General features: G+C 42.9%; 1 protein-coding gene across 1 annotated transcript; it reads left to right on the top strand.

Annotated features, from left to right (window-relative positions):
- Positions 1 to 3,850: 3,850 nt before the first annotated feature.
- Positions 3,851 to 26,872, top strand: PLPPR3 (phospholipid phosphatase related 3). The gene is made up of 9 exons (XM_088460301.1): positions 3,851 to 4,223; positions 10,349 to 10,475; positions 12,110 to 12,295; positions 12,605 to 12,734; positions 12,816 to 13,011; positions 13,439 to 13,496; positions 14,332 to 14,505; positions 20,119 to 20,298; positions 25,459 to 26,872. Exons 2-9 carry the CDS (start codon positions 10,395 to 10,397, stop codon positions 26,557 to 26,559), a joined length of 2,106 nt encoding a protein of 701 aa, XP_088316427.1. The 5' UTR covers positions 3,851 to 4,223; positions 10,349 to 10,394; the 3' UTR covers positions 26,560 to 26,872.
- The last annotated feature ends 34,076 nt before the right edge of the window (positions 26,873 to 60,948 follow it).

The raw sequence follows: 60,948 nt of genomic DNA, 5'->3' as shown, positions 1-60,948 counted from the left end.
ACAGCCTAAAGGTAATTTTATAAATTTTTTAAGAATTTTGTGCCTTTAACAAAGTTTGTGGACATTGAACCATCAAAAAGCAAAAGTTTTGCTATCTTAGGGCCTGATTCAGAGCCGTTCGCTATTTGTGGTCGTTCGTTCAAAAACAAGGGGTGGCTATTCAAATGATCCGTTCGCAAATTGCAGTCTGTTCCCACCTCTAAGTCTGAACGAGCGAGCAAAACATACGCTCGTTTTTTTGATAAAAACGCCCCCCTGGCCGCACGCACCATACGTCATGTCCGCTATTTATTAGATTAATCGAGTACATCGTACAGCGTATGAACTGCTCGCTATTCTTGTGGTTGGTGTTTTCAACCGCTATTTTGCGAGCAGTTCTGAGTTAAAAAAAACCAAGTGACGTGGTCAATGACGCTGCTGTATTATTATGCACTCCCTTAAAACGCCCGTTTTGACCTTTAAGCACGCCTGCGTTCGGATCTCCACTCCCCGTTTTCAAGCACCTTCCCCTGTTACCACCCACATATGCCTCATTCTGTCACTCAAAATAGCAGGCCCTCGCTATATTGCGTACCAACGATTTTCGGCCGCACTGACTGGTTCGCGCATGCGTACTAAAAACCGTACGCATGCGCAGATGTGCGAACATCGCTCGGAACGAGCGTACTGCCGCTAGCGAGTGGCTCTGAATGAGGGCCTTAGTCATGCTAAAAAAAATTCAGTATTTCGGAATACTCCGTATTTCGGAACATTTGGATATGAGATACTCATCCTGTACCACCAACCCGAGGCACCCCTGCAAATGCCCTGAGGCACCCCAGGGTACCACGGCACCCAGTTTTGGAACCTTGGGAACCACAGAGTTATACTATTATAGATATTAAACTATATGTAATATGTTTATTTTTACTGCATATATATATATTATATATATATATATATATATATATATATATATATATACATACTATAAACAGGTACATAAATGTTAAACATGTATGACAAAAGGGGTTGTTCCCTAGTGAGAATACCTTTATTCCCAAACATATATATATATATATATATATATATATACAGCGGAAGGTCCGGCTCTCCCTTATGGCATGCAACAGCGTCGGGTGCCCGCACAAGATAGGATACACAAAGTATAGAGAGAGTGGTGCAGCACTCCAGACGTCTTGAAAATGAAGGACTCTTAGGCAGCATGTATGAAAAAGGCAACGTTTCAATGCCGTTTATTGTGGCATTTTCGTCAGGCTAAAGACAAACACTTACATCTTACCTTAAATACACCACCGTGAAGTGAACGCCGGGAGCGGGACCACGCGCCCGTTCAATCGGCGCACAGAGGATGACGTCATCAACAGATGCGTCATCAAAGTGCTACCATCACCATAGTTACACATGACAAGAATAAACAAACACATCAAAAGATACTATCAAAAGGAACAGAGCACATATATACAAACAGAATCATATATATATATTGACAAACATAGAGCTAGGTGGCAATAGTGAGCCATGGATTCTGTGTGGGGCTGGAGGGATCCGCCCACACAGGGATGAAAAAGGAGGTGTGTCCACACCAAGTGACTGCCGACTGGAATCAGTCCAAGGAGGACTGAGGCAGACCATTCAGGCCAGTGGACTATTAAGGTCAGAAGGCCTGCAGGTGACAGTAAGGACCACAAATCTTTAAGATAGACTGTGGCCAAACCTGTAGATCGAATTCATTTGTTAGCGCTGGGCATCTAACTAATGGGCATCAATCGGCGCAATTAAATTGTTGCTCCGATCAGATACCGATGAGCCGCTGCAGTCACATTTTTTCTTGCTGCCTCCAGAGGTACAAGAAAAATGTGTGAAAAGTCCTTATTTTCGGCACCCAAACCAGGACTTCAGACACACAAAGGAGAATTTTAGACAGGGTTAGCTGCTTTACGTGACTAAACCCCGTCCTTTTGGGCATGTACAATACTGATGGACGTCTGATCAGAGCAACAATTGCTCTGATAGACGCCCATTAGTTAGACAACCAGCGCTAACAATTATATTCCGCCCTTTGAGAGACAGAACTGAGACTTTTGGAGAGACAGTTTGCATGCAGACTAGCTGCCCACTATAGATAAGTGTCAAGCAGTGAGCTAGTGCCCTGATTAAAGGCTATGTTTTTGTTTTTCAATTTCATGCTGTAAGCTGACAGTCAAGCTTCATTTATATCCTTTTCTTTTTGGAAGCTGTGTATAGATTTTTATTATGCACCTAGACACTACACCACTGAGCCCTCTACCGAGCTAAACTTCACCCCAGTAAGGAGCCTATGGGCTTCTTATCTGAATTTTCCAATAAGGATCCAATAGGATCCCTCTCAGGTTCCCCGGTATGCAGGACTCCTGGGTCATAAACCCAGAAGTCCCCGCACCGCAAAAGGACAGTTATTATCGGGAGAGCTGTTCTTTGCTTAAATTTTCATGCATACAGAGTTACAAGACACAGCTATGTATGCAATCAGTGGCGGGATGCATCACACCCAATATGCGATGCTTGGTGCATTCCGCCACATGGGCGAGATGCAGGAAGGGGAGAAATGCGGTCAAACCCAGAAAATGCAGGTTTGACCACATTTCTCATATGTACTGAGCCCCAGAGTGCAATGCTCTCCGGAACTTAGTTGCAGTGAGTAATGCCATCTTCCAGACAGCGTTACCCATAGAAGCCTATGGGCTTCTTTCCGCAGAGTGCTGATAGAGTTCCTCACAGCACCCCTCGAGGCATGCACAGAAGGACGCCAGAGGGGCTTCTGGGTCATAGACCGGAAGTCCCTACATCGCAAAGGGCCGCTCTTACCGACAGAGCGGTCCTTTGCGGGAATCTTCAGGCATACCAATGCCAGCATGCATGCGATGATTGGCGGAATGCATCCCAGCCCATATATGAACACTACTTTTATCATAGTTAAATGACTACATCCTACTATTATCATTTTAATTAAACATTTTGATTATTTGTGTTTCAAGAAGAATCTGAAGCTCATTGCTGACACATTTTTGTATAATCCCCTGGAAAGATAAATATATAAGCCTTATACATCATTCCTGTGTGTGGAGAATGCCTCAGGCAAGTATATGGGGGCAGGAAGGCAAGTAATACAGATGCTACAGTAATCTTTTCCTGTTGCTAGGTAACTGGAACACGAAGCCTGTACTGGAAGCTCTTCCTGAGCGATAATACAGGTTTACAGCATACATGCTGGCTTCTTAACCTGTTCTTGCTGCTCAATAATAGCAACATTATTTAAGATTTTTTTTGTCAGTTGCACGATCCCTGCACTCCCCCTGCATTGCATGCGCTGGCTCCTCCATTTTTCTTTTGTTCTTCTGAAGTTCTGGGAATTCTCCATGGCAACCAGGGTAGCAGCTGATCATATTTGTACAGAGAGACTATATAGTCTATGGGTCACACAATATACAGCTCTATAGAAGCTGTGTTATATTATCATAAAGCAGTCATATCTCTTATTGTATTAAATTAGGTTTTTGATTCTTTTGATTGGGGTTTGTTGCAATTTGTCAAGGTGGATATAGTTTTCGAAATTCATTTTATTTATTTTTTTAAAGACCTATTAAATACCAAAATCAGCTGATACGGATATGTGCTGTACCGATTTTCATACACAGTATAAAGCAGCAGGTAGTGACACACCCACAAGCAGGCACGCTGGTTGTACTGTACATACATTCTATATTGTAATGGCTTTTGTGTGCACTGTGTACCGCAGACTCTGCCTCTTCTTCCCTGTCTCCTCCTCTGTCTGCCTCTCCAGCACTCCTTTCTCTCTATTTCCCGGCCATCCTACCCTCCATCACTCTGCCTGCTCCCCCGTGCTCCTTGCAGCCTCTGTCACACTGACTGGAGTTACTGCTTGGCAGGACATCCATCTATATTCCTCCCAATAAAATAGCATATCTCTCTGTACAGGTGGTCCAAAGGAAATCACGCTTCCCTGAACTGCAAGGTCTCATTAATTCCTCCTCTATTGTTAAGAAGGGGTATACAGATTTCCAGACCCTCCCTCCGTGCCTTTTCTTTTCATTCAGTAGCATCCTTTCCATACTATAGTGTCTACCTCCATCCTGCTCTGTTCCTTTGTTTTCCTTTGTTGCTGGTCTTCCCTGTGAGATGGTTTAATGCTCCCCTCTTCCTCCTGCATCTTCCTCTGACAGGTAAATGTATTTTTTGGCTACATCTTAGCAGCTAGATTTCCTGTGTGTTTTGCTTCTTGGGTATATATAGGGGGTCATTTTGATTTTTTGCAGAAAGGACACAGGACACAGTTATTTACAGGAATACACATTTAATTATGTCCTTGGCTGTAAGCTCTATAATATAAACTCAATAAAATTGTGCATTTGCATATATATGTATTACATATTACTAAGCAATGGTTACCCTTATGCATGTTATACTTCTGAACAATATCCTTGTATATTAGTATAGTATGTGCATATGGGTGTTACATTATCAGACACTGTAATCTTATTTTTTATGTGTGTTATGATTTTTTACCAGTCCATAACAAAAAATATTGTGGTAGTTATCACATGCTTTGGCAAGTAACAGCACAGACAGTACAGTATATAGTCTTATACATGTTGAAGCATTTTAGTATTATTAAATCACTATGCATTATTTATGTCACCACTGTATTTGTGCCTGTCTATTATGGCTCACACCTAAAGTTATAAAGTTGTCAATTAAAAATTCTACATGTGTACATTATATAAATGAGATGTGCTTATGTAATAGATAGGTATTACATCAGTTCCAATTTTTAGCAATAGAGTAATATTGAGTATATTGGGTGCAGACTAGTATGAACCTAAGCAGAGAGCAGTATTTGTTTGAGAATAATCATTCTTATTTCAGGCCAATTATGCCCTCACTATTTAGTCTGTATTAGCATCTATAACACCCACATATTAAAGGTAGTTTTAAAAAGTGCAAAACATGTGGTCATGTATAGCTTCCATTACACAGAAATGCACCCATTTGTCCCCCCCATGCATGTATAGGTGCACATCCACATTCATTTCTATTCCATTTGTACAGTGCTACAGAACCCATGTGGTTCCTTATAAATAACAAAAGAATAATTTAGGACCAACCTTGCGTTGGGACAGTTTCTGCCCAAGTTCCGCCCCTGTCCCTGCTATACATACCTGCTTCTCAGCTAACATGAGACATGATAGCAATCCTCAATTGTTGTATAGATCATTCCAATTTTGGTAACTGCCCCCAGAAATGCAATGTGTCTACTTTTGTATGATTATTTTGTATGAATATTGACCAGACTGGAAATTTGCATTATAACATCCTACTATTCATTAATGTCAGTGTTTTTTTCTTAAGCATTGCTCATTTTAGCCTCATGTTTGTTTTAATTGAGTTTTGAAGTTGAGGGGACATTGAGACATCCTCCCCTCCTGTGGAAGAAATATGGCTATGTCATACTGCTAAACAGGGAACGCCCCTCTATATGTGTCCTTCCCACTTACAGGCCCATTTATTAATGATCGCACTTGCAATGCGATCTGGGCATGATATTACTGCCCATGATCGCATTGCAAGATACGATCATAGTGTCGGAAGGTATCATCTGGCACACGCAGGAACAGGGGCCCCGAAAAGGGCTTGTCCCTGCGATGTGCCTGGAATGCTGCCTGAGCTACTGCAGTCCTGCTGACAGCACAAGTGCGCCCACCATTGCCGGGGAGGGTTCCCAATCCTCTCCCGGCTAATTATGTGAAGTGTAGCCCATAGGCTACAGCATCTAACGCCATCTTCAGATGGCGTTAGCTGCAAGGACCAATCACCAGAATACATGCATTCCGGTAGTTGGTAAATCTGGCTGGTTTCTATGAGCGATCCAGCTGCCTGCGGGAATGGAGTGATGGCAGCAGGTATTGGAGATATCTGCTGCTGTCCCTCTGTCATACATCAGAGGGAAACTTAATATTTGCGGTTAACAACCAAAAACAAGCGTGTTCGGGGATTAAACTACAGATATATAACAATAAATGGGCTCCCAATTATGTAATCTTGTCTCAGAAAATGGAATAATATTGTCTCATGCTGGTGCGTAATAAAGAGTGGGCCCTTCCCCCAGCTCCTCCCATCAGAAGATTTCCACAGGTAAAATAAATGCACATTGCTGAAAACCAGAAGCATTTGTGCAGAAGCAGTTGCAAATACTAAGGGGCATGTTCAATTAGGCGCGGAAAAAAATGTGTTTACCGCGGCTAGAATTAATTTAGCGTGGCTATGCGTGCTCCACCTTAATGCTCAATCCAGTTGTAAAATGTGGTTGCGCAGTAGTTTTCATGATATTAGCCGCATAGTGAGGAAAAATGGAGAAATCAGCCTGTAACCAAAAAAGTGCAAACTAAACATTGGATAACGGTATAGAAGTACTCATTTTTGGTTGCATAAAATGCCTGTCAGTTGATTTTTTTGTCAATTTCATCCACTTTTAAAAATGTGTAAAAAACCACTGTAACTCCCACCTGCGAACCTAAAAACACCTTTCTATCAATACAACACCCCCATATTCCTGTTCCACATCAATTTTCCCATTAGTCAGCATTTTACAGAACATCAACCATGTCATTATTGGCCAAATGAAGCTTATTAAACACTTCTAAGTGCCTAATAATGATTAGCGGGAAAATGGTGTCCCAGGGGTTCTGAACCAAGGCCCTGATTCAGAGCCGCTCGCAGCTGGCGGGCGCTCGCTCTGGATGTGGAAGGTTTTTATTTATTTTATTTTTTTCTCCGGCCGCTCGCAAAGCTGTGGGAGACCATCTACAGCTTGTGCGAGCGGCCAGGAGACCATCGCGATTATCGCGACCATCGGGTTTGAGACGAGACCCTGGGGTAGGGTCTAGCTGCCGCAAGCCCGAGTGGACTTCCTGCTCTAATAGAGAAGGAAGTCCACTACTGACATCATTAGTGATGTCAGTAACCCCTCCCAACAAATGCCAGGCGTTCCTAAGGGAACGCCTGCGTTTGTTCAGCCACGCCCCCTACAAAACGGGGCGAGCTGTCACTCACCATCGACAACCGCCTCGTTTTGTAGTGAGCCCCATAGTGACTGAACTTCAGTCGTTCAGCGGAGCTCGCGCACGCCGGAACCGGCGCATGCGCAGTGCGTTACCGTCGGCCCGCTTGCGAGCGCACAGCGCTTGTGCGAGCGGCCCTGAATCAGCTCCCAAGTCCTTATATTTTTACCTTAAAATAGAGATTTTACTAAACTTTTCATCTGCTCTGGGGCTGCGATTAAAAAACTGTCTTAAATCCTATGGAAAGTTAATATGACTTAATTTGCACTGCTAATTGGTCAGCAAAAACTTGCAGCCAGCTGCGTTAAATTGCATTTAGCCACGTTAACACCTGAAAGCGGGTTTACGTGGCTAATTGAATATGCCCCTAATTGTACTGCAAGCAAAAGGTGGTGGTACTCACCCGAAGTTATAAGTTGATACAGTGGCGTAAGTTCATCCCAGACGCCCGGAGGCAAGTTATCATTTAGTGCCCCCCTATCCCCCATATTTCACCCTTCCAACATAGTGGGTTTCAGCCGACATGGTCAGACGAACAAAAATATATGTTTTTAAATTATATGTATATACAAATGTATACAATATATATATATATATCCATATAAATGTATATATACAGTTACCATATGTATATATACATATAATATAGGTATGTATGTATAGGGAAAGTATTTCACAAAAGTCGACAAAATCATAAAAATGTGTGGGCAAAGAGAAGAGCGACCTTTTCCACCATCACTATAAAGGAAACTAGGAATGTCAGTCTGACTCCGGATGTCCATATCTTGAGGCTGCTGTCCCGTGAATAGAGGGGGTGATCCTTGGAAATCCCAAAGATACATACATACTACATGCCTGCTTATTTAAGCCTTGCGGTACGTTGATTTGATTATTCTTATCCACTCTATATATTTCCCTAATACTGCACTAGAAGGCGCTTATTTGCTCACCTTTTATTTATTTATAAATCCCTGTCACCAAACAACGGAGAATTGAAAGCTGCCACCGTGATTTCGGGAGGTCTATAAGAGGAAAATAACTCTTTCGTTAAGACATCAAAAAGGCCGGAACACATTTTAGGGTGTAGTGCCATTATAAGTACCTCTGTTTATAATACATATAAACATATATATAGATATATATATTTACGATGAGCATATTATATTTATGAAGAAATTATAAATCACTTTCAGCAGCAGGAGCTGCTGCACCACAGTGTCACTCACAGAGTCTTCCCTCAAACTCCGCTCCGATGACGGCTATACTACAGCACATCCCTCCCAGTCCCTGCCCCGAGCCCAAAGAGAGTCTCGCGAGATGATGATGTCATCATCTCGCAAGATCAGTCAGTAGCTCTTCAGTGGTGCGGCTGGCGGAAGAACAGATCAATAAGTGATTACACAGTCCCGATGACCCTGCCCCCATAACATGCCCATCCGCCGTCCGCTGCTGCCCAGAAGCCGTTAAGTTTTAATAGGATAACAGAAAATTAAAAAAATTAAATTAAAAAAAAGTTTGCATGGTGGAGTGGGTTGGTTGCTGGGCCGGCGGGTCCCCTAAGCCGCTGGGCCCCACAGCAAGTGCACCAATTGCACCCTCTATAGTTATGCCAGTGTGTACTGCTACATCTGAGAGGCATGTCATAAAACTGACTTACATCTAAATGTAAATGAGCCCCAAATCAGTTAGATATACCTGTTGTTGAAAACACTGATACTTATCAAAAAATGCATGTAGCCATAGGAATCATTGTGCCTTATAACCAATGCAGAGGGAATGATACTAATGACCCATTTGAATGTATATATCTCTGAGTTTTTTTTATATATATATATATAACATCTACATAATGGGGGTAAGGTGCAATCAGGGAGATTGCTAGACTCTTCAGGGAGTCAGGGAGATTGCTACTATTTCAGGGAGTCTCCCTGACAATCAGGGAGAGTTGTCAAGTATGGAATAGGAATATGCAAAAAATCTATAAGTCCAGGGCCATCTAGGGGTGGGCGAGCGGTGCCGTCACACAAGGCGCAGGGTTTTGTGGGCGGCACCGTCGTTGCTCCACGGACCTTACTTTTGGCTAGCAGGGTGCCTGAAACAGCACCCTGCAGTCACTATCGCTGCGGCAGTGTCGCACGGAGCATCCTTTGGACGCTCCAAGCACATACCATGCCGTTTGTGCATCCGTTCTGAGCATCCTTGAGACTTCCCGGTGCTGGAAGGCCCTGATCCCTCTGCATTTCTCTAGCACTATCTCTGTCCAAAGTTTGATATATCTCCCCTTGGGCAGGATGCATTGATCTCAAAAATGCGGCCAAAAGTGCCTCCAAATTTGCTGTTTTTGGAGGTTTGACCACATTCTCTATATGCATCAAGCTCCGGAAAGTAAAATTTTCCGGGGCTTGTTACCGATAGGCAACGCCATCTATAGGCTTCCCCGAGAGGGATCCAAAACAATGATATGCATGAGATCAGTGGCAGGATGCGTCGCTTGCAAAATGCGAAACGTGATGTGTCCCACCAATTATGTCTTGGCCCATGATAGTATCACATTATGGTTACTATTTTCCTTTAATTGTCACAGCTTTAGATTTCTAGCAGTGAATCCCACTTGATAACCATCCTTTTCATGCAATCACAAAGATCTGTAGACTCCTGCTACACCTGGAATGTCTCCAAATATGCTCTGTCTATGCCCCTTAAAGGTTCTATCCTGCAAAATTACATCTGACAATCTGGAAAAATACTGTCTGGGTCTGGCCACATACGGGTCAATTCAATTGTTTTGTTGGAGCCAATAATTAATGGGCGCCCAGTGTTGCAATACAATTGTTCTTGGTGTCTATTATGTATTGCGGTCATCGTGCCCTGTTAGACCGGATTTAGCCATGTAAAACAGCTAAAGTCCTGGTTAGGGCGCCCTAACCAGGGGTTTATCACGCATTTTTGTTTGCACTCGTCAGAGGGTGCGAGCAGAAATGTTGTTGTACGGTAAGCACTGTAGTTGGTCAGTTTAAACATTGAGTGTGGTGTCTATCTTATCATATATTTTGCCTAGCTGTATGTGTGCCCAAAGCCTTTTTGATTTCTGGTCCCACTGTATCAGCTAGTAGACTAGTCCATGGATGTACAATATAATTACTGTTTTGCTTCAGTTCAACCTTTTCACAATTTGGAAGAATTAATCAATATTAGGAATTAAATATGTTGTTTACATTCTATGCCCACAGGTGTCCTACGGGCCCTCATATCTCACCAGTCACCCAACTGGGTGCCATGATATCCCCTAAAGAAAAAAGCAAAGTTCGTCCCCCTAAAGACAGTATGACCCTGTTGCCATGCTTCTACTTTGTGGAGGTGAGTGGGTTCTTGCAGGGGAGAAGACACGGAAGAAGCAGTAGTATATACTAGAAATAATATATCTCTATGTATTTGTGATCAGCAGAGAGCATATACTGTAACTGATACCTGTTGTCACAGTAGTATGTATAATACTTACTGAAATCACTGAGACTTACATGTTCTCTACATTCCAGCCGTTTAGGCGACATCAGCTTATCTGACTCATACATAATTACTATAACACAAAGGGAACGGTTCCATGAAAAACAAAGAACATGATTGCCAATATTTTTAGAAATAGCCCAGAGACATTAGCCAAGATTATAAGCAGTAAGATCCATTTGGCACATGCAGTCTATCTATGCTAAAAGAAAGTGTGTAGGATTTATAAACTAGTGTTTCACACACAAAAGGGAAGTTTCAGTGTAGAAAATATATTTTAAATTGTATACTTTAGTTTCAGTGGAAGCTCATTTCTTATTCAGGTATTCAGAGACCAAGGAAAAGCTTTGGTGGGCCTTTTTCATTGAAGAAATCCTCTCCCCTAATTGTCACCATTAATACCATACTTTAAACGTAAACAATGTACAGTATATTGCAGACATAGCTTATATAATAGTCATACTGAACATTTATGTACTGATACCAACTGGCAACGTAATTCTCGCTTTAACTTACACAGAACTAAGCTATTATGTTTTACGGTCACAAAGGTATATATTAACCCACTTATGGAGCAGTGAAGGTTTTGCTTGATGACATTGAGGCCTGTCTCTTTCAATTGTAGTATTTGTGGTGTTTTTAATAGTATATTGTGGTCCCTGATTTATCTTCTGCGACTAGAATGTGAAAATCTCACCCTACTATAACCAATGGTTATTGACATCGGGTTGGGTACACAATACTGGCGCACATAATGCTGACGGTCGGGATCCCGGCGCTGGAATCCCGACGGTTGAAATCCTGACACCTGCAAGTAATTTAACCCTTCCCCTAACCCTACCCTCCCACAGCCTAATGCTAACCTTCTCCCTAGTGCCTAAACCTAAATCTAACCCTAATAAATGCCCCCGATATTCTTGAGCCGGGATTCTGACCATTGTCGGTATTCTGGCACCGGGATTGTGAGCACTGACATTCTGTGTGCCGGGATGCCAAGTACATCCCTTAATGCCACCTCTCACATGAAGAAACCAAATCTTTTCTGCTAAATTGGAGCATAATCATAACTACATCATTATGGACACAAAACACCTGATCCACCAATTTTCCAGAGCAAACCTTTCTTCTTTTTACAGACTACCACTTGTTGCCATACATAGCCATGTGTGGTATAATACAAGCCAGCACAAATGTTGTCGCATTAAGTGACACAGTAGCAAACGTTTTTCTATTTGTATTGTGCATTGAGGGCATAATTGATCTCTTATGTATCCTGCTACTCTAAAGGGTATATTTAGTAAAGTGTGGGTTTTTAGAAGTGGAGATGTTACTCATAGCAACCAATCAGATTCTAGATATTATCTTCTAGAAGGTGCTAGACAAATGCTTAGTAGAATCTGATTGGTTGCTATGGGCAACATCTCCACTTCTAAAAACCCACACCTTAGTAAATATACCCCTAAGTATTGTTTTTCTCTTTCCTTTAGCTTCCAATTGTGGCTTCCTCCATAGTTTCCCTCTACTTTTTGGAGCTGACAGATATATTCCGGCCAGCACATGGCGGGTTCCAGTGTCATGACCGTTCTCTTTCCATGCCATATGTTGAGAGCAATGAAGAGCTTATCCCACTGCTCATGCTGCTCAGTCTGGCATTTGCTGCCCCAGCAGCTTCTGTGAGTAAATGGACTTTGTAGCTAGAGAGCAAAAGACTGCTAAGAACAATGCAAGAGTTGACATATTGGAAGGCTTATAAGCGTTAGCTGTTCCTTTCAGTGACTTAGGGGTCTACTTACTAAGCTGTGTTAGGAGACAGAGTGAAAAGTGATAAGGTGCCAGCCAATCAGCTCCCAACTGCCATCTCACAGGCTGTGTTTGAAAAATGACAGTTGGGAGCTGATTGGCTGGCACCTTATCACTTTTCACTCTGTCTTCTAACACTGCTTAGTAAATAGACCCCATAATGCTGTTCTTTTCTCCCTCAGATCATGCTTGGAGAAGGAGTCCTGTATTGTATTCAGTCCAAACTGAAGGGCCGTGGAAGCTCAGAAGGAAGTATTAATGCAGGTGGCTGCAATTTCAACTCCTTCCTACGCAGAACGGTTCGCTTTGTGGGTAAGTAGAGTTCAATAAAGAGATGAATGTTGATTTTTAATAATATACATATTGTTTTAAAAGTTTGTGCTCTTACATTAGGAGTTCATGTGTTTGGACTATGTGCCACGGCATTGGTCACTGATGTCATTCAGCTTGCCACTGGATATCACGCCCCTTTCTTCCTCACTGTCTGTAAACCCAATTATACCCGGCTTGGTGCTTCCTGCGCCACAAATCCTTATATCACCCAAGACATCTGTACAGGCAATGACCAACATGCCATTTTGTCTGCCAGGTAAGCTCAATTTTAGGCTCTTGAAAATCAACTGGATATTTAGTAGCTAGCTATGTAGGTTAATACAGCATCATTGCAACGTGACCAAATTCCTAAGCCAACATTCATATTCAGTATTTACCAGGTGCACATCAGTCAACAGTAACCAAGCAACTGTGTTTGCATCCTAGCAACAGTGAACCACAGCTCACATTGGAACAATTTTATGTCAGTGTGATTGTCAAGACTTACAGCTGATTTCCAGCAATAATGTGGCTGGTAATAAGGACATAGCAAAAGAACATTACAGTTCTGAGTACAGAATGTGCATACTTGTATATATTTCCCTTAGCGTAGATTAATTGTGCAGATTTAGTAGGTAGGTGTGTTTATTTTTTTTGTATTAAAATACCAATTTTGAAATATAAATCTAACCTATTATTTTTAGGAAGACATTTCCTTCACAACACGCCACTCTCTCGGCTTTTGCAGCTGTCTATGTGTCTGTGAGTATATGCCGTACTGAAAATGGTAGATGGTGTCAATTTCAAAGTGATCCATGTGTCAATACATTAAACACATCATGTAAAGTGGAAACATTTTTAATACAGAGTCACTTCCTATTCTCACCAGCCTGTTATACTCATGGCTGCTATATCATCAACTTCTTTGCAGTGCATGGGGGACACCACTTCAAGGATAATGTGCAGGTTCTCATCCTGCCAGGACTCGCTGAAAATTGGGCACTCAGCTGCATATTCCTGTCCCAGTATATGAGATTGAAAGACCACTAAGCCTAAAATATCATTTGATTTATAACAAATCTATTAATGACATACACATATACTGTAAATATGTAAAGTCTCTTGAGCTTATCAGAACTGAAGATATTTGAGATACATTTGTGGTTGTGGGAGGAAAATGGATTTCCTCTGCAAAGCAGTCTTCCTGTTAGTAATCCTGTTGCAGGACGCTGTATAGAGCTTTGCAGAGTCTGAGATAGCAGCCATAGAGAACAACAGGATACAGATGATAAATACAATGTCAAACATCTAGAGTTCTGTCATTTTATTGGAACTTTTATTTCTAGTCTTGTGAAGATGTATTTTCATATTAGAACTTCTTTTTTCTTTTTTATTTTATGGTTAGTAGTCCTATAAATAATACATTTCGAAGGTAATAAACACACAATATCACAGGCAGTAATAGTGTCATGATAAAAAAAAACACATATGGTAAGAGCAAAAAGCACAACAGATTTACATGCTGGGAATGATGGTATCATATAGTAATGTCGACCCTGCAGAGCTCTATTAACACAAAGTATCACTGTTTTTTCAGATGTACTTTAATTCCATCATATCAGATAGTACAAAGCTTCTGAAGCCGCTGCTGGTTTTCTCTTTCTCCATTGCTGCTGGAGTGTGCGGCTTAACCCAAATCACACAGTACCGCAGTCACCCAGTGGATGTGTATGCAGGGTTTCTTATTGGAGCTGGTATCGCTGCCTATCTGGTGAGTGGCATTGCTTAATTCTAATTGTTCGCTATTATTGAGCAACAACGTTTCATCATTATTTACTGCATACAATACATTTTGTACATATACACTGTACTGAGTATAGCTCTTAATATTATAGAGTGGGATGGTTACTTTATCATTATCCCACATCAATCCAGCTGACCCCATCTCTACACAAGATCTTGCTTACTACTTCAAAGACTTCATTAACAAGAGCTGATCGCAAATGGTATCTTCTTCCCTGAGCCACAGCCTGCTCAGTTATTTTCCTATACCCTCTGGCACCATCTCTTCATGTGATAACACAAATTAAGATGTATCTTCTCGGCCCATGCTAGTGCCTTGGAACTAGAACTAATGCCATCACAAATCAGTAACCTGCTGTCTGTCATATCTGTAACCTCCCTGTGTGGTTATTACTGCTATTCCATTGTGACCCAAACTCTGTGATTACAAACCATCACTCAACTGTCATGCTCCTCCTGGTTACTTCAGGGGCTTGGCTCTGCTTACCTCATATGCCTCCTCTCCTCACACAGCTTATTGGACCATCTTGTGTTCCTAACACTCCACAGAGACTATGCTCATATAGGGGTCATAGGGGGTCTATTTACTAAGCCTTGGATGGAGATAAAGTGAATGGACATAAGCTACCAGCCAATCAGCTCCTAACTGCCATTTATCAAACACAGCCTGTGACATGGCAGTAAGGAGCTGGTTGGCTGGTACCTTATCTCCAGTAACTTTATCTCCATCCAAGGCTTAGTAAATATACCTCTAAGTGGCTTTTGATTTGATTTTTGCTAAAGGCCTTATTTTGAATTCTCCTGGACGGAATTGGTATGGGATGCCGGCAGTTGGGATCCCGGCTGTCAGAATGCCGACACCGGCATCCCGACAGGGCTAGCATACCGACACTTGTTGCTCAGTTTGCTAGCCCTCCCTCTCTCACTACCCTAGCCCTCTTTGGTGCCGAACCCTAACCTCCCCCCCTAGTCCATGACCCTAACCTCCCCCTCCCCGCACCCTAAACCTAACCCCCCCAACCAGCTACTTACCTTCGGTATCACACCGGTCAGGATGTCGGCGCTGGGGTTGTGACAGTCCTCAGGATTCGCCGGTAATATCAGTGCCGGCATCGCGCCCGCCGGGATAATGACTGTATCCCCTCCTGGACCACTCCTCATACTGACACTACATTCCCTAGCTCTTCAGGACACTGTCCTACTGATCAAACTACTCCTTCATGATTTGTTTCTTTGATCTATTTCCTCTATCAGCTGGAGTACCACAATGCTCAACGGTAGGCTTTCTGCTCTTCTCTATCCATACTCCTTATTTTCCTGGAAAACTAATAAGCTTTTTTGGATTTTAGTATCACCTCTATACATTTGACACAAAAACGTGTCTATCCTCTCATGGTTCTTTCTGTGCAGCCTTATTACCCATTGGGATCTGCTACCGTATAGACATAAGGCACACATTTATTTTCTTCCTGTTAGTGCAATTGTCAAAAAACACGGTAAACTCATAATAGGGCCGTATTCAGTTGCCGGTGAAAAGCCGTTCTCAATGAAAAGTTTTCGCTGATGACGAAATTTTGCCTGTCGGAAACTTTCCGCCGTATTCAATTGCAAAGACTTTTCGCTGGTGCAAAAAGTCTGCGCCTTGTAACCAGCGGAAAAAATTTGCCTCTGAATGGAGGTGGAAAAAGTGCAGAATTTGGGGTTTGGGGGTGCAAAGTTGCAGGAACAAACCTGCAGCATTGGGACAGTCACCCAGAGGTAAACTGCGTAAAAAAAAAAAAAATTACTTTAGATCACCACCAAAAAGTATAGACTCCAGGGGGTCCCCCAAGTATGCCCCATGTGTTTTTTGGATTGCAGGTGTTGCTGAAGGTGCATTTTTTATGATTTTTAAAAATGCACTTTAGCGATTTTTAACCATGCTTGTACCCATTTTCACGTACCCCAAATTTGCTGGGACTACTTATTTTTGCCCCCCAAAAAACTGCTAAATACTATTCTTCACCACTTGTGCAAAGACGCTAAATAGCAGCAATTGAGAGCATTTAAGCAGCCCAGATACCTTCGGCAGGGCTATTCGGGGCATCCATAGTGATTTCCCATGTTAGTGCATCTTTTAGGGGGTGTCAGGATGATTTCCCCAAATCTGACAGGACTTTTCGCCGATTTGAGTTTCGCCGGGACGCGTTCTCGCGTCCTTTGCAGTTGAATAGGGCGAAAAGCGGTGACGAGCGCGATACTATTCCGGAGGCAAAACAAGTGATGACGGCGAAATCTCCAGCATGCGAAAAGTCCTTGACTTTTTGCCGGCAATTGAATACGGCCCATAGTTGTCAACTACAGTATACCTAATTGCCAGGGGCAGTCCCAGCTTTTAAAGAGTACTAGTCAAATGAAATGTCCATATTATTCAGAAGTGACCAAATGCACACAAAAATTCATCTTTTACTGTATTTATGAAGCAATTTTTATTAACCTATTTGTTTTGGCTTTATAAGTTATTTTTTTTTAGTTGGACTATTTAAGGGGCAATGTAAATTTATGTTGTGCTTAAATTTAGTAAACATGATATTTTAGAACGTTCCAAGGTCCATAAAGACAGCATCCTGCAGATTGTGCTTCAGTACACCAACTCAGCAGTTAAATGTCCTTGAAAACCAAAGTATTTTTAAATATTGGCAGTTATGGAATTCGGTATGCAGTTGACATTCAGAAGGTCGAACCCGGAATGTCGACACATTCTGAATGCCGACATGGGCCCTGATTCAGAGCCGGACGCTCTGACCAGAGCGCTCGCTCTGAATCAGGGCCCACCTCCATAAATATGAAGCGTCCTCCTGGACGCTCGTATAGCTGTGGGTCACCACCCACAGCCTATACGAGCGTGCAGGATGATGGTCGCGATGGTCTTGACCATCGCGACCATCGCCAGTGCGAGCAGAAGCCTGCGGTTGAGTTTCTCAACCGCAAGGCCAGGAGTGATTTTGGCTCTATCAGAGCCAAAATCACTCCCACTGACATCACTAGTGATGTCAGTGGGGCCGGCTTCTGACGGTAGGCGTTCCCTTGGGAACGCCTCCGTCTGGCAGGCACGCCCCCGGCACGCCCACCAAAGGGCATCGACAAAGGGCATCGACAGTTCCCTCCGTCGTGCGCATGCGCAGTGCACACCATCGACCCACTTGCGAGCGGACAGCCGCTCGCGAGTGGGTCTGAATCAGGCCCATGGTCATTAAGTCAACCACCAATATGTACAGATGTGTCCTCATACATCATTGCAGCAGTCGTGCCGAACAGCCCCGAATTTATGGTAGTGGGAAGATCATATTTGTCGCAGGGATCAGGGAAGGATATCGGTGCAGAGACCCCTGAGATATGCGCTAACCTGTTGATTCTTGCACATACCTAACAACATTTTAAACTAATTAAAGAATAATAATAATAGCCACGCATCAGCTCAAGTAGTGCCCTCGGTCCACCCAACCACACCACTATGCCACTAACTATGTAAAAATCAGGATTGTCTGCCAAAGACAGGAATATTGATTGTGTTATGAATGGTACAATTGTGTTTGTTTGTAAAAGCAATTGGATTGTGGATATAACAGATTTAACCTTGTAAGAGTCTAAACTTGTAAGAACACACAGGGCCTGATTCAGAGCCGCACACAATGCTGATGTTTACATAATTAGGCGATTAATTGCAACTGTGCATGCGCGAACATTTCTGAAATCCCCTACGGTGCATGCGTTACACAGAGTGCTGTTGCACCTTTGTGTGAAAAATGATGGGTGTCCCTGGGCTGTGACTGGGAGGTGGCTAGAAGTGCATGCAATATTGGACCAGTGGGCGTGTTATGGGAGTGTCACGGATGTATCAATGCAAGTGGCTGCATTCCCAGACACACAAACGCAGGTATAGGAGGCCATAGTTAGAGAACTGCACTTTCCATAGGGCTGGTGCAATTTACCAGGGTGCGACTGATGGTGACGTATAAGGAATCACCAGGCGGTATTACAGCATGCACGGACTCTAAAAGTGGGCGTCTCAAGCCTTGCACATTCACTCGCTTATAGATGCTGCTGTGTGCGACTCAGAATCAGCCCCACAATTTTAGACCTTTGGTATACAGGAAAAGACACTGAGTTAACCAGTTTTCAGACCCTGCCGCAAAACACATAGCACAAGCCTTACAGATTCCATTGTTAGGCACTTTACATACATCTCCTACAGACCCTATTACCAGATATGCGCTTGCACTATAGCAAACGTTTGCATATCAATTGGGCAGCATCAGGGCTGATGTATGGGAGAGAACAGTCTTATGTGAGTGTCATTGGGAAGTAGCCAGAGTTACTCCCTATTCTGAGTCTTACTTATACAAAGTGGACACCTATTTCAGAGTGACTTCTTGTACGCAGCATAGGGTAGATGAGAGTGTCGATGTTAGTGATGATGACTGCACTTGCAAAGGAAAAGAGTAGGGTGGTGCATGCGAATCAGGCCCAATGCACACAGCTCACATATACATTATTGCCAGGCATACTTTGTACACTGGGCCTGATTCAGACCCGCTCGCTAAGATGCATACTCTCGCTGCTGCCGATGGTATGCAGTGTGTATGCATTGTGCGCATGCATATGCATCGCAGACTCGCAGTGCGCATGTGCATACCTTAGTGAAAGATCACAATGCATTCGCTCGCTGCACATAGACAGCCCAGCAGAGTGAGTGACAGGAGAAGCCGTTTGTAGGTGGTAACAGGGGCTGGCCATTAAAAACGGGGGAGTGGAGGTGCAAACACAGGCGTGCCTGAGCATCTCATCTGCATTTTAGAGGTGTGCATAATGAAAAGACAGCATCATAGTACACGTCACCTGGCTGGTTTTTACACTGAACTGCTCGCAGTGCTTGCGGCAGGGTATGGTCAACCTCAAACGCTGTGATAGCATCCAGTGTTACCTGATGTACCGATGGTTGCATACACTTCCTGGACATGACTTGCACAAAACAGGCTGGTGGGTGTCTGCATACACTAAGTGATCGCTCTCTAAGAAATATTGGGCGTGCTAATACATTGCTGTGCGGTAGCAGTGGCTACGCAATTTGCATACACATCGTGCGAGCGATTGCATCTAGCGAGCGGCTCTGAATCTGGCCCACTGTGTATTCCTCCTATTACCACACAAATGCAGAGACCCCATTAGACAGACAAAACTACCAGCTGAATGTCACCAACACATTACATGCATATTGCACAGACCCAAGACAGACAGACCACAATGACAGACATGGTGGTACATTTTATAACTAACAAATTGCACAGTCTCCCATTTACCATTACTTGCACTCATGTCCCTGCATCATAATGCTCCCAAGATATGTGACGTTTTCTTCAGGCAGGTTATCTATGTAAATACTTTCCAGCTGCCTACCTTCATTGAAAGGCCCAGCATCTGATGTACCTATTGCATACAGGTAATTTACACTTACTGAGACCGACACGTACTGAGAAAATGAGAATGAGGAGCCTATGTTTTCTGAGACTGATTTTGCTATTTGGACATCATATCTTTGCAGGCTTATCATGCTGTGGGTAATTTTCGGGCATCCTCTGACGACCCTTCCCCAAGAGCTGTCACTAAGGATTCTCTTCGTGCTTTAACTCAGCGTGGACATAACTCTGTGTTCCACCAAAATAAGTCCTCAAGCACTGATGAATTGACCCCTCGCCCACGAACCCAGGCTACTCAACGTCAGGTTAGTGGTCTACATTGTCTTGCTCGCTTTAGTAGTATGTTCTGGAAATAAAATTGTCTATATGTACCTGCTGTGCAGTCTTTATATTGAAAAAAAAATACTTAGAATGTACCTAAATAGTCAAATAAGAGGGATTTGCACTAGATAAAACATCCAAGAAGCTCTCAGTACAGCCTATGCATGGTACAGGTTGAGTCTTCCATATCCAAATATTCCAAAATACTGAATTTTTTTAACAAGACTGAGATAGTGACATCTTTGTTTTTTGATGGTTCAATGTAAACAAACTTTGCACAACATTATAAAATATTGTATAACATTATCTTCAGGCTGTGGGCCTGATTCAGAGCTCTGAATCAGGGCCCTCCTCCATGAAAATGGAGCGGCCTCCTGGCCGCTCGCATAGCTGTGGGGACCACCCACAGCATATGCGAGCGGCCAAAAAGATGGTCGCGAAGGTCTTGACCATCGCGACCATCAGACTTGCGACGGAGACCCTGCGGTAGGGTCTCACTGCCGCAAGCCCTGGAGTGATTTTGGCTCTATCAGAGCCAACATCACTCCCACTGACATCACTAGTGATGTCAGTGGGGCCGGCTTCAGACGGAAGGTGTTCCCATGGGAACGCCTCCGTCTGGCAGGCACGCCCCCAGCACGCCCACCAAAGGGGGCGTGCTGTCAATCAACATCGACAGCACGCCCCCTTTGGTGCGAGACCCGGAGCGATGGGAAGCCCGTCGCTCCCCGGGTCTCGCGCATGCGCACGACGGAGCTCCCTCCGTCGTGCGCATGCGCAGTGGGGAACATCGACCCACTTGCGAGCGTACTGCTGCTCGCGAGTGGGTCTGAATGACCCCCTGTGTGTATAAGGTGTATATGAAACATAAATGAATTTCAAATTAAATAAAAAAGCATTCTGTGATCAGATTTGGGCCCCATTCCCAAGATATGTCATTATGGTATGCACATATTCCAAAATACGGAATAATCCGATACTCAAAATACTTCTGGTCCCAAGCATTTTGGATATGAGAGACTCAACTAGTAGCTTAATGTAGTTAGATATTAAATTGTGCCAGTTTTAGCAGATTTTGGCTACTTAGGAAGTCCACTTGCTTCTTGAATAGCTTGTTCAGCTATTCTAGGTGTAGTATAGCTGGAGAAGAAATGGTAAGCCATACCTCAAGTGGGGACACTTTATAGATTAAAATACAATTCTTATGCACAATATTGGTGCAGATGCAGATGGTCATAGATCAATAAGCCAAGTTTTCCCAATGGGCCAGTGATTAAAGGGCATGGATGTGTTAAACAAAGAGGGTTCCTGTGTGCAATGGGTGGGATTCGGATGTGGACGGTATTGCACAGCTGCAGGGGAGCGGCTTTGCAATACCTTCCTTCAGAAATAGACACCTCCTGCATGCATCTGTGATCTGCGTTCAGCGATCATAGACTCTGTTTCAGATTGTCACTGCTCTCAGCCAGTCTCTTAAGCGAAAGCTTACCCCAAACGCCACGATCACGCAGGACCTGTTTGGCACATGGGCAGAAATGGGCCTGGGCAGACCAAGAGCCATCTCATTTGTATGTAAACCATTAGATTTGCATACAAATTTGAATATCCAAATCAGGCCCAATGTGCACCCCTTGCACCCCCTAGATTTCAGAGGTGACATCTGTCCAGTGCTGTCTATGGAAAGATAGTGCATGCACAGAAGATAGCAAAGACTACGGCACAGTGCCAGAGTATTTTTTACGTCTTGTACTGGATCCATCTTTACAAATTTATCGATGAAAAGATGGCACTGCCAGCAGCACTGTAGGTCAGATCTGGATGCAGGATGTAAAGTGTGGGGCTCCACTTGTCTCATGTGCCAATATGTACCACACACCCGGTACCCATTATAGATATGTCACTGCTCAGGGGGCAGGTTTTTGTTCAGTAGTTTTTTGAATAGATTATCAATGATGGTTTTAGTCCATACACATTTCTGCCCTGCAGGATATATATATATATATATATATATATATATATATATATATATATATATATATATATATATATATATATATATAGGATCCTCCTAGTGGGTGCTGTTTAACCCACCCGATGAAAGAATACTCGGCACTCCATTTGTTGTGAAAAAAACTTTTTGTATTAGAATTTAAAACATCACATATACAGTAAGTCGACGTTTTAAGGCCCACTGCCCTTCTTCAGAGCTGGTAAGCTTTGATAAAGAAATGGATTGTGAGAGCCTGTTTGAAACTTTGGAGGGGGAGGGGAGTCTGATAGGTAGAGGGAGTGAATTACAGTGATGGGCTTCATGGTAGAAGTCTTGGGGCCGGGAAGAGGAAAACAGTTTGGAAGAGAGGTAGTTGTCATTGGCAGAGCTGGTGAGAGTGTGGAGGTAGATGAGGTTAGAGATGTAATGGGAATAGGACTTTATACGTGAATGTTAAGAGATTGAATTGGACTCTAGGTGAAAGGGAGCCATTGTAGTGAATTGCAGAGAGCGTAGGCTGACAGAGTAGCTGGAGAGGAAAATTTGTCGAGCAGCAGTGATTATGATGAATTGGAGTGAAGAGGCGGTGGGGGGAGTAGGGAAGGCCAGTTAGGAGGAAGTTATAGTAATCCAATCGAGAGATGAGCAGGGAGTGGATGAGGATCTTACTTGCATTCAGGGTGAGAAAGAGTCTGATCTTGGAGAGGGCATGAATGTGGAATTTTAAAGAGAGGGAGGAGTTACAGTTAGCTACTAGGCAGTAGACTTATGGGACAGAAGAAAAGGTGATGTTTTCAATAGAAAGAGAAAAGGGGAGAGGAGAGGGGACTCCGGCTTGTTATAACACAATAAGCTTAGCCTTAGGTACGTTTAGCTTAGAAAAGCTCTCTGGAACGTCCAGGAGGAAACAGCAGAAAAATAGCTTGATATGTGAGAGAAAAGAGAGGGGGAGTGATCAGGGGAGGTGAGGTGGATTTGAGTATCATCTGCATAGACCTGATATTGCAGGCCAAAAGAAATTATGAGCTCACCAAAAGCAGAAGTGTATAGGGAGCAAGGATTGGGACAAGAATAAAACCTTGGGGTATGTAATAGGTAGCAGAAGAGGGAGAGAGGTGGAATCATGTGAAGAAACAGAAAAAGAGCAGCCAGGGAGGAAGGAGGACAGCCAGGAGACAGCAGTGTCAAAGAGTAGAGGGGGTCCACCACAGTTTTAAAGATTGCAGAGAGGTTATGGAATAAAGAAAAGAGTAATAGTCCTTTGAGTTGGCTGCAAGAAGGTCATTAGTGGAGAGCATGAAGACCAGTCTGAAGAAGATCAAGGTAAGAGAAGAAAGACAAGAGCTGAGGTGTTTCTACACAATCCGCTGAAGGAGCTTGGGTGTGAAGGGGAGGAGAAAGATGGAGTGGTAGTTAGAGAGAGCGATCTGGGTTTTTGAGGATGGCAGATACAAGGGCATAATTAAAAGCAGAGGGGGTGGTGACTGAGGAGAGCGATTGGTTTAAGAGGTAAGAAAATGCAATGGGAGAGAGAAAGCAAAGGAGACAGAAGGAGGTATGTTCAAGGATTCAGATGGAAGAGGAGGTGCTGGAAAAGGGCCCTAACTTTATATCCAAAGACTGAAGATAATGAAGACATGGTGCGCAGGTTGGAAGGGGATTATGGGAAGAAGCTGGAGGGGAAGAGTAGGTATAAGGTGATGGAAGCATGGTGAGACGTGATGTCCTGACGAGTGGACAATTTGTACATTTGTTTTTCTCATACCTTTTACATTGTAGTTCCTCTATGCATAATAGTGATGGAGCACAATTGCCTCTCCCATATTAAATAGCATATTTCTTGACTTCCTTCCATAGGCTACTTTTTCATCCTCATTAAGGTATTAAATAACTTGGGAGAAAAGGTTTTCATTTCAAATGTCTTATTTATGAAGTTTGCACTTATAAATAAATTAATTTACCTGCACCCTACCACTGTCTAGGCTTATCTTGTGCACGTAGATTGCCTCATTTATTGATTGGAGACAATCCATCATGTAATTGTAATTTTTCACTTAGGCAAAGCAATGTTGCACTGCAGGGGAAGGGGGGGGGGGGGTAATGTAAATCTGTAGTCACATTTAGAGCTTGGAGATGACGTTCTTAGCTCATTAAGACCTCCATTGGTTTCCTGTTAATTTACCACATTAAACACCCTTAACTTAATTCAATTCAACCTTAATTTAACTAATTGAAATAAAGACACAGATTTCACAGCTTGGCTAAAAGGTCACCCCACTGAGAATGGTGGCCAGGAAGAGCTGCGATCTCAATTCCAGCCTCTCCAGATGTAACCAATTTAGGGGAAGACTTAGACGTCCTCCTAGAAGCATCCAGGTCCCCATGCACAAGGCAGGCAAAATCGCCATATAACAAAGGGAAAGTACCCCAGAGCGCCTTCTTGCGACACAGAAGGATGCAAGCCCTCCCGCCATGTTTTGTCTCCACTAAAGTAGGAAAAAAAGGACATGTTAACAGACATCAAAGCAAACAAGGTTTGGGTGGGCGGGCATGACTTCATAACCGCAAAGAGGCTGTTCACCAAACAGCCCCCATCTTATATACCAAACTAAAAGACACACGACCCTAAAGGACCCTATTGGTCCAAGTAATGTTTGATCCCTAAAACCATTTAACCTGATCACTCAGTCAATCAACAATAAAAAAACAGTATTCTTATATATGCTCAAGCCTAGCCCACTTTCGTCTAGTCTTATAAATTTCAAAGTAAACTAAATCTGCCCAGTATTTGTGTGTTACATACAAGGGCAGGCAGTATTTTGCTGCATGTAAAAAAATAATTGCTTTTACTGAATTAGATTTTAGTCAGCAAAAGCTATAACATTTTTAAAATTGTGCCTGTAAGTAAGTAGACGCTAGCTCATCTGAGATGATAACTCCAGTAAAATATCTCTTTAGTTTTGTTTCAAATAATACATTTCAGAAAATGACATTTATACACCTTAAAAAAAAGAAGGTAAGTTAAAAACGTATATACTTATTTTGGAGATATTTTGCTGTTTAGAATTATATGATACAATATTCCTAAATAAGTATAGTATCAGATACGTCTTCCTAAGTGCTGATTAATTATTTTGTCTTGTGTCTTTGGTAGGTTCAGCGTGAGAAAAACTCGCTGGGTAGCCTTAAACGTGCCAGTGTGGATGTTGATTTATTAGCTCCTAGAAGCCCAATGGGAAAAGAGAACATGGTCACTTTTAGTAACACACTTCCCCGAGTTAGTACGCCATCCATGGAGGATACTTCCCGCCGCCACATGACTATGCATGTGCCTGCTGAAGGCTCCCGTCCACGAGGCCCAGGGACTGAGTGGAAGCCTAAGCCTTTGGAGGGGCGTACTCTGACACTTGGGGAGGAAGTAGCATTGGCACAGGCTCACCGAAGGGCAGCCTCCGAAACTTCAGGCATTGTTCTTGATGAAGCAGACCCTGATCGAGCTCCTCCCTCATTATATCCTACAGTGCAGGCTCGGACAGGAGGGCCTCGGGTCCTTATACAGCCACGTCCTGCTGCCCCACCACTTCTACACATACCTGAAGAAAACCAAACTGGTTCGCCCAAGAGCAGCTCTGCCATTAGAGCTAAGTGGATGATGATGGCAGAGAAAGGAGGTGCACCCCGAGCTTCTACAAATGCCCCTAGATTAATGCAGGTAATTGCAATGTCCAAACAACAGCAGGGAGCAACATTGGTGTCAAGTACGCCTAAACATTCAGAAACCTCTTCCTCCTCTACAACCAGCAGCTCAGACTCATCCCAATACCGCTCACCATCAGATCGGGACAGTTCCAGTATTGTCACTATTGATGCTCACGCACCTCATCACCCAGTAGTTCATCTCTCATCGGGCAATGGCCCATGGGAGTGGAAGGCTGGACAGAAGGCCGGTGAGAGTCAAGAAGTAGGAGACTATGATATGAGTAAGGACTACCGTGGCTACAGGACACCAAAGGGTGCTGGTGTGTCCCCAGGTTCCTCCATTAGTGACCTAGAGCCTGATTCAGAACCACGGTGTGGGCCAACTGTCAATGTTGCTGGAGGTGTGCCTACTCCCCTAGTAGTAGACACAGTTGCCATTATTACAAGTCGGGAAGCCAGCCTAAGGAGGAAACTACATTCAGCTGAAAGAGAGGGGAGTGAAGAGGGGGAAGAACCGTTTTACAAGAAGCTTCAGAACCAGAGATTCAAGGATTAAATACAAGGGGATTGAGGAGAAAAGATACTAATATCTTGGCATGTTTGACAAAAGGAAGTGACACTACAGAAAACAGCTAATCACTGCCCAATAAGCATGGATTATTGATTCCTGTATAGAACGTGATGTCAAATTGCAGTGAAAACATTTTCTTTTATATTGGAAGTGACATCAGGTGCCCATGTAAATGAATTTCCATACAGTGATGAATCCAGCTGCCTTCCTAATTTCTACAGTGAATTAAATAATTTAACTCAATGAAGAAAGTTTTTGTTTGGCTTGCAAAGGGAATTAAATTCCATGTGTGAAAAGGCTTTTTTGTAGCATTGTGATTGTTTTCATACGGTGACAAAGCTAAGTATGGGAAAGCAGTTTCCTCTGATAGAAATTGCTCAGGAAGTGTTTGTGAATGTTCCAAAATAATATTTCAAATGCAAACACAGCATATTCCAACTCCATAATACTGCTTAGTAAAGCAAAATATTTCACTAGAAAGATGATAGCAGAGGGAAAGCATAGATTACAGATGTGTTCTTGCATATTTATCAACAAATTCCATCAAAGACCCCTTTATTACGCAAGACAGTCTAATACGTTCTTACTACATGCTATCTGCAGTCCGACAAGCTGCAATGCATGGCGCAACCACTGGATGGCCAGTGTATCGCTTAATCTTCGTATGTAATTTGCTTTAGATATTGGGTCATTGCCATAACAGTACTTCAGCTACATTCCATATGTAAGATTGCTGCTTTTGTATTTGCTGTCATGACTAGAACTCACAAGAAGTAATATTGCATGCATGTACACCGTCATAATTGTAGTTCCTATTGCTTATCGGAATCTACTAAAACTACTAAAATGGCGACTGACAGTATATAGTTATTTTATAAACAATGTTAAATTGAAACAGGCGTATGACTATGTATTGTGTTACATTAAGAGGTTTTATTAAGACCAATTGAATGTTGACCCCGTAAATTACAATTTCGTATTGCTGCATATAGCAGCCATAAGATATAATTTTGTGATTTATAAAAAAACCTTTATATGAGCTTGTCCTTGCAAAGAATGTAAAGTGATAGCTTTGAAAAGTTTTGCATACTTGCCAACTGATTGTCAGGGAGACTCCCTGACATAGTAGCAATCTCCCTGTCTCCCTGAAGAGTCTAGCAATCTCCCTGATTACACCCTACCCCCATTATGTAGCTGTTATATACTTGGAAAGAAAAGAAATCAGATATATATACATTCAAATGGTATAATCAGTGCCATTTCCCTGCATTGTTTATACGGCACAATGATCCCTAAGGATATACATGCATTTTCCTGTAAGATTTCTCTTGGCACTTATATAACACAATACATGAGTAAGCCCTGAAAAGCATCAATGTGTTTTCATCAACAAGTAGATCTTACTAACTGCTTTGGGGCTCGTTTACAGTTGGATATAAGTCAATTTTATGGCACGCCTCTGAGTACACTCCCATTTTAAGGCCATGCTCATACGTGTTGCTGTCACAATCTCTCTGAAATGCTTTTTCAAAAGTAGGCAAGTATGAAGCTCTGACCTACAGTAGCTTTCTCAGACCCCACATGCACAGAAAGAATTATAGATAGAAGTTATGGTAGGAGCATGGAAATTGGTCCATTTTTAGGGATGCTCTCTGCAAACACTACAATGACTAACGTCATCTGCTGTCAGGGCTGAGCTCCGAAAAGCTTTGCCTGGACCTCACTGAGAATTATCGGGACTGTGGTCTTCAGCGTTAGTGTTTGCCTAATGGAGGATATATCTCTGACAGTTCCTGCTTTAGGCATTTCTTAAAACTCCCAATACTTAAATTTGCCTAAACTATGTTAAATAGACCTCATAATCTCAGAATTTCTAATGTGGTGTTAAGATTACTGTACTGAAATACAACATTGTTTACTATTGTAGGTTTAAGTACACTACAGTACTGCATATGTAATGTCATATTAGCAGGATACAAAATACAGTGCACAATGCTGCCACACCTACAAGTTGCAATACACACAACAGCACAGAGACAATGAATGATACAATTAACATTTCTGTCTACTGAGTGCTAACACACTACAATGCACACAAAACATACAATGAAGCACATTATAACTACCGGGGGCAGCACATTTCCATGTTCCCAATACACGTTTCTTGCTGAGACTCAAAACATTGACAAATTAGAAGACAGACGACATATACGTTCCAAGGTGATACTCAAAGGACAACATTGTCACATAAAATGATCGCATCATAGGTTAGATCAGAGGTTCCAATACTCCGCCATTACAGTCCAGGTTTTAAGGATATTCATTCTTGAGTCTGACTGAGGTACTAATTAAGTCACCTGTGCTCAAGCCTGCATATCCTTAAAATGTGGACTGTAATGGCAGAATTTGGGAACCTCTGGGTTAGACTGTACTCGTGAAAGTCCATGCAGTCACCATGCATACATAGTGCAGTTTCACAAAAATGCTGCATTGCCAGCTTGACAGACTGAAAGGATAGATAAGTAACAAAACACCTGTACATTATCATCAATAGCAACTGTAAACTGTTTGGCCAATGCGATCAGCAAAGTGACAGAATGTATTAAAGCACAATAAATCTACGTACTGTATTTACTCCTCTTCAGTTGACAGAGTCTAAAACAAATCAGACATACTGTTCAATAAAGACCCTATAGGTTGCATGGAGTTGGGGTTTTTAGGTATCAGTTAAATCCAAGAGGTTGTCTAAAAGTAGACAGCCCCTTTAAACTCTTTAACATGCTTGTGGCTTTTTCACAGTGGTTTAACATATATAACAACCATATACTGTACAGCATTGTCATCAAGAATAAAAGAAGTTAATCCTAAAAAGCTTCAGGAAGTCGTAATCTGTAATCACCTCCTCTCTGCCCTTTCAAAACAGGGCTGGAATGTTGCTAAATGTTACTAAATGTAATACTTGGGTTAGCAAAAGTTTTAAAAGAACTGAAATAATGTATTGTTTTCTTTTTTACATATTTTTAAATAAAGTTACAGGGGGCAGCTGTTACAGGGCCCACAGCTGAGGGCCAAAGGCCAATGTGTCTTCTTTATTATTATTTGAGGTCTTTGCAAAACTTTAGTATGGGCCCTGCAAATATCTAGCTACACATGTACTCTGTAGTAAATGATAAGCATTCTGATATTTATTATGTTGGGTAGTACACAAATTCTGGAGTTTTTTGCTTTTGACAAACAGGCGTTATGCTAGGGCATGTCATTTTTGTTTGTACTTTGTACTTATTAGCATTGGCCAGCAAAATGCCTGACTCTGAGCACCCCCACGTTGCATTACAGGCTTTTTGCATGAGTGTCTGTGTACTATTCTGAATGTGTCCCTATAGCTTTACATGGAAAATCCTGCTCACTTATCGCTGTATCCCACCACGCAGCAATAGAAGTTCCTGTAGCGCCCTCTAGGGTTCCAGGATTCACATTAGTTACATTTCAACCTTTTGCCAGCTTGATTCTCTCCTTTTAGACAAAGGATTCCAATATTACATTATAGAAACATTGAGACCCTGTAACAATAATCATGCATATTGGAGACAATTTTGTATGGAGGAGATTTTGGTGCACGAGGTTTTTTTTATATGGTCAAAGCCTTATAAAATGTCCTAAGGGTTTCTATTTGTATTTTGACCCTTTTTTGACGATTCACAGCTAACATTGTATTTTCTTTTCAAATTATAATATAGAAAAATATATGTGCTTTTGGTAGATTACATGTAACGTTAAAAAGAAAAAGTGAAAGTTTGGATAGCGGTTAATGTGTTTATATATTCAATGTTGCGATGCACAGAATTTTACAATAGATTTAACATTAAGGGGCATATGTATCAAAGCTTGATGTGAGATAAAATTGTGAGATATATATCACCAACCAATCAGCTGTCGGTGACACGGTTTGATGTTTATTTTTCTGTTTTCCTGTTATGACTGACGGTCCAAAATAAAGAAGTTGAAAAAAAAATAAATATATATATATAATTTCTTAAACACAGCCTGCAATATGTAAGTTAGAAGCTGATTGGTTGGTGATATATATCTCACAATTTTATCTCACATCAAGTTTTGATACATATGCCCCTAAAAGTAAGCAGAGAGGGCTACAATTCTACAATTATTCTGGCAGTGCAAATGCAACAGTATTCAGTAGCAGCAGCTTTTTGTTTCTTGCTTGTATCCTTTTTATTTCTTATAACTTGTTCTGGATACAGGAATAAATCTGTATAAGCAATTCAAAAATGAATAAAATAAGTGTCCAGAGTATGAAAGTAACTTCAAATCTTGTATTAGCTTATAACTTTAGGTAGAGTAACGTAACCTATTTTCATAGAAAGAAAGCCCTGGGTTTGTAGCTGATGTAACAGAAACGCGTGTTTTAGGGTACAGATGTAGGATAGCCATTTGAACCTAATAACAGCATCCTGAAGGTGGAATATGATGAATCCAGGTTCTGAGCAAACAAATCTAATTTAATATAATAATGTAAGGTAAAACTACTAACTTACCTTTACCTTGGATGTCAGAACTGATCTATGCGTAAAAGGTAGCATTTCTTACCTTATGGAATGAGGGGGCTGCCGGCTGCTATTGATTTCGGGATGCATTGTCCATCGCGCATGTGCGAACAATCTAACAGGGAACAGGAAGGTAGGGATGCGTACAGCTGCAGTCCTTAGAAGCCAGGTAGAGCTATCATGTTCAATGCAGAAGTGGCTTACTATAGGAAGTGCTTTCTGCTAATGGCAATCTGGCGTGGGGGAAAACTCTCTTGGACTGATAGTCCAGCCTGTAACTAGAAGAGAGCGTTTCCAATGGGAAGCCTGCCAGCTGCCAGTGCACGGACTAGGAGACTGAGGGCTGTGGTGGAGTTTTCTTGTGGGGGAATGCTGTAGCCCTGCAGCTTCTAGGTAACTTCTGCCACTGAAAGTGACACGTTTTCTCAGGTCTAATACACTATTAGGAGTGTGGCATGAATTTGTGGCAATTCCACCCAATATAAATGTTAAGGCCATAATGTCATTGTGGCATGATCAGGTCTCAGGTGAGCCAAAAGCAGAATTGGTGAAACTTAACTTGTAGAATTTCACCGATCCAGCGACGGATCGCGGAACATCGATGGCCTCCGATCGGTATTTCCGACCGGTGGATCGCTGTTTCCGATCCCATCGTCACCTAAATTTATTCATTACAGACTGACACATTTTAAAAGATCCACAGGTGAAGCTCATTATTTCACTTGTAATTCTGTGAGGAGGCCTGGAAAACATGCACTGTTTGGGGTCCTGATGACTGAGTTTGAGAACCACTATTCTAAAGATATTACATAGAGCAGGCAAAGAGATAAACCACAAGGTTGCTGAAAGTTTGTGCACAGGTATAACTTTTATGTAGCAAATACATTCACATTCATACAGGCCCACTAAATATCAAGGATAGTACATTTATGAAGAACATAGTTTGGAACAATTAAAACTAAATAATATCTGCTAAAAGTGATATGTTATTTCTTATTACTTTTTATAACTGATGATAACCAGATACAATCTAATTTTCTGAACCTTGTGCGTAATTAACAGGGCAAAATAAATAGTTGACACTCGCTGCCAATTGCAGTTACTGTTTGACATATAGATTTAAAAAAAAAGAGATAAAGTGTAAAATAAACGGTCATAAACTAAAGTTAAGTACATCATATTAACTGTGATGAGGTTCAGAGCTGGATTAACAACAGCGTAACTGGGGGGCCCACACATCACCAACGTGGGGGCACTGTGGCATAATGTGAACTGGGGCCACTGTAGTGTGTTTAATACATTTCTGGTGCTGGGAGTATCACATTACACTTTTTAATAACATAGCCAGCATATCTTACTGATCATATAATTGGTAGGAGCCAAACAAGTTAGTTGCCCTGGGGTCCCAACAAACCTTAATCCGGCCCTGATGGGGCTGGATGATGGTCCTGCACTATTACCAAGTGGTAGTGCAAGTTTAAGCTCTCTTTGGGGCCAAGTATAAATTATGCCATGTTCTCTGCAATGGAGGATAAAAATGTAATTGAAATAAAATGCACTTCAGAAGCAGTAAGCGTGATTATAATGGCTCTAGCAAGAACTCAATTAATTTATTCTGCATGTTTCAGACAGATATCAAACTGGTTACGTTACAGTGAGCAGTGACCGAGCCTGCTGCAATTTATCAGGAATACCATGCCTATCTTCACTTCCTATTCCTACATAATGAGACTCGTAAAAAACTACTCATTAAAATGATTAATACTTTGCACTCCATTGCATGCATTATTTTCTACATGTCTCCTTGGAAACATCCAGCAGAATCCTTTCCCTTTTCCTCCATCATGGATAAAAAATTTACGTAAAAGCTCTATATTTCTACAGGATGTGACAGATGCATTCAAGTGTGTACTGAGGAATAATGGATGAATAAGTGTGCAATCGGGATGTTGTGCTGCGCCAAATTGCAAATTGTTTATCAAGATTTAGCTATGATGTGCCCCTTAATCTGCAATTCCTAGTGCTTTACACTAAGGGGTGTATTTACTAAAGTGAGAGTTTTTAGAAGTGGAGATGTTGCCCATAGCAATCAATCAGATTCTAGCTATTATCTTCTAGAAAGTGCTAGTTAAATGTTAAGTAGAATCTGATGGGTTGCTGTGGGCAACATCTCCATTTCTAGAAACTCTCACTTTAGTAAATATATCCCCAAGAGTGTACAGTGGGCCTGATTCAGAGACGGACGCTCTGAATCAGGGCTTTTTTTTTTTGGTGTGGCCTCCTGGCCGCTCGCATAGCTGTGTGTGACCACCCACAGCTATTGCGAGTGGCTAGGATGATGGTCGCAATGGTCAAGACCATCGCGACCATCGGGTTTGCGACGAGACCCTTGCAGTAGGGTCTCGTTGCCGCAAGCCCCAGAGAGCTTCTGGCTCTAATAGAGCCGGAAGCTCTCCCACTGATATCACTGGTGATGTCAGTGGGGCAGCCCACAAATGGCAGGCATTCGCTTGGGAACGCCTCCATTTGTGAAGTCACCCCCCTACCACGCCTACAAAACGGGGCGAGCTGTCATTCAACATCAAGAGCCACCCCTTTTGTAGTGAGCCACGGAGCGAGTGCTTTTTGTGCTCCCTCCGGGGCTCAGGCACGCATAGTGCACACGCCGCGCGTGCGCACTGGCACGCCATCGACCCGCTTGCGAGCGCTATGTGCTTACGAGCGGGTCTGAATCAGGCCCAGTGATCAATGTATAGGATTTTTATGTTTCTTCAGCTATTACTGATACTGCTTTTATACCTAAATTCCGGGTCTGACCCGGAGGTTGGAACAGGGTTCCAAACCGGATCAGACCTGGAATTTAGCTGGCGCCGACCCTGGGTCAAAGTTCTGCCCAGCATACACCAACGGGAGGCCCAACCTGGGACCTCAACCCCCTAGTATGTCTTCTGGGATCCAATGCCAATGTTACCATTCTGTGAAGTTTTCATCCACATTATGTGATGTCATCCAAATCCATCCAGTGGAAGGCACAGAACAAGCTCCCCAGGTCAAAGTTCTGCCCAGCATCCCCAGGTCAAAGTTCTGCCCAGCGTACAGCAATGGGAGGTCTGACAGGGACCTCTTACCCCTAGTATGTCTTCTGGGATCCAATATTACCACTGTGTGAAGTTTTCATCCAAATCCATCCAGTGGAAGGATCAGAAAAGGCTCCCTGGGTCAAAGTTCTGCCCGGCATACACCAACGGGAGGTCCGACCGGGACCTCAACCCCCTAGTATGTCTTCTGGGATCCAATGTCACCATGAGATCTGATCCAACCACTCCATTAGATATCCTAGACCAATTGCCACCCCTCTGTGAAGTTTTCATCCAAATCCATCCAGTGGAAGGCCCAGATCAGGCTCTCCAGGTCAAAGTTCTGTCCAGCGTACACCAACGGGAGGTCCGACCGGGACCTCAACCCCCTAGTATGTCTTCTGGGATCCAATGTCACCACTCTTAAGTTTTCAGATATACAGTATCTGCAGATGGTGGATGTTCATACACACTGAACAACCATCATCTGTCATCTGGCCGCGGGTCCTGCTGGCCGTGGTCACGCCTCGATCCCCTCCCCGTGGCATCTGCTGCAAGTGTACGGGTGGTTGGCTGACTGCCTATACACACAGCATGATGGACAAATATATCTGAAAGTTGTTGGCCCCATATCAACATTTTGGTTCTAGAGCTGTGGTTCTCAAACTTGGTCCTCATTTTCCAGATTGCTTAGCAGGTGCACAGGTGTATTCATTACTCACTGCCACATTTTAAAATATCCACAGGTGGTGCTAATTATTTCACTTGTGATTCTGTGAGGAGACCTGGAAAAAATGCACTGTTTTGGGCCCTGAGGACTGAGTTTGAGAATCTGTGTTCTAGAGACATGCCTCTCTCCACAACGACTGTTCATTTCATGCTCCAGAGTAGTGCTCTAGTTCATTTTATACTCTATAGTAGTGCTACCAGTTCACATTTTGCTACTTTATAGTGCCTCCAGTACTCATTGGTGGGCTTCTGCCAGTGATAAAGGCAGGTCTAGATTAACAATGGGGTAGATGGTGCTACACCTCCACATAAAAACACGTCCATCATCATAGCAGCATGATGATGAACAGTTGCTGATCTGGCCACAAAGTTGGTCATAGATCATAAGTATCGAAGCCGGATAATTGGCTGAGACAGGATCGGTGTAAAATTAGATCAGGGCGACGCCATTTTGCGAATGGCAATGAGACGCCATTTTGCGACTGGCCACCCAGCGCCATTTTAGTGAAACTCGCCATTATAAGTACATACGGCGATGCTATTATTTAGCGTCGTGCGATTCCCACGCAATAGAAAGAAGTTAAAGGTCCTCACCATACAAATACAGACAGTCATTAAAACATATAAAATGATTCTCCCTGCAAAACATGTACCATGGTGTACTCCACAAAATACATAGTCGCACAACGCTAACTAGCGTCTTTTCCCAATTCCCCAATACTTACACACTGCACACATTCATAAAAGGTTCCCTAGCATTAAAGTGTAATATCCAAGGTTTATGCAGTAATTATTAATGTTGCGTAATAAAGGTTATTTGATATCTAAGGTTTAGTACATGGTAAGCTGACCATGTTTGGTGTTGTACTGATCCACTGTGTCTCCACAGATTTCCGGTATCATTGGTGAGAAGATCGCAACATGCGTCTGTAAACTATGGACTATAGAGAGTTAAAACATTAAAATGTACTCTGTAATGTTAGCAGCTTAGATTAGCATGCAGCGGGAAAAAAGGACACAAAGGGTTGTTAGAGGCTGTTTGTGTCCATTCAAATTGACCTATGAACTATCCTGTAACAGAAGCAGCTTTAAGAAGAACCAATGGAATCATGTCAAACTTGTCTATTGTATTGCCTATCCCTGTAAGAGTATATATGTGCGCTCTCTGACCCCAGTCTGGAGTCTTCTTGCTGTGCTGTTGAAGGAGGTTTGTAATGCTGATGCCAGTATCTGGGCCCAGAGCGCGTGCGTATATAAAAACTGTACCTTGGGTCTGTATGATTTAATTGCGCTAATTGTCTTTAGATCACAGCGTGTACCCATCTGTTTTATATTGAATAATAACTTTTTGTGCTTTGGAACCACATTCAAAGTCTGAAAGCATTTATTTACTGTGCGACTCATTACGCTAAATAGAGACAATTTTAGAAGGTATTGGCAGGATTTTAGAAGGTATAGACAGGATTGCATAGAGGTTTTAATTAGGTATCCATAGTTGGGGGCTCACAGTGTTAATCACACTACCGGTCACTTGGTAACACTCGGTAGCGATCTCTCAACAAAAGGGTGGAGGTGCCATAGCAGGAGAATGCATTCTGCCTTCGAGATCTGCTACCACTTTGCTGCTGAGAGTCCGCTACCTATTATTGAGGCTTTAGGAGCGCTGATTTTTTTTAGTCGCACTATAGCGTCAAAATCATAATACGTGTTGTGTAGTAGTCGCATTATTGTGTATGCGACTAGTCGCACAATAGCGTATACGTATTTCCTGTATTGCTGCCACATGTTTTAAACAAAGCCTTTGAGAGTGCACAGTGATATTGATAGATAGCATTGTTGTAAATACATTGATCAGTGTTGCCATAGTCTGGGAAAACGTGTATTTTTCTGCGCAGGAAAAGGCTGTGTAACAGTGAGTATTTGTTGGTAGGGACAACAGTTCCCTAGTTAAGGGTATCGTAGGACCCTTAGGGACTAGGCGCAAGGGTCGACCTAGTAGCTCGGTAGTAGATACCATTCTAACACATAAGCAGGTGTAGTTGTTGTCTTTGTTGTAGGTTCGGCTCCCAGTGTGATTACAGTATTCAGTGATCAGTTAGGGTTATTTGAGCATTGTAAATGAACCGCACAGTTTTGGCTAAATTGTGATTGTGAACTGGGTAGAGGGTGGACGAAATCACTGAAAAGGGTAGGCGTTATTGGAATACCTACATGCTAGCAGTTGAAAGGTAGTCAAAAAGGGATTAGGTGCATGGAAGCAGCCTGGTTATTCTTCCAATAGTGTGTGGGCGCATCCTGTTAATATCATCCGCAGGTAAGTGAAAGTATCTTGATTGTCTTTCACCAGTTTAAATCTCCATTGAAAAGCTTAGGGTTCTCCCAGATGGGGGCCAAGCAAACGGTAGAGATGTTAGATGATGTGCTGCTGTTGGAAGCGCTGCTTGGGTCGGCACGCCGCATTATGCATTCTAAGTACGGTGCTTATGCAATTAGGTATTGTGATGTATGGTTTAAAATGACGATGAAGAGTGTTAGACCGTTTCCCAGAATTGGCAGCTTTGATAAGGAGGTATTGAACAATGTCCAAGATAACATCTGTATGGTGCGCTCTCGAATGAAAAATGTAAAATATAATGAGTGTTTAAAATTATGGCAGCATGAGGAGAATGCATGGCTTAAAGGTGTGCACGCGATGCAAACTAGCGTCGCGAGCACTTACGGAGAGTACACACGCAGCGCTAAACTGCGGTGCATGTGCGCCGTGAGATAGCGTGCATGTGCAGCAAGGTAGCATTGCGGAAGGTATTGCCAGTGGTTCACGCGCACCACCGCCGCCCTATGTGGATGGGGGTGCAAGTACAGTTGTTGAAAAAAACCATAAAAATTTTACTTGTACCCTCTCTTGAGTAATCACAAAGAATGTTTATGATGCGGATGATGAACCTGTTGTTATGTCTGCCATTTCCCATGCTGTACACATGTTAGATGCTCCACCACAACAAGCACAAGTGGTACCGCCATCTTCATCAGTGATAGTACAGGAAGTGTTAACATCCACTGCACCCATAGAGGAAGTTGTTAACAATATATGTAGCAGTATTAGACTAAATCCCCAGCCAGGTAACAAGGTCAAAAGTAGCAGTGCGGCCGGTCTGCATCCCATCCGGACAATAACGGTTCCGAATGGGAATGCGGATGCGAACGGTGTAGTGCCACAAGAGAGGTAGCAATGCTCTGTCCTTGGACAAGAGCGGAGCTAAATTCCATAATGAATGATTTCCCCGATCCTAAAAAGGAATTAGCCAAATGCCAAAGATTTTTGAAAAATTTGGGTAGTGCTCACGAGCCAACCAATAAAGATTGGCGAGTGGTGTTAAGGGCTTGTCTTCCACACAATACCGACGTGACAAAGTTTATCACGGATTGTGTATTGGATGGAGATGTTCCCTTAACAGATGAAATTAACCAAGGTAACATTTCCCGCATTATAACTCAATTGGGTGTATATTTTCCAGTAGTAGTTAACTGGAGCAAAATTTTAACCATAAAACAAAAAGAGAGTGAATCTGCAGAGGATTATTGTAACCGAGCTCTGCAGGCTATCACCCAGTACACTGGGTTAGAGGATATTAAAGATAGCACTCATCACAGGGGAATGATCGTCACTGTACTTATGGATGGTCTAAAAGAGAACCTAAAGACCCGAGTTCAGACCTCACAACCTGGCTGGAGGGGAGTCACTGTAGACACCCTCATAGAATCCACTATTGAACACGATAAGAACATCCTTAAAAAGAGAGAGACCCAGAGCGAGAAGCTAGTGGCTGTTAGTATTCAAGCTCTAGAAGGAATGACTATAACATCACAGCCAACAGACACACATGCATCTGCACAGCTACACGTCCTCACCAATCCTGCACCACCTCAAACACAACCCTACCCCACTTATCACACACAGCCACAAAACCCATACTATCCACAACCACCATAGGCCCTCATTCAGACCCACTCGCGAGCGGCTGTCCACTCGCAAGTGGGTCGATGGTCCGCACTGCGCATGCGCACGACGGAGGGAGCTCCGTCGTGCGCATGCGCGAGACCCTACGAGCGAAGGACTTCCCTTCGCTCGGAGTGTCTCATCAAAGGGGGCATGCTGTCGATGTTGACTGACAGCACGCCCCCTGTGGTGGGCGTGCCGGGGGCGTGCCTGCCAGACGGAGGCATTCCCAAGGGAACGCCTACCGTCTGAAGCCGGCCCCACTGACATCACTAGTGATGTCAGTGGGAGTGATTTTGGCTCTGATAGAGCCAAAATCACTCCTGGCCTTGCGGTTGAAAAACTCAACCGCAGGCTTCTGCTCGCAGTTTCAATGGTCGCGATGGTCAAGACCATCGCGACCATCATCCTGCACGCTCGTATATGCTGTGGGTGGTGACCCACAGCTATACGATCGTCCAGGAGTACCTGGATATCCCCATAAGGGATATACACAGAGTACAGGAAACCTATAACAGTCACCAGCTCCAATTTTGGCCGTAAATGCTGTATTGGAGAGTGAGAGTCAACGCTAGGGGTCAGGTCATACCTGTAGTCTACAGATAGTCAGGTTAACAGGAAGTACTAGGGAAGAACCGGTGATGATGGTTGATGCAGCTGGTACTAAATATCCTTTTCTTTTAGACACAGGGGCGACCAGGTCAGTGATAAAATCTCACGCTAACTTACAAGTAACCAGCGAGATGGTACCAGCAATGGGTGTAATGGGTAAAGTGCAACATTATCCTTTAACAAAATCCACAGAGGTCACTATCGGGCCATTGCATACCAGGCATTCTTTCCTCCTGGCAGCAGCGGCTCCTACTAACCTACTGGGAAGGGATTTGTTATGTAAGATGGGATGTGTCATATACTGTACTCCTGATGGTGTATTTCTAGATATCCCAGAGAGAGTTGCGCACGAGTTGAGGGATATGTTGGACACTCTCCAAAGGATAATGTATCACTCTAGTGGTTTAAGTGAAAATCCATCTCAGGTAGATCAAATGTTATCCCAAATTCCAGATTCACTTTGGACCAAGGATGGACAGGACACTGGATTAATGGCAAATATAAGTCCCGTAATCGTAAATCTAAAAAGTGGTAGGCAAGCTCCTAAAATTCCCCAGTACCCATTAAAACAGGTAGAATTAGGGGTTTATCCCATAATTGAGCGATTGTTACAGCAGGGAATTTTAGTTCGTACAGCAAATGTAGCCAACAGTCCCATCTTTCCTGTAAAGAAGAGTGGCGGGAGGGGTTGTAGGCTGGTACAAGACCTTAGAGGGGTTAATACGGTGGTAGAGAGCCAATTTCCCGTAGTGCCAAATCCAGCTGTCATTCTTATGCAGATCCCACCCAATGCAACCCATTTCACTGTCATTGACCTCTGTTCTGCTTTCTTCTCTGTCCCTCTTCATCCTGACTATCAGTACCTATTCGCCTTTACATACAGGGGTGTACAATACACATGGACACGATTTCCCCAGGGTTTCATAGACAGCCCCAGTATCTTCTCCCAGGCCTTACACGACTGTTTACAATCTTTTCAACCTGCCAGTAGATCTGTTCTAATACAATATGTGAACAAAAAGTATGGTGGTCGCTCACATCAACTTAATGACATTGCACAGGTGCTTGTAAAGGGTGGGGTTTACACTGAGCTACAGAAAAAAAAAGTGATTTTCCCTCCAGCACACTGCAGCAAAATCAACAAAAATACTTGAATCCTATATGATAATAGAAATTCAGAGGTATTGGTTTACACACATTTGCAAACACATGAATAAGCGCCGGGCCAACGTCAAGGCTCCTCCACACCAGCGTCCCCAACATTATGGGGTCCACGTCCGAGATGCTGGGAACCCCAAAATAATCCAGCCAAGGACTATCCCCAGGGCATCACACGAAAAATGGAAAAAAGGTGAAAGTGAAGTGTAAAGTATAGTTGTGTAAAGATAAATCAATAAGTGTTAATGGTAAGGGGTTAAAATTACATAAATAATAGACAAACAAATAGAAAGGTGATAAAAAATATCTATGTGAATTAAGTGGTGATGCCCTGAAAAAAGGCCCAGCCAGAGCAACTTCCGGGGCCCCACGCCCAAATGCTCACCCCAAAATAATTGTTGCTACCTAATAGTAGCACCCACTCTGGGTCACATAATTACAAATTAATGTACTGCATAATAACAGTACATGTATAAGCTGAGAGCAGACTCACCTAGAAGGGACCCCAGAAACCTCCTAATGGCACTATTCAGACCAACACATCCTCCCAATGCTGGCTCCTTTCATGCCTCACAAAACTGCAAACAAAAAGTATGGTGGTCGCTCACATCAACTTAATGACATTGCACAGGTGCTTGTAAAGGGTGGGGTTTACACTGAGCTACAGAAAAAAAAGTGATTTTCCCTCCAGCACACTGCAGCAAAATCAACAAAAATACTTGAATCCTACATGATAATAGAAATTCAGAGGTATTGGTTTACACACATTTGCAAACACATGAATAAGTGCCGGGCCAACGTCAAGGCTCCGCCACACCAGCGTCCCCAACATTATGGGGTCCACGTCCGAGATGCAGGGAACCCCAAAATAATCCAGCCAAGGACTATCCCCAGGGCATCACACGAAAAATGGAAAAAAGGTGAAAGTGAAGTGTAAAGTATAGTTGTGTAAAGATAAATCAATAAGTGTTAATGGTAAGGGGTTAAAATTACATAAATAATAGACAAACAAATAGAAAGGTGATAAAAAATATCTATGTGAATTAAGTGGTGATGCCCTGTAAAAAGGCCCAGCCAGAGCAACTTCCGGGGCCCCACGCCCAAATGCTCACCCCAAAATAATTGTTGCTACCTAATAGTAGCACCCACTCTGGGTCACATAATTACAAATTAATGTACTGCATAATAACAGTACATGTATAAGCTGAGAGCAGACTCACCTAGAAGGTACCCCAGAAACCTCCTAATGGCACTATTCAGACCAACACATCCTCCCAATGCTGGCTCCTTTCATGCCTCACAAAACTGCAAACAAAAAGTATGGTGGTCGCTCACATCAACTTAATGACATTGCACAGGTGCTTGTAAAGGGTGGGGTTTACACTGAGCTACAGAAAAAAAAAGTGATTTTCCCTCCAGCACACTGCAGCAAAATCAACAGAAATACTTGAATCTTACATGATAATAGAAATTCAGAGGTATTGGTTTACACACATTTGCAAACACATGAATAAGCGCCGGGCCAATGTCAAGGCTCCTCCACACCAGCGTCCCCAACATTATGGGGTCCACGTCCGAGATGCAGGGAACCCCAAAATAATCCAGCCAAGGACTATCCCCAGGGCATCACACGAAAAATGGAAAAAAGGTGAAAGTGAAGTGTAAAGTATAGTTGTGTAAAGATAAATCAATAAGTGTTAATGGTAAGGGGTTAAAATTACATAAATAATAGACAAACAAATAGAAAGGTGATAAAAAATATCTATGTGAATTAAGTGGTGATGCCCTGAAAAAAGGCCCAGCCAGAGCAACTTCGGGGGCCCCACGCCCAAATGCTCACCCCAAAATAATTGTTGCTACCTAATAGTAGCACCCACTCTGGGTCATATAATTACAAATTAATGTACTGCATAATAACAGTACATGTATAAGCTGAGAGCAGACTCACCTAGAAGGTGGTCGCTCACATCAACTTAATGACATTGCACAGGTGCTTGTAAAGGGTGGGGTTTACACTGAGCTACAGAAACAAAAGTGATTTTCCCTCCAGCAAAATCAACAAAAATACTTGAATCCTACATGATAATAGAAATTCAGAGGTATTGGTTTACACACATTTGCTAACACATGAATAAGCGCCGGGCCAATGTCAAGGCCAATGTTGGTCTGAATAGTGCCATTAGGAGGTTTCTGGGGTACCTTCTAGGTGAGTTGCTCTGGCTGGGCCTTTTTTCAGGGCATCACCACTTAATTCACATAGATATTTTTTATCACCTTTCTATTTGTTTGTCTATTATTTATGTAATTTTAACCCCTTACCATTAACACTTATAGATTTATCTTTACACAACTATACTTTACACTTCACTTTCACCATTTTTCCATTTTTCGTGTGATGCCCTGGGGATAGTCCTTGGCTGGATTATTTTGGGGTTCCCTGCATCTCGGACGTGGACCCCATAATGTTGGGGACGCTGGTGTGGAGGAGCCTTGACATTGGCCCGGCGCTTATTCATGTGTTTGCAAATGTGTGTAAACCAATACCTCTGAATTTCTATTATCATGTAGGATTCAAGTATTTCTGTTGATTTTGCTGCAGTGTGCTGGAGGGAAAATCACTTTTTTTTTTCTGTAGCTCAGTGTAAACCCCACCCTTTACAAGCACCTGTGCAATGTCATTAAGTTGATGTGCACGACCACCATACTTTTTGTTTGCAGTTTTGTGAGGCATGAAAGGAGCCAGCATTGGGAGGATGTGTTGGTCTGAATAGTGCCATTAGGAGGTTTCTGGGGTACCTTCTAGGTGAGTCTGCTCTCAGCTTATACATGTACTGTTATTATGCAGTACATTAATTTGTAATTATATGACCCAGAGTGGGTGCTACTATTAGGTAGCAACAATTATTTTGGGGTGAGCATTTGGGCGTGGGGCCCCCGAAGTTGCTCTGGCTGGGCCTTTTTTCAGGGCATCACCACTTAATTCACATAGATATTTTTTATCACCTTTCTATTTGTTTGTGTGCTGGAGGGAAAATCATTTTTTTTTCTGTAGCTAATACAATATGTGGACGATTTATTGTTATGTTCTGATTTTTTTATGTCATGTTTAAATGATACTAAACTTTTGTTGCTTCATCTATCGCAAACAGGACACAAGGTTGCTAAGGACAAACTACAGCCATGCCAGTCCAGGGTTAAATATTTGGGACACTGCCTAACTCAGGGGTTACGACATCTCACAAATGACAGAATTCAGGCCATACAGAACATGACACTGCCGCAGAACCAACAGCAAATTCGTACCTTCTTGGGAATGTGTGGATACTGCAGAATGTGGATCCCAGGTTTTTCTATTTTGGCCTTGCCATTACAGGACTTAGGACCTCATTCAGAGCCGGTCGCACAGAGCGTGCGGTCGGTCTGAATGAGGGGAGGACGTCTTGAATTTTCAAGACATCCTCCTTTGCGGTGGTAAGGCTGTGGGTTAACACCCACAGTCTTACGACCACCTAAGGTGATGGTCACGATGGTCAAGACCATCGCGACCATCGGGGCTTATGATGAGACCCTAGGGTAGGGTCTCCCTTGTCGTAAGCCCTGGAGAGCTTTTGGCTCTGTCTGAGCTGGAAGCTCTCCACTGACATCACTAGTGATGTCAGTGGGGCCGCCCCCAAACGGTAGGCGTTCCCATGGGAATGCCCCCATTTGGGCTGCCACCCCCCCGGCCCGCCTTCCAAACGGGGCGAGCTGTCAATCAACATCGACAGCTCGCCCCCTTTGGATCGAGACCCGCTACGACCGGCGCTGTCGATCGTAGCGGGTCTCCCGCATGCGCACGATGGCGCCATCATGCGCATGCTCTGTGGGGGGCCATCGACCCGGTCCGAGCGCATCGGCGCTAATGACCGGGTCTGAATGACCCCCTTAGTCTCTTCCTCAAAGCACGATCATGTCATACACAAAGAGGAATCAGAGCAGGCTTTCCTTAATCTTAAGGATAGTCTGACAAGAGCACCTACATTGGGAATACCTGATTATGAAAAACCTTTTGATTTGCATTGTACAAAAGCCAATGGTTGTGCAGCAGGTGTCCTCACACAAAAACATGGTGATGCCAGTAGGCCGTAGCATACTACAGTGCACAATTGGACAATGTGGCAAGATCACTCCCAACGTGTTTAAGAAGTGTAGCAGCAACTGCTTTATTGGTTAGTAAGAGTGAGGATGTGGTACTAGGTCATGATATGATTGTCTATACTCCCCATGCTGTATCTGCTTTGCTAAACTCTGCCCAAACCAGACATGTCTCTTCAGCTAGGTTCACAAAATGGGAACTAGCCTTAACAGCACCTGCAAACATCACCATCAAAAGGTGCATACATTAAATCCAGCTACGTATTTACCATATGTGCAACATGATGCACAAAGGGTGGAGAGAGGTGAGCCGCTGGCAACAGGTGAGTTCTGCAGGTATATTGATGCACATGATTGTATGGAATATCTTAATCAAACCTTTACTGCAAGATCTGACATACGGGATACACCTTTAGAAAATGTAGATGTGACATTTTACACGGATGGGAGTTGTCATAGACAAACTGACGCTGGAGAGTTAGGTACAGGTTATGCTGTGGTAAATGATGAGGATGTTATAGAAGCCGAACCTTTAGGCCCACCACACTCGGCCCAAGTGGCGGAACTGGTGGCACTAAAGAAAGCATGTGAATTAGCGGAAGGTAAATCTGCTAATATCTACACTGACTCGAGGTATGCCTTCGGGGTAGTACACGATTTCGGTGCCTTATGGCATCTGAGAAAATTTATGACAGCAGCAGGCACACCAATTGCACATTCCAAACATATAAAAGGTCTACTAACAGCAATCCAATTGCCAAAGGCAGTGGCAGTAATTAAGTGTAAAGCCCATACATGTGAGGATGATCCGGTGTCACTGGGCAACAACAGGCCAGAAGAAGCTGCAAAATGGGCAGCATGGTTAAAAATGAATGTACCAACTGAACAAATCATGACTTTTCAAACAATTGATATGCTGAAATTAATTGAGATGCTAAATTTGTGTTCTATCCAAGAAAAGTCAGTCTGGAGGTCCAAGGGATGTGGGCAAGAGTCCTTTGGACTCTGGAGAGATGGACAAGGTAAGCCAGTGGCTCCCAAGGAATACTACCCAAGCCTGGCTGAGGCAGCGCATGGTCTGACTCATCTGGGAAAGAAAGGTATGTGTAAATTGGTGAGAGCATACTGGTGCGCACCGGGTTTTTCTTCTCAAGTGGAAAAGAGAGCAATGTCCTGTCTGACCTGATTGAGGAAAAAGATTGGGAAAACGATCCCTACCGAACCATCCCACATTCCTCCCACTGTCGGACCTTTCCAGGTAATACAAATTGATTTCATCCAATTACCACCCTGCAGGAATCTCAAGTATGTATTAGTGTGCACTGATGTGTTTTCCAATTGGGTTGAGGCATACCCAGCTGCCACTAATACTCCTGCATTTACTGCCAAGAAAATTGTTCAGGAGTTTGTGTGCAGATACGGTATCCCTAAAATTATCGAGAGTGATAGGGGTACTCATTTCACAGGTGATGTTTTTCAAAATATGTGTAAACTGATTGGTATTAATAGTCGACTTCATACCCCCTACCGACCGCAAGCTAGTGCCAAGGTGGAGAGGATGAACGGTACTATTAAAAATAAATTAAGTAAGATCATGGCAGAGACTGGACTAGGATGGCCAGAAGCATTACCGTTGGTCCTACATAGCATAAGGACCACTCCTAGACCCCCCTCTAAATCTGACCCCCTTTGAAATACTCTTTGGTAGACAACCTCATTTGATTATAAGTCCGCAGGAAGATTTAAAAGGTAACAACGAGGTAATTGTAAGGTATTAACGATACTGCCTTTGAACCTCTATACACCCCTGCCTATACCTTCTGATATCCTGCCTATAAACCTCTAAGGATGACGCTATTTTGTGTACGCAGTTATACAGTAAATAAAGACTCCAGACCTAGAACCTGTGGTTCCAAAGCACAAAGTATTATTCAAGTAAAAGTACAGTCAGTTACACGCTAGTTATAAGTACAATTTAGCGCAAAGGAATCATACAGACCCAAGTACAGTTATACATACGCAGCGCTCTGGACCAGATGTAGGCATCAGCAAGAAACCCCTCGTCAATCAGTATTCAGCACAAAGACTAGAAACCCAGGGTAGGAGCACACATATTTATACCCCCCAGAAATAGACAACACAATAGAGAAGTTTGTTGCTAATACCATTGGTCCTAAAGGAGATGGCATATTTTACAAGGTATCTAACAGGTTGGTTCAAATAGACACAGTCCAGCCTCTAACAACTGGTGGTCTCTGGTTTCCTGCCTCATGAAAATCCTAACAGTTGGTCATATGATGTACATTTTGTTGCTTGAAGTCTCTGCGGTCCATAAGTTGAGAATGCATGTTGCGATCTCTACATCGATGTTACCGAAATACTGTTGAGAGAGTATGCATCAGTACAATACCAAACATGGCTTATTTATCACGTATAAAACCTTAGTTACAAAATAATCTTTATTTCATAGCAATTATAGTAAATGTGCATACTTGAATCTTATACCTTAAAGCTTATGGAACCTTGTATGTGGATATGTAATGTGTGAGTATGTGGGGTTTGATGTAAAGACACTAGTTAACTTGGGGCAGATGCGTGTGCATTCGCTAATATTCGGCGTTTTCATACAGGGTCTTATGCATTCGCTAATATGCGACTAGTTAACTGCACAATTGTGCGTATTAATGTGTGTATGAGAAATGGTGTAAGTTGCAATCGCATGATGCTAATAGTAATATCGCCACATGTACTAAAGTTTGAGTTTATCTAAAATGGCACTTGGGCGGCCATTCGCAAAATGGCGTCTTGCGATTTCATTTCCAAGAAGGCGTTGCTGCGATTCAATTTTAAACTGATCTTGTCTCAGCCAATAATCCAGCTTCGACAGTATCTTATAACAATGAGTAAACAGTTAAAACAGCAACAGTAGAAACTGAAATTGTTGTCCCATGATATGCCTGAAACAAACTGTCATGGTGTTGAACTTGGAGAATATGTTATGATGAGAAATTTCTTGCGTTCAGGTTGTTTGACTGATCGTTGGGAAGGTCCGTATCAGGTGTTGATGATGAGTACCACATCTTTGAAGGTGAGAGAGATACCTGGGTCCATTCCACTCACTGTAAGAAGGTCAACCAACAGGTGGAGAAACAAGGCGGAGACGAGGCTGATAACATGGACCTGTCGATCGCGAGCTTGTTCCGGGAGGGTTAAAAGGTTGCAGTGAGATATCTGAGCTAAAGAAATTTGTAGGTCCTTGCTACGGCAATGGACTGGTCTGCTGTGTTCATTTTTGCATTCTCTTCTAGAGTTTCCATCATCCTGGTTTGTTTGGTGATTTCTGGTTTCTGTGACAGGGGACCAATAGAGGAGATGGGAGCTGATGGCAGTATTGATGGAGTGGAGTCGAAAGGAGGAGTGGTATGCCAATCAGGGGAGTGTTTGACCAATCTTAGTACTGTAATTGTTAAGAGATCTGCTACTTCGGATCTTTGTTCAGAGATTGTAGGTCCTGCGCAAGTGGTGTAAATGGTACTGCTTGCCACAGGTATGCTGCTGCACTGGGGAATGCCTGACCTCATCCAGTGGGTAAATACAGAGAAACGTGGGGACCAGATGCTGCGCACAACCTTGTTCTTCTAAAAATATAAATTATCTAAAGTTGTTGAACCCAAATGATGAAAGGGTACCGTCTAAGTAAATAAATGATGCTTTTACTGATAAAAAGTTGTCACAATATTAGTCACTACAAATGCAATACAGTATATATTGCCTGTATATTACTGGTTGCATATGTAAATAAACAAAACGATGCTGCAATATAATCAACAATAAACATATACTATATCAAATGCAAAAAATTAATAAAGAAGGAAAAGAAAAGACAAGAATATAGCGTATAGCAAATGTGTCAATCTAATTGTAGATAGGCACTGGTGCTGGTCTCAACCTTTGATGCCGCTAACTGAATAGTCAAATTATGATGAAGTTAGTTGTTGTATGGTGTTAATCAGGGAGAAATAGCGGCGTCCCGCTAGCTCCAAAGGGGTACCTTGGTGGTATGCTGTGAGTCCTGTGGATGTCCGTACGTTGCCCGGGTTAGTCCTCCTTGCAGTGTGGGGGTGGCTAGCTGTGGCGAGCGCCGGGGATCACTCTGCGTCGCAGGTGCCCTGAGTGCCGAGAACACGGACACTGTCCCTTTTGCCAGGGGCACATCCGTGCGCATGCTCCAGGTCACACCGGACAGGGGAGAGGGGTGCCTATGTTCCTAGCTTGCGCAAGCCGGGGGCCGCGGACGACTCTGCACCAGAGTTTTGTGACAACTTTTTTTATCAGTAAAAGCATCATTTATTTACTTAGACGGTACCCTTTCATCATTTGGGTTCAACAACTTTAGATCATATTAGGGATGTGCAGGCTAGGATAGGTTCAAGTTTGCACGCCGAGTTCGGATTTTTCCCTCCAAAAATATGGAGCTCAGAAAGAGGCAAAACATCATCTTGCATGGACAAACATCATCATTCTTGGACTTTGTCCAGGAATGATGATGTTTGTCCATGCAAGATAACGTTTTGCCTCTTTCTGAGTTCCACTTTTTTGGTGGGAAAAATCCGAACTCGGTGTGCAAACTCGAACCTATCCGAGCCTGCACATCCCTAGATCATATATATTTTTAGAAGAACAAGGTTGTGCGCAGCATCTGGTCCCCACGTTTCTCTGCTACTTACTCGGAGACAGTGTGAAGGTCTGTCATCTGAGGATTATTGTATGTGTGAGTTCTATGGGTCCGTAATTGATGAGAGATGCATCCAACGGTGTCAACCCAAGTATAATCAGTATTGGGGTGGGTATCCTTTAGATGATTATCACACCATGGTGGGCAAAATTTTTAACCAAACCGACTGTTGGGTGTGCTCTCACGTGCCCCAAGGACAGCATAATGTAGAATTAGTGCCATTCCCATTAAATATCTCTGAAATGTTAGAATTGCAAAAAGGGAAGACACTGAATGGAAAATTTCTTAATACCAAACCACCCCATTTTAAGCTCCACCAGTACCAGGCACGTTTATGTTTAAACATCACCAACTCCAATGAACCAGGAAGTTGGGAGGTGACTGGAAATAACCATACGATGACCTTCTCACAAAGAGCTGACCGTGAGCCTATGAATTATGAACTGTTATGCAAAATTAGGTCAGGTGGAAGACACTTCCGGTATAAATATACACTGAGTAACATCAAATAAATGGTTGGTAGAATCCCAGAAGGGTACTGTGCTAAGGTTATACAACTAGAAACATGTATTTGCCAGATGGGAGAACCTGGGATAGGATCATTTGTGAGGGAAATGTGTTTGATGATCATGATGCATACTATTCCTTATGTTCTCCCTGATTATGTATATTTTATATGTGGAAAGAAAGCGTATAAGGGGCTCTCTCCAAGTTCCGAAGGTTTGTGTCACTTGGGAAGAGTAGTCCCAGAGGTTATGACCCTCACACATGGTGAAATGCTTGGTATTCATAAAAACACACCATCACCATATCTTCACACACAGTATGAACACAGAGACAAAAGAAATATGATACCTGGTGATGTGCATAAAGCTACACAGTTAATTAGTGAGACAACTGGCTTTCAAGATTTGGTAGCACTGGATCCCACCAGGATCACTCGGGGTACACTAAATTTTAGATATATCCAAGATCTTGCTAAGTTAATAGATAATATCACCGAGATGTATGATGACACATTCAGGTATACAGGTAGGGAGTTGCAAGCGTACAAGAAAGAACTGGTGCAACACAGACTAGTGTTAAATTATTTAACAGCTGTCACTGGAGGGTATTGCATAACTTTGGCCACCCAATTTGGAGTAAAGTGTTGCACTTACATTACAAACGATACCAGCGATCCCAAGGAGGTAATAGACCGGAAGATGGATGAAATTCTGCAGCTAAAATGGGAATTTCAAAAGAACCATAATGCTTCAGTGGCTGAAGTAGAGGAGAAGGTAGAGGAATGGGTTTCATGGTTGAACCCAGCGAAATGGTTCTCAGGTTTAGGAGTGGGTCCAGGAAATGATTGCGAGCATAGGTAAACTCCTGATCCTCATACTGGTTGTCATCATAGTAATTGTATGTGTCAGGTGTGTTCCTACTGTATTGAAATGTATAAAATGTAAAGATAAGGTAAACCGGAAGAATGAAATTATGATGGTGGTTAGTAGTAACAAGATGAATACTGAGGTAAATGTAGAACTGCATTACAGCCCTGAATTAGAAGGTACCATCGTATAATGTATAAGATTTAGACATGCATAAAATGTGTTATTAAAATTTTATTTTAAAACATCTTAAATAATGTAAGTTCCTATTCCCCCTCAAGACTTCCTTTATAGGATTGGTGCATCCCCATATCTTTCCCATGATCTCCCAAGATCTGCGGTGTGCGTATAGGGGGAGTTTTATGTCCCCTCCTAGAGACACATTATTGATGGTTTAAGAACCACCTTGTGCCATCCTATAATATAACATTAAATAATATGTCATAATGTAAGCCTAAATTAATTCTAAAATCAGAGTATGATAGCATATTGTTTGCTATCAAAGGGTGGACTGTCGAAGCAGGATAATTGGCTGAGACAGGATCAGAGTAAAATTAGATCAGAGCGACGCCATTTTGCGAATGGCAATGAGACGCCATTTTGCGACTGGGCGCCCATAGCCATTTTAGTGAAACTCGCCATTATAAGTACATACGGCGATGCTATTATTTTGCGTCGTGCGATTCCAACGCAATAGAAAGAAGTTAAAGGTCCTCACCATACAAATACAGACAGTCATTGAAACATATAAAATGATTATCCCTGCAAAACATGTACGGTGGTGTACCCCACAAAATACATAGTCGCACAACGCTAACTAGCATCTTTTCCCAATTCCCCAATACTTACACACTGCACACATTCATAAAAGGTTCCCTAGCATTAAAGTGTAATATCCAAGGTTTATGCAGTAATTATTAATGTTGTGTAATAAAGGTTATTTGATATCTAAGGTTTAGTACATGGTAAGTAGACCGTGTTTGGTGTTGTACTTATCCACTGTATCTCCACAGATTTCCGGTATCATCGGTGAGAAGATCGCAACATGCATCTGCAAACTATGGACTACAGAGAGTTAAAACATTAAAATGTACTCCTTAATGTTAGCAGCTTAGATTAGCATGCAGCTGGAAAAAAGGACATAAAGAGTTGTTAGAGGCTGTTTGTGTCCATTCAAATTGACCTATCAACTATCCTGTAACAGAAGCACCTTTAAGAAGAACCAATGGAATCATGTCAAACTTGTCTATTGTATTGCCTATCCTTGTAAGAGTATATATGTGCGCTCTCTGACCCCAGTCTGAAGTCTTCTTGCTGTGCTGTTGACGGAGGTTTCTAATGCTGATGCCGGTATCTGGGCCCAGAGCGTGTGCGTATATAACTGTACCTTGGGTCTGTATGATATATTTGCGCTAATTGTCTTTAGATCACAGCATGTAACCATCTGTTTTATATTGAATAATAACTTTTTGTGCTTTGGAACCACATTCAAAGTCTGAAAGCATTTATTTACTGTGCGACTCATTACGCTAAATAGCGACAATTTTAGAAGGTATAGGCAGGATTTTAGAAGGTATAGACAGGATTGCATAGAGGTTTTAATTAGGTATCAATAGTATGTAGGGAGACAGTGTGGCTTATAGCCAGTGGCACACACAGGGGGGAAAGGGGTGGTTCTGAGTACCCAGAAACCCCTCTTGATGGACGAGACTTGTCTTCTGAGATGGAGACAGCTTTGTCTCTGTCTCCACAGTGGGTGATTGACAATCGTTTCGATTGTCCCCTAAAGCTTTGTCCCCTAATGCTGTGAAGTGCCCACCCCCATCAGAGACCTGATGCTTGCAGAGCAGTGTGAGTTGAGCAGGCTGGTACAGAGATGTAGGAAGCCTCTGAGTTTGCAAGACCAAAGAGCATCACTCTGTAGCCAATGGGCCAGCTGTCACAGATGCAGTGCAAGTGTTCCTGTAGTGATCAGAAGGAAGCAAAATTATCCAGGTAAGAATTGGCAAAGTTCAGGCTGCAAGGCTTAGTTCCCAGGTAAAAGTGCTGTCACAGCATGACACTGAAAAGTTAAAAGTGTAGTCCATGTTATTGAGAAATGATGTTAGGGTACAGATGTAAGACTGAAATACAACTTCGAAAGTGATGGATGGGGGCTAAATTAAGGAGGTATGGCCATGCCTTCTTACAAAGAAAATAGATATCAGTGTGATCGCCCCACAACACACACAGCCAGAGGAGACTGTAAGTGCCATTTAAATGCATCTATTGTTATGTATTCTGCATTTGCTTGTGACTGTATGCTAGCACGGTCTGTCTGAAATTTCTCCTTTCAACTGTTAGTAATTTTTCTGCTATCCCTGTACTTTGCCCTATTTTGAGCTATAAGCACTGGTGTTGTGGGGGTGTGGTTAATCACAAGGGTGCGGCCCTTTTTCAATCACAGCTATTGAGTGGTAATCCTCTTCACTATGTCTGGTAGTGAGAGTGATATATCAATTCAACTTCCTAATAGACAGCCGTTTTAAAGGAAGGAGACATAGGACCTCATTCAGAGTCGGTCGTTGCGGCCGCACGGTCGTACGCCACCGATGTTCGCTAAACTGCGCATGCGTAAAGTTCGCAATGCGCGTGCGCAAACTAGCTGCTATTATCAAAAATTTCTCTCTCCTTGAACACAGCCAGGTCGGTAGTTTGAGTGACAGAATGAGGCGTTTGTGGGTGGTAACAGGGGAAGGTGCTTGAAAACGGGGGAGTGGAGATCCGAACGCAGGCGTGCCTCATTATGCGAACAGCATTTTATGGGAGTGCATAATTAACAAAGTAGTGTCATGGCACACGTGACATGGGTGGTTTGTACACTGACCTGATCGTAGTTCTTAAGAGAGGGTATGGTCAACCTTAAGCTCTGCGACCATTTCCGATGGTTACCGATGGTCTCGGTTAATCCTTATATGGCCGGAGATGACGTGTAATGTGTACGAGAAGGGGGCGTATTTTTTGTCTTATGGCCGCATCCTCCCCTTGGTCGGCCAGCTAACGATCCGATCTTAAGGACGCAACTTGCAAGTACATCATTTGTATATCCGGCCCCTTTTCCCTTACGACCGTGCGGCCGCAACGACCGACTCTGAATGAGGTCCATAGTTTCTAAAAAATGATGTCTGCGGTGTTATGCTCCTCCAGCTTTGTCTGCGGCTTCTGAAGCACAGCAGCCACAGCCAGAGAACTATGAGGGACTAACAAATACTAGACTGCTTTGCAGGAAGTGTGCAGCAGTTTTAAAGACAGGAAACAGAATCTCTGAATAGGTATGTCTGCGTTGTTATACATCCCCGGTTTTGTCTGTGTCTTCTGACGCACAGCAGCGGCAGCCAGGAAACTATGTTTCAGGGGGACAGACAACTAATAGATTGCATTGCAAGAAATGTACAGCAGTTTTAAGAATAGGAGACATAACCTTTGAACAGTTATGCATGCACTGTTATACCCCTCCTGGTAGAATGTCTTTTGCCAGCCCAGGTCTTGTCGCAGATATATGTACCCACACAGGTACTACACCCACAGTGGATTAATACAGTTCCTGCGGCATTATAAGGTATGACCGAGGTGCGGCAGATTAACGCACCTAGCACTAGACTTAGGAAAAAGGTCAGGTGGCCCTCACAGGCCAATCTATATGAGGATGTAACATCAGATGAGGGTCTACTCTCTGATGAGTCCGACATTGAGTCCCCTCCTCAGGAAGTGAAGGTCAAGTCAAGTTTAAATATTACTGGGCTAATACAGGCTGTTAAAGCAGTCCTCATTAGTGAGGAGGATGAGCCTTCCACACCTAAATCTAGATATGAATATTTTATGGAAGAAATGACGGTTGAACAACTAGTGAATCACTTAGAGAATGCGTGGAAGACGCCAGGGAAGTGTTATCAGCCACAGAGGTATCTGGCCTCAACTTACCCATTTGCTGACAATTATTTCTCCAAATGGGAAACTCCACCAGTTGTTGATTCGCATATTACACGCTTAGTAAGGAGCGCTTCTCTTCCGATGCCTTCCATGTCGTCTCTAAAAGATCCTACATATAAGAGAATAGATAGCTGCCTTAAATCTGCCTATTCTCTTTCGGGGGCTGCGTGCAGACTAGCTATGGCTATTTCCTGGGTGGCTCGAGCCATGGAGGTTTGGGCTAACGGTCTGGAAGAATCCCTTGCCTCTAACGCTACCAGGGTACAGCTGGATTTAGTGGGGAATCTTCAAGATTCCACTAAATATATAAATAAGGCAGCCTTAGACATTGGTATGCTACAGGCCAAGGTTTCTACAGCAGCCATAGCAGCTCGACGATCCCTGTGGATCTGTTCTTGTACAACGGATGCTGAATACAAGAAGGCATTGTAGGGTTTACCTTATGATGGGAAGCTGTTGTTTGGCTCTGAGTTAGATAAAATTGTCAGTAACTTGCCTACAGCCATATCCAGGTAACCTCTTTCGGGTAGGTCCCTAACATTCTAGGGTTCAAATCCAGAGTGCAGGACCCCCCAAAACTGGCCCAGCCAATCTGCCCCAGGGCACCACCATAGTAAGAAAAGTGCAGTGTAAAGTGCAGCTGCTCCTAACTATCTCTTTACACTGCACTCTTCTTACTATGGTGGTGCCCTGGGGCGGCTTGGCTGGGCCAGTTTTGGGGGGTCCTGCACTCTGGATTTGAACCCTAGTATGTTAAGGACCTACCCGAAAGCGGTTACCTGGATATGGTGGGTAGGCCCGTAACCTTGGCCATGATTATGCTAAAAACCTCTATTGATTGCAAAATTTGATTGCATTTATATATATTATTAATTATTTGGAGTTGTGCACCTGAGATTTGTCTGTTTCTGTGCCTACAATTAGTCTCATCAGCACCTCCCATCATATATATAGTCAGGTTGTGCAGTCCAGAAATCTTTCCCATATGCTCCATTTAATGTGCTTTATTGCAATTCTGAGGGAAAAGAGACGCCCTCATTCTGGATTAGCACCCTTCCTTATTGGTTTAAAAGCATGGAGTATGGTAATGTATATGCACACTGTATTAGGCACAATTCTAGATAAGTCCTACAAGTTATATACTGAAGTGCAACTTTGGTTCATTTTTGGGGTGTGGGTCCCCCTGGATTGCGTTGGTTAATCTGTCTCAGGGCACCGCATTATAACACATTTTCCTTTATAACACATTTTAACCCTTCACTGTGTGTGTTTAATATATATGTACTTCACTTTTTTATTTTCATTCTTTATATGCAGCTGCAGCTGCTCCTAACTATCTCTTTACACTGCACTTTTCTTACTATGGTGGTGCCCTGGGGCGGCTTGGCTGGGCCAGTTTTGGGGAGTCCTGCACTCTGGATTTGAACCCTAGTATGTTAGGGACCTACCCGAAAGAGGTTACCTGGATATGGTGGGTAGGCCCATAACCTTGGCCATGATTATGCTAAAAACCTCTATTGATTGCAAAATTTTATTGCATTTATATATTATTATTAATTATTTGGAGTTGTGCACCTGAGATTTGTCTGTTTCTGTGCCTGCAATTAGTCTAATCAGGTAGAACCTCCAATCATATATATAGTCAGGTTGTGCAGTCCAGAAATCTTTCCCATATGCTCCAATGCATATTGGTGTCCGTTGGTGGAATCGCAGATTAATCTTCAGGAGCTCTAATAGTTTCTTCATCTTGATGGATTGTGTCTCTGCCCGTTGCATGGTCTGCTTTGCACACCTCTTATACCATTGTTCACAAGCTAGGTTGGTAGCACTGCCGTTGTAACCACTGGTATGGCTTCTCCTTCCCAAAATGGGTGCCTTGCCCATGCCAGCCTCTGCCATTGTCTTTTTTTTGCTTAATTCAATAATTTTTTTATTGGTTTTAAAGTTATACATAACATACTAAAATAGTACAGTAAAACATACATATTATGGCAGGTATGAGGAAACAATATATATTGGCATCGGACAGTGGGCCTGATTCAGACACGGTCGCTAAGCCGCGATTGCTCGTGGCCAAAAGGGGCCAGGTATGCAAATTCCGTGATTGCATTGTGTGGCGTAAGGACGCCCTCTATGTCTTAGAGAGCGACAGCAGTGAGCGAACGCAGGTGTATAAAGACGCCCACTTTTCTTTCTTTAAACACGTCATCTCCAGGAAGTGTTTGAATAATCGGTAACATCGAGAGCCATCGGAGCTGCACGTAGCGCTTGATGTAGCCCCTACCCTGCCGCAAGCACTGTGGTCAGTGCTGACTGCAATACAAACAAGTGATGTGTACAATGATGCCTCCATGCTAATGACAGACGCCCTTTAAACGCCATTTGATGCCCAGACATGCCTGCTTTCGCACCACCACTCCCCATTCACAAGCACCTTCCCCTGTTACCACCCACAAATGGCACTATCTGTCACTCAAGGTAGCACTCAGTCTTTCTGCTATGAGCGTGATTCCCAATCGTAGTGACTGGTTCGCACACACCTACTGCGATACATACGCATGCGAACCATCGGAAGCTACGAGCAATCGCATCTTAGTGTCTGGGTCTGAACCAGGGCCAGTGTACAAAAATCACTGACATTATATAAAAAACAGTATATACAATATAATCCACATCATATGTGCAGAAGATAGTAAGAAACTGAAGTCGCCTTTCAGGCACATATAGCCGGATGAGAGTACACAAATATCCCGCCACTTATAGATATATCAATTGCATAGCAAAAATAAGAGAAAACTTCCACATCTACCTGGATATCAAAACTTCATAAAGTTATACCCCTTTGCCACCAAAATTCCAGGTCTGACCCGGAGTTGGAACAGAGGGCCTGATTCAGACCCGGACGCAAGCGGCCGTTCGCTCGTACGCATTTGATTTTTTACAACCACGCATGCACCCGTGTATCACTGCGTATCTTTGCGGTCATTTTTCTTTCGCTTGTATACACAGCGAGCAGGAAGTGACCTGTGCAATTTGATTGACAGAATGGTCCGTTTATGGGTGGTGACGGGGGTGGAGATGTGAAAACGCAGGCGTGTCAAGCCGTTTTTTAGGCGTACATTTATTTTCTGCTGCGAGCGGAAAAATTGAGCGGAAGTAGTGATACGTCACTGTGTGATCCGGTTTCCATCCTGACTGCTCGTTCAGCTTGTGGTAGGGTATTGGATCTCGCAAAGACGATAGTGTCTTCGTAGCTACCTAAGCGAATCAATGTTGTTGTTTTTTGTCAAAGGCACAAATCCAATCACCTAATAATTGGATCACTTGTTATAATGTTATTTGAAATGTGCCTGTTATATTTTATATCTTCCAATCGCATGTTGTTTTGTGATTTGCTAATTATTTTTAAAGCACAACACCAATCACCTAATAAATGTTTTTTTGTTTTTTTTAAACACAAATCCAATCACCTACTAATTGCTTAGCTTGTGTTATTTTTAACTTACCTGTTACCTTACGGTCACATTTTTTTTATTTTGTCACCTTTGTAATGTTTTTAAGTATGTTTGACAGAGTAACTTTTACCCAGTTGTCAATGAAATTTCATACAAATTGTTTTTTTTTGTTTATTTCAATTCAAATAAATATTCTAAACCATATTGTTTCCAGGTTTTTTTTTTACAAATTGCATTTTTTCTTACAAGTAAAAAAACAAATAAGAGGCTAATGCAAAAATAAATTAAATTATAAAAACAATTCACAAGAAAGGAGATGGAGGTTTTTGGGGTGCACAAATATGGGGCAAACACAGAGATGGATAATGGGAAATGTAGCCAGTGCTGTCAACGCCTTTTTGGGCGCTTGGCCTGGTGTTGTTGTGAGCAAGATTTTGTCTGTGTGCTTCTGCGGCTGGCCTGGCCAGAGGCAGATGTTGATTCCTCTGGCCTAGGCATAGGGCTAGGCACATTTGGAGGGATGGCTGATGTTGCGCCAGAGGTCCGACAGGAAGGGAGGCTGATGTTGCGCCCTGATGGTCCGACAGGAAGGGAGGGTGGCTCCAACATGCGCAGGCAGACGGGCTGCTCCAGGGCATTTGCTATTCTCACATTGGCCGTAGCATTTTCCTCCAGGGCGTCCGCCACCCGTAGTAGATTGACGTCCATCCTCATCAGAATCTCGGTGTTCTTATCCGTTTTCTCATTGACATCTGTGAGGCGGGCCACTGCCTGTGAGGGGGTATGCCCTGGGCTGGCCGCCACAGGGTCCCCAGGCGGATATCCTGCTTCCTCCCCTGCGGAGCCAGCAGATCTACTGCGGCCAAAGGTCACCTCTGGAGCAGACTCATCCTCTTCTGTAAGAAAAAGCAAAAAATTAAAATTTGTGTTTTTTTAAACTTATGTTTTAATTAAAAAAAAAACATTTACCTGTGGCAACATGTGGAGCCGCAAAGTCTGGCATGTCTGTGTCCATGTTGGACACGCCAAACACCTCCTCTTCCTGCACACACCCCTGTGCCAGCTCCTCCAAATCGGTAAGCTCAAGTGACACAGAGGTTTGGCCCACCACCTGTCCCCACTGCATGCCTAGCCCTATCTGCCAGTTTTTGCTGCAGGCGGTCCTTGAAGTCGCTCCATCTGATGATTAAAAAAGGAGGAATATTGTTATTTTCATTTTTTCAACGTACATTTGAAATAGGTTAGTGCATTTACGTACCGCCTTTTGACCTCTTTTGTAGATCGGACAAAATCTCCCACACCATTGACAGCACTGGCTATGTCCTCCCATAGTTTCCATCTCTGTGTTGCACCCATACTTCGTGGTGCCTGCGCCAGATTATCAATGCACATTTGCACCAAAACCTCAATCTCCTTTCTAGTGAATTGTGGCTGCCTCTTTCTTTTCGCCCTGGCCTGGGTACTTGGCCCCGCAGCCTCCTCATTCTCAGCCTCAACACCTTTCATTAAAAAAATATTATATATTTAATTTTCTTAATTTAGTTTTCAAACTTTGGATATACATTTCTGTGTGCTTAGTTTGTGGGCCAGGATTTTGGCTTTGCTGCTCTTCCATGGTCATGTTTCCACAACAGAATTCAGCAAACCAATTTTGGACTGTCGTGACGTATTTATAGATACGTGTGCATTATGCGGCCGCATCATGCTTTGTGTGCGGCTATTGTGCGTCATTGATTTGAGCGGGAAAATGTAGCCTATTTAAGGGTAATTGGTATCCTCCTTTAGGCATGGGTTGTTTGTTGGGGTCGTGGTTGGAGTAGTGGTTGTAGTGTCTTGGTCGGAGTTGGTCGTTTGGTTTTTTGTTTTAGGAGTTTTTTTGGTCAAAACTAATCTCTTATTTTGAAGGTATTTTTTTATTTACATTTTTTTATTTTTTTTTTATTTAAAAGATTAATTTTTAATACATGCTTATATTTAGTGTTTGGATTTTCTACGATTCGTTTTTTGGACCCCTTTTGTTTTTAGGTTTTGTCTGGGTGTGGTAAGTACATGGTTAATTGTGTAAAAAATCTACTTTCTTTGTGTACATTATAACATATTTTGGTTACGATCAGCTTGTGCAGATTGGTATACCTAAAAACATGTAGGATTTGCAATTACAGTATTTTTTATTTTTTATTTATTATTTTTACGGAATTATTTAGCATATATTTAGCGATCTCATGTCTGTCGGTGAAGCGTACTATAATGCGATAATTAGATTTGTTGCGATTGTTTTGCGATCTCGTGTCTGTCGGTGAATCCTACTATAATGCGATAATTAGATTTGTGGCGTATTGTTTTGCGATCCCACGTCTGTCGGTTAAGCATACTATAATGCGAAAAATAGAATTGTGCCGTATTGTTTTGCAATCTCATGTCTGTCAGTTAAGCATACATTAGAATAATTGCAAATCACAAAAACTTTACCTCATCTGTGTAGTGCATGCAGTGGTGTTCTTGTGGGCTTAGCCTGCCTTGTTAATCCCTTCAATTTTTGTTTTTGTTACCATAAAAAAATGTAGGTTTTCAAC

The sequence above is a fragment of the Taudactylus pleione genome, unplaced genomic scaffold (genome assembly GCF_031769625.1).
Source record: "Taudactylus pleione unplaced genomic scaffold, aTauple2 ptg000044l, whole genome shotgun sequence".
In the NCBI taxonomy this organism is placed as follows: domain Eukaryota; kingdom Metazoa; phylum Chordata; class Amphibia; order Anura; family Myobatrachidae; genus Taudactylus; species Taudactylus pleione.
The sequence above is the reverse complement of the archived record's forward strand: the minus strand, read 5'-3'. Positions and strand labels throughout refer to the sequence as shown.

What these genes read in the sequence shown, in the direction of transcription:
- PLPPR3 (XM_088460301.1), top strand. Translation starts at nt 10,395, where the DNA reads ATGATATCCCCTAAAGAAAAAAGCAAAGTTCGTCCCCCTAAAGACAGT. An exon ending in CATGCCATTTTGTCTGCCAG is followed by an intron (nt 13,012 to 13,438) that starts GTAAGCTCAATT and finishes TATTATTTTTAG; the next exon opens with GAAGACATTTCCTTCACAAC. An exon ending in CCCAGGCTACTCAACGTCAG is followed by an intron (nt 20,299 to 25,458) that starts GTTAGTGGTCTA and finishes TGTCTTTGGTAG; the next exon opens with GTTCAGCGTGAGAAAAACTC.